This window comes from Adiantum capillus-veneris, chromosome 17, assembly GCF_014529385.1.
Source record: "Adiantum capillus-veneris isolate H3 chromosome 17, ASM1452938v2, whole genome shotgun sequence".
In the NCBI taxonomy this organism is placed as follows: domain Eukaryota; kingdom Viridiplantae; phylum Streptophyta; class Polypodiopsida; order Polypodiales; family Pteridaceae; genus Adiantum; species Adiantum capillus-veneris.
Genome location: NC_140947.1, coordinates 29,601,171 through 29,673,259, shown reverse-complemented (window position 1 = coordinate 29,673,259; position 72,089 = coordinate 29,601,171). Strand labels below are relative to the sequence as shown.

The 72,089-nt window shown below is 43.7% G+C and overlaps 1 protein-coding gene across 4 annotated transcripts; it reads left to right on the top strand.

The window, feature by feature from the left end:
- The first annotated feature begins 26,660 nt into the window (after positions 1-26,660).
- On the top strand, positions 26,661-60,091 carry LOC147436999 (endo-1,4-beta-xylanase 1-like). 4 transcript variants are annotated; one of them, XM_086486406.1, is made up of 8 exons: positions 26,669-26,816; positions 26,898-27,016; positions 28,776-29,118; positions 49,533-49,725; positions 49,805-50,148; positions 50,466-50,640; positions 57,149-57,682; positions 58,153-60,091. In XM_086486406.1, the coding sequence occupies exons 3-8, from the start codon at positions 28,790-28,792 to the stop codon at positions 59,269-59,271; spliced, it is 2,694 nt and encodes an 897-aa protein (XP_086342532.1). In that variant the 5' UTR covers positions 26,669-26,816; positions 26,898-27,016; positions 28,776-28,789; the 3' UTR covers positions 59,272-60,091. The 4 variants fall into 4 exon arrangements, with proteins under 4 accessions (XP_086342531.1, XP_086342534.1, XP_086342532.1 ...); XM_086486405.1 differs by lacking the exon at positions 26,898-27,016 and having other exon boundaries at positions 26,661-26,816; XM_086486407.1 differs by lacking the exon at positions 28,776-29,118.
- The last annotated feature ends 11,998 nt before the right edge of the window (positions 60,092-72,089 follow it).

The following is a 72,089-nucleotide window of genomic DNA, read 5'->3' as shown; positions in this document are numbered from 1 at the left end:
TGAAGACAACCACTGCAAAGGCTTATATAAATAAGGTGAAAGCTGAGAACAATCTTCTGAAGTTGGATAGAAAAAATCCCTAAGGTACCATTGAAATGTCTTAAACCTTGATACACATGCTAGATTGAACATTCATATCCATGGTATCTGATCAATCTTTCTTTTTATTCCTACTTGCACTTTCTCACAGAGGGTATATCTTGATGGAGCTAAATCAATACAAGTTTTGGTATGTTTTCTCAAATTAACAAAGCAAACACCTAGATTTTGTTTATCAATTTCTTGAGAGATGTTTTCTCAATTTGTAACACTACATATGAAAATGAAAACTACACTTCTTCTTAAGATCGCCTATTTTTTGTCTTGTAAATGTTTCTATTATAGTTAAAGTTTTGTTAACATTAGATTGTACTTGTTTAGTTTGGGAAAAAAAAGTCAAAGATTTGTGTAGTTTTTCTTTGATTAATTCATCAATTGCCTTATTTTTCAATAGTTCTACTCCATCGAGAAAGTTAGAATCTATCATAAACCAATTAAGACTCTTTTGGAGCCTAGATTAGACAAGTGGTGGACCTTCAAAAATTTATGATTGAGTTAGAGATTAGATTAGACAAGTGAAAAGCCCTCAAATCAACACTTGAGTTTCCTACTTAGATCATTTGTTTGTAAAAATGGAAGCTAAAATCCAAAGGCCCTGTAAGCTAACACATTAGATACCTACTTATAGCCTAACTTGGATGATTAGTGAGTGCTTCTTCTCATTATGTGTGGGTAGGTTCACTACCTACCCAAACCCTACTCCATTGATGTTTGAAGAGAAGCAAGGTCCACCACTTGTCCGAGCTATGCTTCTTTAAAACACATAGGGAGTAAATTCCATAACTTCTCCAAGCTTGAAGAGAAGTAAGGTCCACCATTTGTCCAAGCTTTGCTTCTGTAAAACACATAGAAAGTAAATTCCTCCACTTCTCCAAGGTTTTTACTATGAATGACTACAAGATACACCACTTTTCCAAACTATAATCTCTAATAGAATGACTAAGCGACTAATATACAAGGTCACTAACTTATTGAATCTTCTCTCTAGTGATCATAGAGAGGAGAATGGTCTACGAATTATTGTATCTTGTTTCCCTTGAATCATATAGAGGAGAAAGGTCCACCACCTATCCAAGAAAAGCTTCATTGAAACATAGAGACAAGCAAAAATCCACCATCTATCTCAACTAGTTTTAAAAACGCCACTCTACAAGGTCCATTACTTTTCTAGTAATCCACTCTATCTTGTATCATGAAGAGGTCGGTTTCAAAGTCTAGCACTTATCAAGCTAGGCTCCAATGGAGAGTGGAGAGAAGCGAGAGCCACCACTTGTACATGTTAAGACCTATTGAAGCATAGAAAGAAGAAAGGCATACCACTTGTCCAAGCTATAAGGAAAACCACTTGATATAAGGTCCCACATCTATGCTATTTTATAGAATGGATAGTGTTTTTTTCTATCATTTTCTCAACTTATGATATGTTGTAGTATGGGGGGTTCAATTTCAGTGTCCATCATTTATCTAAGTTGGGCTCCATTGACACATGGATGGAAGCAAATTCTACCTCTTATCCTATCAATAAATGGAAACCGAGAGGAGATCCACCACTTTGGTTTCACATGTGGTGGCATTGTATCAATAGGTTATGCCTAGCTTGGACAAGTGATGCTCATTGATTCTCTTCATGATAAAAGTAATCCTAGCTTGGATAATTGGTGCACCTTGATTCTCTCCGTGCTACAACCATAGACAAGCAGTGGTCCTTCAAACCAAATTCCCCATGCAACAAACAATCATAAGTTTGCAAAAACGTCGTTGACCTAGAAATCCATAGCTGATTTACCCACATGGGCTCTAGCACGGATAATGGGTGATGTTTTTGTCATCATTGTTTAATGAATCATAGCTTAGATTATTGTGAATCTTGAGACTAAATCCCCATTATATAATTGAGAATAGGTCCATGGACCTTATATTAATGTCCCATGCTTAAGCTGGACAAGTGGTGGACCTTAATTCTATATATGCTAAGGTTGAGTAGACATTAGTCAAAATATTGTGTTACGGGAATCAAGATAACTTTATTTGATCACTTGCACAAGTGATCAAATAAACTTTATTTGATCACTTGCACAAGTGGTTATGAGTTACGGGAATCAAGATTTAAACTTTATTCAATCACTTGCACAAGTGGTTATGAGTTTCTCTTTTCTCTTTCCATATCCAAATGGATCTTATATTGGAAAAATGGTAGACTTGATACCTAAGCACCCATTCTACAATAGAATAATTGGTTAATAACTTATGTACTTCGACATACCTTTGACAAGTAGTACTTACTAATTGACTTAGATCTACTTGAAGTTTATGATATTGAGATTAAGAGAGAGTGCAACATAAAAAAGGTTAGGTTTTCAATTTGACTTTCTTTATGGCAATGAGTATATTGGTATATGGATTTCTTCATCTAACATTACCATATGATATACAATATAAAACTCACATATATTGTTTCATCGACATTAAATGTTCTTGTTTTTTAATTTCAGATTCATTACATGAAAATGGATTGGCTATATGCATGAACAATTTGAAGGAAACTATCGAACTACCCAAACAACCTCATCCAAGACCTTTTCTAAAGCTTCAACCACCTCCTTATCTCCTACCACTTGCTATCAACAAGGACATCAAAAGAGTACTTATCTTGGATCTAGAGGGATTGCTTCTTAAGGCAATTGAAACAAAACATGGAGATTCTATGCCAACTTGGGCTCAACAAATGCGACTTGTGGAGAATAAAGATGAAGGTTTTCATGTGGTGCGATCAAATGCAGAGATTTTTTTAGATTTTTGTAGTGACTACTTTGAGCTATGGATATGGATTTTCTATAACTTAACAAGAGTGCAACACATCATACAAAAATGCTTCCCTAAGCATTATACCAAGTTCAAGATGCTTATGAGTAACAACAATTTCCAAAATCCAAACATCATGCTAGGATTAAGAAGGGTTTATCACAAAAAATTGAGTCAATTTCGAAGATGTTTGAGTATTTGGATGCAAAAAATACCCTAATTTTTTATGACACTCCATATAGGGTGATGTGGAACATGCTAGGACATATCTTATATTTCCAAAGATGTGGAGGCAAACATCTAGGCAACTTCAAAGCGCCTTGCAAGAAACAATGATGCCATGGTTGGTAGGATGGTTGTTTGCAAGTGACAAGAGAGAATATATGTACAACACAATTGTGAATCAGTACTATGATTTTGAGACAAATTATGTCCTTGGTGTGTACTTGTCGATGTAAAAGCATTGATTAATAATAATCCACAAGATGTCTCATTCATTTTTGTAATGGGTATCTTTCTGTATTTGTATAATTACATGATATGAATTTTATCTTGGAGAAAAGTAAAGGTGCCGCGAGAAGCGTGTGCAAGTGCAAGTGCGAGAGCAGAGAGAGAGAGAGAGAGAGAGAGAGAGAGAGAGAGAGAGAGAGAGAGAGAGAGAGAGAGAGAGACCTGCTTTGGGTGGAGCACACAACAATGTTATCCTGTTGCAGCTCCTTATTCTATTGTATTAAAGAATAAGTGTATACATGGTTAAGTTAGTAGATGGGTTAGTAGTAAGTGGGATGTCCACCCAATTGGCCTGAATCCCAACAAACTCCCACTTGAAGGCCAACGCAGTCCAAGTGACCTGGTATGTACAACCGTGAAGCAATCTAGTGGCTTCAACCTATACCCATCAACTCACTGCAATGTGTAAACCGCTCCAAAGCTAAGCCTTTCATCAAAGCATCTGTTGGGTTGTTGTCAGTGTGTACCTTGACCAAATCAATGAGCTCTTTGGCCAAGAAATCTCTCACGAGATGATACCTAACTTCAATGTGTTTCGATTTGGAGTGAAACACGGGATTCCTTGCCAATGCAAGAGCACTCTGACTATCACAATATATCACTGGAGTCTCATCAATGCCAAGATTTCTAACCAAGCAAGATAACCATACAGCCTCTTCACTCGCATCCGACAATGCAACGTACTCTGCTTCCGTAGTGGAAGACGACGTACAATCTTGAAGACATGACCTCCAAGATACTACTGCTCCAGCAATATGAAGACATAGCCAGATGTCGATCTCCTATTGTCGACACAACCCGCATAGTCTGCATCCGCATAACCCATGATGGATGCATCACTATTTCCGAAGCGTAAACACCTGCCGACCCTACCTTTGAGGTACCTAAGAATGTGCTTCACTGCTTCCCAATGCTTGCTGCCAGGATTTGCCATATATCGGCTCACTAATCCCACTGCAAAAGAAATGTCTGGTCCTATGGCCACCATAGCATACATGAGACTGCCCACTGTCGAAGAATATGGTACCTTAGCCATTTCAGCTCACTCAGCATCAGATTTGGGTGCATCTTCCTTGCTGAGTTTCAAGAATACCTGCATTGGGGTACCCAAAGTGTGCACCAGTCATTTTGGCATACCTCTAGCCTGCTCATTTTCAGCCCTTTCCTCATCAAGTACATCATGTACATCTACATCAGTAATAGGCTGATCTAGAACATTTTCAGAAACCCCCATAGGCTGTACATTTGCCTCATTGGAACTTACATTCGTATTTCCACCGCTGAAAAGAGGCAACAAAGTGTCATAAATGTCCTATGAGCTTACATTACTGTCTCTAGTACATGACAACAAGGGCTGAACAGAATCTTCCACAACACTACATTCCGAGAAACCAGAATACGTTTTGTTTGCGGATGATACAACCTGTAACCTTTGCTTTCAGCACTATAACCAACAAAAATACATTTGACAGCCTTATCATCCAATTTTCTGCGCTGCACTTGTGGCACCAAAGCATATGCCAAACAGCCAAAAACACGCATGTGCTCAATAGAAGGCTTTCTATCATGCCATGCTTCATATGAAGTAATAGACTGCAAAGTTTTCATAGGACACCTGTTAAGTACATAAGTGGCACACATGATGGCCTCAAGCCAAAAAGAATGCGGTAAAGCTTGACTTTTGACCATACATCATGCCATTTCTGTCAGTGACCTGTTTTTCCTCTCAGCAACACCATTTTGCTGAGGTGTATAAGGCACTGTACATTGGTGTTTTATCCCACGACTAGCCAGAAATGCATTAAATTCATGAGACATATACTCCCCCCCTCGATCGGAACGGAGGGTGCCCATAGTACATTTCGAGACATTTTCAGCCATAGTGAGAAATTGTTTGAAGCACATAAAAACTTCGGACTTCGCTTTAAGCGGAAATACCCATGCATGCTTGGGGTAATCATCAATGAATGTCATGAAGTACAGGTAATTGCCCAAGGACGGAGTTTGCATGGGCCCACAAACATCACTATGCACAAGCTGCAACCTGCATGTGGCCCGAACTGAACCATCCTTTGGAAACTTAGAACGTTGCATCTTACCCAAAATACAGCCTTCACAAACATGTTTGACAGGTGCTTCAAGAGGTGGCAAAGAAGCAACCATATCAGATTTCTGCAAACGCAGCAAACTGGCAAAATTCAGATGACCAAAACGTGCATGCCAAAGTTTTGCATCTGAAATAGCCCTTCAATCTGCAACAGCATTTGCAAAATTTTGTCCACACTTGTCATACAAAGTGAGCTTATACAGCCCACGGCACAAAAGGCCAGATGCAACAATTTCATCACCAAAACTGAGATCATGAACTGTACATCTGTCATCCACAAATTTGACTACAAGTCCAAGTCTAGCAAGTGCGGATACAGACAAGAGATTCTTCTTGATTCCAGGTACATAAATTGCATCAACAAGTGTGAAGGAAATTCCATTAGCAGCAGTAAGCACAATCTTTCCAACTCCCTGAACTGGATAAGAGGCGTTGTTGGCACAAGTGACTGAATTCCCATGAGGGACAAACTCGAGAGAGGTAAACAATTCACGATGTGAGGTAATGTGCTTTGTAGCACCACTGTCAAAATACCACACATGTGAATCTGCAGCAACTGACAAGCATGCATCATGGACAGCAGGATTGTAAGTGCACTCTGCGCTAAAAGCCCATTCTGCATCAACATCAGCAACACAGTCTCCTTTCACAGAAGACTCAACAATGGCTGCATTTGTAGTGGAACCAGCATTTGCAGTGGAACCACCCTCTTTCTTCTTAGCCTCTTTGGCCTTCAACTTAGGACACGACTTGATCAAGTGATCATTGGCTTTACAATAATGGAAACGCATCTTCTTTTTGCCCTTATCACCAGAATTGCCAGACGAAGTGCTGCCAATAGAAGCATTATGAACAGAATTTTTGCCACTCGCAGCAGAACCATAAGAAGTGGCTGCATTGCTGTTACCACCCTTTCTTTGAGAAGCAATAAAAGCCTGTTCAACTGCACGCTGTCTAGTCCTGTTTTTTCTGGACAGTGACTCTTGCAACAACAATGTTCATAATGCATCAAACTTGACAACTTCTGGATTTCCTTGGGTCATAAGTCTCCAAGTACTAGCAAAAGTCTGGTAAGAATCTAGTAAGGCATCAAGAACAGTCTGCACAAGGGAACTTTCTGAAATAACTTCACCTGCAGAAATAAGTTGCTCATTGATATCCTTGACACTAGCAAGGAAAGTGTCCATATCATCTTCCTCATGCATAATCTTCGACTCCAGCTCTTTGCGTAGCAAAGCAATTTTAGCCTCATTGCGGCTTGCATAAAGACCTGCTAAAATATCCCAAGCCTGTTTTGCTGATTTTGTTGAACGGATGTGAGGAACAATGGTGTGCTTCATAGACAACGCAATCAATGCATGCGTCTGCGCATCCTTAACGTCCCAACGAGCTTGTTCTACCGTAGGCAAAACAACTCTAACAGCTGCAATCCTTGCAGCAAGACCTGCAACATCCTCAACATCGCCTACATCCTCAGAACCAGGACGTACATCAATGCCCTGCACAATGTTCCAGACACCCTTTGACACAAGAACATGTTGCATCATATAAGCCCACATAGGGTATTTATCCCCATCCAACCTGTCCTCAACAGCAAACATCTTGAACACATCTATGTTGTTGTTGTCAGCCATGGTAAATGCTGCACCTAATGTGAAAACTGCCCGAAAATAGGAGAAACTGAGCGGGAACAACCTGTGCTATATAGCACAAACCGTAGAAGACTATAAGGCACCTGTAATGCAAAAAACGGCACTGACAGAAATTCTGCACAAAATGACGAAATAGCCTATGCAGTACTGCCTGTAGTGGAAACGGAGGCCGAAATGAGCCCAAATCAAAATTCTGAGCAGACCAAGCTCTACGAGCTTGCCCAAAATATTTGTCGACCTGCGAACGCTCGCCAAAGCTCATTGAAATCGGAGAAAGTGAGCAGGCATATGCTGGAGCAGTTGGCGACTAAGCCCGGGAGGACGTGACCTGCTCTGATACCAATTGTTGGAATTAGGGTTGCAGAGAAACACACACAGCTTGGAGAAGATGAAGGAAGCTCAAGGCACACAATGGAGAGTGTGTTACTTAGTGTGCAATGGAAAGATAGATAGCCCTAGAGTGATGGGCGTATATACAATGCACGAGGGAAAAAACCTCCTAAAGAGGGAAAAAATGCCCCGGCGGTCCTAGTGTGTTCACACACATCACTACCACATGTATATGGTAACAATTATACCCTTTTGGAGCTCCCGCCTTGCTTCACTCTCACCACCTCACACCCACCTTGTTGCATCAACTTCACACTATGAAATGTGTGTAGAAATGGCCTCCTTTTATAGGCCAAAGGGGCTGCCCTCGCTCATGAGAGGCATCCATGTGTAGCCGTCCTTGTGTGAATAAGTCCAAATCGGACCCTCCAATCCGCCCATGTGTGGCCGTCCTTGTGTAGACAAATCCGCTTTTGAATTCGGCCACCGGCCATTGTATTCGGCCACCAGCCACCGGCCATTGACTTCCGACCACCAGCCACCGACCATTGACTACCGGCCACCTGCCAACCGACCGGTTGTTTTCCGACCACTTTCTGGCCGCCGTCCGGCCATAATATTCTGGCGAAAAGGAATATTTCGGCAAGGGAAAAAAAAAGTCTCGGGGGCCCCTAAAGTTACCCTTGAATTTTGTCCGTGAAAATTATGGTTTCCGGCGAGTGATTTTCCTTCACGCACAATGGCTTCTCCTCATAATGGGGGCCTTACAAATGTGCGCTTTTACCACAGAAGATTACAAGGGGTAAATCAGGCTCCATACTTAACAGACCCCTTAGAGCAGGGTGCACTTTATTAAAGTGTTCATCAAATTGACACATCTTTTTGTTGGGATTCAAGCCAACTGGCCGGACATCCCACTTACTACTAACCCATCTACTAACTTAACCATGTATACACTTATTCTTTAATACAACAGAATAAGGACCTGCACCAGGATAACATTGCTATGTGCTCCACCCAAAGCAGGTCTCTCTCTCTCTCTGCTCTCGCACTTGCACTCGCACAAGCTTTCCGCGGCACCTTCAATTGGTATCAGAGCAGGGTTTGTGCTTGCCGTTTTCACGTCCGCGCACGCGCACTTTCAAAAGTGCAAATAGGTTTCCGATTTCGGCATCGGCAAATTCAGCATTCCAAGAGCATTTCCAGTAGGTGTCCTGCGGTTTCACTCCCCTTTCAAAGTTGTTCGTGCAGTCGAAAGCTTCATCCGAGCTACGCTTCAGGAGTTGTATTTTTCAACTCCACTTTTGCTACAGCTACAAGTTCAGGTACAGGACACAGGTGTAGGTTGTTCAGAGACTATTTTGGGATGGTATATAGCCATTTTATGGCTATTATGTGCTATTGAGACGGTGTTTATGGGCTGATTATGAGCACTTTTCGGCATCGACATTGTCTCGGGTTTTTCAGGCATCCATCTCCTCACAGGTTCTTGCATACATACCTGACATCCAGGTTTCTTACAAGTTCCAGTGTTTAGCATCAGCACAGATTTCAGTGGGAGTATTTGATACACATATGCATTGTTTTGGCACTTTTGATAGTGCTTGAGCTCTTTTGAGAGCGGTTTTACTCCCCGTAGGGATTTGATTTGTTTACTGCTTGCACAGTTCGTTTGGCACCTGTTTGAGTGCGTATATTGCACCTTGCAGTATTGTTGACAGTGGATGTACGCTGAGTTGCAGAAACTGCCATATGTACCTTTTGTGAAGCCGATTTGGCTTGTTTTTGGCAGTCATACCATTTCTGAGACTCGGTTTGGAGGCCCTTTCTGAGACTGGGCTGGTTTCTTGTCTGCATAACCTTTTGTTAGGGTCAATAGCATGAGGTTTTCTTGAGTTGGGGGATTCTCGAATGTTGAGATCCTTTCGGTGATACAGGTTGTTGGAGTACCCCTTTTTCGTGGCCTTGCCACCATAGGACATGTATAGAGAGGGCTAGGTGCATTTGACGCCGTGTTGGTAGTCTTGGGTCAGCTTTTGACTTTTTATGCACAGTTAGTGGTTGATGCGTCTGTCTTATGCTCTGAGAGCATTACTTTTTATGCGTTACTGATCTCTTGTGACAGTTTTGGATTGAGATTCTGTCAGTTTTTCTAGGGAAACTCTGCCGAATTTTTTCCAGAATTACCAGTGTTTATCGCCATATTATCTTTAGCTTGCAGCCATGTCATCTAGTCGTGAAAAGGATACTTACAATATCCGAAAATTTGATGGGACAAATTTTGCTATCTGAAAAGAGCAGATTCAAGATGTTCTTATACAAAAAAGCCAGCTAGATCCTATCACACGGAGCACCTAGAGGGCGAGTATACAGATGTTGAGTGGGAGAAACTTGATGCTAAGGCCAAATCTACCCTCCGTTTGCATTTGCCTGAATCTATGTACTTTACTATAGGTGGAGAAAGGACTGCTAGAGATGTATGGGATAAGTTGTGTTCCAGTTATGAGAACAAAAGTGCCACTAACAAGGTTTTCTTGATGAAGAAGCTGTTTGACCTTTGTATGAAGGAAGAGGGCACTATTTCTACTCACAATGAGTTCAATATAATTTTCACTCAGTTGACCACTCAGGGTTTGGTCTTCGATGAGGAAATCAAATGTATATTCTTGTTATGCATTTTACCCTCATCTTAGGATACGTTCTGTACTGCGATTAGCAACTCAGCACCTGGTACCGGTCTAGTGTAAAATGACATCCTTGGGAGTCTATTTACCGAGGAGATTTGCAGGAAATCTCTCGAAGGCAAGAAGGATGGTGATGTGTATGTTGCTAGTGATAGACAGAGGGGTCGCACTCCAAGTCGTGCCAAAAGCAAGGAACGTGGGGGCTCACGCAGTAAGTCTCGGGGTTCTATGCGTAATGTCGAGTGCTATCACTACCATCAAAAAGGGCATGTGAAGAAGGATTGCAGGAAATGGCAGCAAAGCAAGAAGGATAAACAATCCGGTGAAACTGCTAAGTCTGATGATTCAAACAAGGGCAAAGCAAAGTTAGAGGCAAAGTTAGAGGAGATCAATGTGCTAGAGTCTTCAAATGCTCCTATTGTAGAGACTCTTCCAGTGGTTGTTATGCCACTTACCTCTGACATAGTGGTCCTCACATCAGATCTACATGTCGAGGCTCTTGTTACAGAAGATGCACAGTATGCACAGAATTGGATAGTAGATTCTGGTGCGAGTTTCCATGTGACACCATATAGAGAGTGGTTCTCTACTTATTCTCACTCTTGTGGAAAAATGAGACCTGGTGATGCTTATGAACTAGACATTGAGTGTGTCGGAAACGTCAAATTGCATCTAAGGAATGGCACGCACTTTACTTGTAATGTCAGACATGTGCCCAAGTTGACCAAAAGTTTGATTTCTATTGGTCAGCTTGATGATTTGGGCTACAACACCACATTTGGCAATGGTTCATGGATAGTACGCAAAGGTAATCTTGTTGTACTCAAAGGTCAGAAGCATGGTACCTTGTATTCCATGCATGTGTCAGATGTTGTTCATGATTACATATCTATAGGCGACCTGCCGTCTACTGAGTTGTGGCATTGACGGCTAGGTCATATTAGCCAAAAAGGAAGGAGAACTCTGACTCGTTTTGGCTACTTACCTGTCTTGTCTTATGTTGACTTTTCTATTTGTGAGCATTGTATCTATGGCAAACAGACTAGGTCCGTGCACTTACCATTGGGTCAAAAGCGAACTGAACCTCTAGATTTAGTACATAGTGATGTTTGTGGTCCTATGTCAGCCGAATCTCTAGGGGGGGGGCAGCTATTTTGTGACATTCATAGATGACCCTACTCGAAAGGTGTGGGCATATCCTTTGAAACATAAGGATCAAGTTCTTCCTGTGTTCCAAAAAATTTTAGCACTCGTTGAGAATCAGTTTGGCAAGAAACTCAAGAGGTTGCCGACTGACAACGGTGGAGAGTATGTCTCCAAGGAGTTTGACAATTTCTGTGCTAAAAGGGGGATTAAAAGGTAGTTTACTACACCATACACACCAGCTCAGAATGGAGTTGCTGAGCGCATGAATCGTACGATTCAGGAAAGAGTCACAGCCATGCTTTCTAGGAAAAATCTCACACAAGGCTTTTGGGCAGAAGCCGTCTTGACCGCAGTGCACATTATAAATCGTTCGCCTAGTACGCCATTGAATTATGAGATTCCAAAAGAGTTATGGTCTAAACATAAGCCCCACTATGACCATCTACGTGTTTTTGGTTGTGAAGCTTATGCTCATGTGCCTAAACAACTTCAACAGAAGTTAGAGCCAAAGTCACACAAATGTATTTTCATTGGATATGGTGCAGATGGAGAGATGGGATATCGTCTCTCGCACCCGGAATCTTGTCGAGTCATCCGTAGTTTAGATGTGATCTTCAATGAGTCGAAGATGCATAAACAACCTATCAAGGAAATAGAGATTTAGAGAGTTATTTTTGAGGATGTTGCCTCAGAGACAGTGAAATCAACTCAGTGGGCTAGTGATGTACCTTCCACTAGCAATGCTCCGGAGGGAGCGGATAACAATGGTCAAGGAGTGAGACAGTCTACTAGAGTCTCTCGTCCACCTATGCGTTTCGAGCCAGGTCTTGATTACATCATGTTGACCAATTGCGGTGAGCCAAGCTTCTACCAAGAAGCCATGATAGCAGATGATGTGGTGAAGTGGGAGCAGGCTATGCAATCTGAGTATAACTCGAATTTGGCTAATGACACTTGGGACTTGGTAGAACTGCCAAATGATGCGAAAGCTTTACCTTGCAAATGGGTTTACAAGAAGAAATCTACCTCAAGTGATCCAAATCCAAAGTACAAGGCTAGACTTGTAGCCAAAGGGTTCAAACAGCAAAAGGGATCGATTTTGATGAAATCTTCTCGCCTGTGGTCAAGATGACAACACTTAGAACCGTACTTGGTCTTGTAGCGATTGAGGACATGGAACTTGTCCAAATGGATGTGAAGACAGCATTTCTTCACGAGGATCTTGATGAGGATGTTTACATGCAGTAGCCTGAAGGGTTTGTTCAGGAGAACGCATCTCGTGAGGAGCTAGTATGTAAGCTCAAAAAGGCACTTTATGGCTTAAAGCAGGGTTCAAGGCAGTGGTATCATAAATTTGATGCATGTATGAGGTCTCAAGGATATAAAAGGAGCGAAGAGGATCACTGCTTGTACTCAAGAAATCTAGATGATGGCTCGATGATCATTCTAGTTTTGTATGTTGATGACATTCTTATAGCTGGGAAATCCATTGCGAAAATTGCCAACTTGAAGAAAACACTTAGCAATAATTTTGCAATGAAAGATTTGGGGGATGCTACACACTTTCTTGGCATGCAAATCAAAAGAGATCGCAAACGTCGTATTTTTGAGTTATCTCAGGAAACATACATTGAGAAAGTTTTGCAACGTTTCAATATGCAAGGGGGGAAAGCAAAATCTCCGAGATTCTCATGTGGAACAACAAAATTCTTTCTTTAAGTCCATGAAGTAGCAAAACAATCCTTTACCTTTCAATTGGTTTTCCTCCATGAGAACTCTAAGAGTAACAAGGTGATCATTGGTGTTATGATGTTTTCAAAAACCCACCTGTCCATATGCACCTTTTCCATTTTTTAAAGCCCATTCACTTATCTTCATTTACATAACACATCCAAACAACTTTGGCATAAGCGAACCAACCACTATAGTTCGGTTGTTGTTTACATTGTTCACGTGTCTCCCTTTATGTAAAGGCTCGATCCAATTTGTACTCCAATCATGAGGAGGTGTGACATGCTGAAGTGCAAGGTGGAGTATCCATCAATGTGTTTCCTCCCTTATCCATTTCAACATTCTAGGCTTGATACCTTAAAGTTCTCCTAGTTTGAGTAGCCAATTTCTTAAGCCCTATGCATACATCTCCGATGGTAAAGAAGAAAGATATACATATGAGAGAGAGAGAGAGAGAGAGAGAGAGAGAGAGAGAGGTGAAGGGCGGTGTGCCCACGCATGCATGTGGTTAGTGGCATGTTAGGGGAAACACCAAACACTGAGAGTCAAGCATGTGTCTTGTCTATTGTATATATGAGAAGGGTGAATTAATTAGTGAGTTAGTGTGTAGGGTTTGTCACGGGTGTGTAGCAAATTGGTCTTTACCGCAACAATCTCCCACTTAAAGGCCAATGTGTCCATAAGTGTCTATGACTAAATCTAGTATGTACAAACAATGAAGCATGACAACTTCACCCTTGTACAAATATGTTCACCCTGCACCCATTAACTCGATGCAATGTGCAAATTTCTCCATAGCTAAGCTCTTTTTGTAAGAGCATCCACTGGGTTGTCATCAGTGTGGACCTTGATAAGCTCTGACCTCTTATCCATCTGAATGAGATGATATCTAACCTCAATATGTTTTGATTCCTTGCCAAAGCAATTGCACTTTGACAATTACAATGCAAAACTAAACTAAAGAATATCTAAATGTCCTACTAACATGCCAACCATATAGCTTCCTTGTTGGAATCTAATGAGCTACAACGGACGTATAATCTTGGAGAGATGATCTCCAAGAAATAGCTCCTCCTGTAAATATGAATATGTAGCCAGATGTAGATCTTTTATTGTCTTTACAACCCGCATAATATGTATCCGCATAACCAACAATAGATTCATTGCTATCACCAAAGTGTAAGCATGACTTGCTTGTTGTAACCTTGAAGTACTTGAGGATATGTTTCATTGATATCCAATGTTGCTTGCCAGAATTAGGCATATACCAACTAACCACTCCCACTACAAATGCAATGTCTGGTCTCATAGCTATGATAGCATACATAAGATTGCCTACGGCTGAAGAATATGGCGCAATTTCCATTTCTCTCTCTCAGCATCTGGCTTTCTTAGTTTCAAATATGATAGTAGTGGGGTAGTCATTGCCTCCCCCCCCTGCATATTGAAGCATTACAAGACCTTGTGGATATAAGATTCTTCAGAAAATTCAAGAATTCCCTTTTTCCCATCTCTCTTGATACACATACCAAGAAGATGAGTGGCTTTGCCCAAATCCTTCATAGCAAAGTTTTTTTGCTCAACATTTGATATAATTTGGAAATTTCCTTAGTGGACTTTCCTACAATGAGCATGTCATCTACATATATGATGATAATGATCAAAGAACCATCATTGGGTTTCCTTGTATACAAGCATTGATCCTCTTAACTCCTTCTAAACCGTTGGGATCGCATAAAAGCATCAAACTTTTGATTTCACTACCTTGAACCCTGCTTTACGCCATAAAGAATTTCCTTGAGTTTACATGCAAGCTCCTCCTTGATATGCAACTCAAAACCTTAGGTTGCTTCATGTAATCATCCTCTTCAAGATCCCCATGAAGAAATTGCTTGCCGACAGTTCCCTTAGTGGTTGTTAGTAGGTTTTGGGTTTTGGGTTCCAAAGGGCCCTTCAACCTCTCTATCCTTTTAAGAGCCTTCGTGCATAATCGTTTTAATGCGCTATGAAAATAGAGGGTCCTTTACCTGCACTGCAATCGTCTGGCCCCTCTACACATTGCACACAACAGGTTAGCTATAAGTACATGATCGTGCTTATACAAATTGTGCAAAAGGTGGTTAAAAAAGTGTCGGGGGGGAGGTGGGGTTGATGTACCCATCAACGAGAAACTTGCACATTGCTGATCACCACCACAACATCATCATCTAGTAGATTCCAGTTATCAACCACCAAAAAACATGCTTGCGAAATATCCATGTCTGACACAAGCTCCTGTACATTGTGCTTTCATAATAAAGAACTATTTTCTTTAAACACAATTTGTTTCAAAAATAAAGAAAAACAAACACTATAGTCTCTCTTTCTCTCTGTAGAAGTTGGGGAAGCAAGCAAGAATGGGAAATGAGTAGTTAATAAAGAAGCACAAGCTGTTATAAGTTCCATCACCGAGTCGCCAGTGGTTTGTATAGATCGACGGTCGAGATTTAATGACAGCTACGATTTGACTATGTGCCATTGATCCCATGGTTTGCACCCCGTGTGGCAGATAAAGTTGAGAGAGAGAGAGAGACGAGTTTTTAGGAACAATCCCATATACCTATCCGGCAAGTGTTTAAGATGTATTATTACTTTGGTAGTTTTAACCTCATTTTCAAAGATCTTGCAGCTTAGTCATCCACATGGCTCACTTTTCAAATAGCATAAATAGCTTCTTTTATCGACACGAGGTTGAGGTTGCTTACATATTGCAAGCAGTCCAAACATCTCTCGTCTCTCTATTAAGCAATGAAGGCTTGCACTTTTCAGTTTCACAATATAATGTTGCATAAATATATCTCAATTCCATTTGGATGGTTGATTGATCAACGAGTCAACACAGCTATGTTCCACATGGAAATAGTCATCAAACTCTTTGCCAAACATTTGTGTTCCCCCCCTGTGGGAACCAGGCCACCCCCTCGTCACTCAATGACACCTCAACTTTAGAAGGAATCTATGGCTAAAAATTGATGTCACGTGTCGGTGAAGATCATAACCGTTGATTTCAAATGTAAACTTAATGTAAGCTAAGTGTACACATGAACTCATTGTGAACTTGCAAGTGAACTAGGTGTGATCTTGATTCTCTACATGGTATGTGCACTGCATTTGGATGGTGTGAAATTGGTGTAAACTTGGTGTGAACTACGATCGCAAACATGCTGATACTCCTTAATATAATGCTACCTTTTGTTCTTAGATAACAAAACGCCTGCGCTAACAGAGTGGTAAGACATTCACCCCATGATGGAGAGGTCATGAGGAAAAACCCCACCTATTCCATATTTATCTTGCAAATGGATCGGACGATTTAAGATCACAATGATATGGGACCGTAGATCCCCTCCAAAAAAAGAGCATGGGGCACACCGGGGATCAAAAGTTGTGATCTTCTTTGACAATGGAGCCAGGGCCAAATTTATTTCACTGGAGATGGTTATTTTCTTGGGAATTAGGCTTGAAGAGATGGGCCACAAATGGATGTCGTGTTGGCAGAACTAAACCACAATGCCTTTCTTTAGCAAACTTTGGTTGCATTGCAAGGGTTATTTAGAGAATGAGGACTTCCACATCATGCCTCTCAAAGGTTGTGATATACTATTGGGGATGCTGGAACCACAAGAAAAATTTGGTTGTGGACTATACAAGAATTCCATTGAAGAATAACAAGGCATCCACAAGACGAGTGGCACTGCTAGAGATGAGAGAACTAAAGTGAAGTATAAGGGGAAATTGTTAAGTATGGAGCCTGATTTACCCTTGTAATTTTCTGTGGTAAAAGTGCACATTTGTAAGGCCCCCATTATGAGGAGAAGCCATCGTGCGTGAAAGAAAATCACTCACCAGAAACCAAAATTTTCACGGACAAGAATCAGGGGCAACTTTAGAGGGACTTTTTTTTTCGCCGGAATATTATGGCCAGACGGCGGCCGGAAAGTGGTCGGAAAACAACCGGTCAGTTGGCCGGTGGCCGGTAGTCAATGGCCAATGGTCGGAAGTCAATGGCCAATGGCCGGTGGTCAGAAGTCAATGGCCGGTGGCCGAATTCAAAAGCGGACTTGTCTTCTCAAGGGTGGCCACACATGGGCGGATTGGAGGGTCCGATTTGGACTTATTCGCACAAGGGCGGCTACACATGGCTGTCTCTCATAAGAGAGGGCAGCCCTTTTGGCCTATAAAAGGAGGCCATTTCTACACACATTTCATAGTGTGAAGTTGATGCAACAAGGTGAGTGTGAGGTGGTGAGAGTGAAGCAAGGCGGGAGCTCTATTAAGGGTTTAATCCCTTTGTAAACTACTTCTTCTTTTGAAGTGCTAAAGCCATTGAGTGGCTGCTTTCCCGTGGACGTAGCCCACATTGGGTGAACCACGTATATCGTGTGTACTCTCTCTCTCTCTCTCTCTCTCTCTCTCTCTCTCTCTCTCTCTCTCTCCTCTATAATCTCTCTCTCTCTCTCTCTCTCTCTCTCTCTCTCCTCTATAATCTCTTGTGTGTGAAATCTATCTCTCTCCATTAAGTAATCTACTCAAAAATCTATTTAGCTACGTCTTATTTCCTAACAACTGATATCAGAGCAAGGTTTGCTCGTAGCTAAATTATCTCAAGGAAAGGATTCCTTGAATTGAGTGGGAGTTATGGCGGAGGAAGGGAAGCTCAAGATTGAGAGGTTCAACGGCAAAAACTACCAACATTGGAAGATGCAGATTGAAGACTATCTCTACCAGAAGGACCTCTATTTGCCACTAGGCGGTCTTGCGAAGAAGCCCGCAACAATGGCAGATGAAGCATGGATTGTCCTTGATCGAAAGGCACTGGGAACAATCCGGTTAAGCTTGGCGTCAACGGTGGCCTTCAATGTTTCGGAGATGAAGACCACGAAGGACTTGATGAAGTCACTTGACGACTTCTACGAGAAACCATCGGCATCCAATAACATATTTCTTATGAAGCGCTTGTTCAATCTAAAGATGGCAGAGAATGGTTCAGGTGCAGAACACCTAAATGACTTTAACACAAACATAAGTCAACTTCGATCGGTGAAAATCAATTTCGATGACGAAGTGCGAGCTCTCCTTATACTATCATCTCTACCGGATAGTTGGGACAGCCTTGTGATGGCTGTAAGTAATTCTATCTCTGGTACAAATACTCTTAAGTTTGATGATGTTGTGGGTGTTCTCCTAAGCGAGGAAATACGAAGGAGAAGCACAGGAGAATCATCAAGTGCTGCATTGTCAGTAGAAACAAGAGGAAGGCCTAAGGAGAGGTTCAAAATCCAAAAGGGTCGTGATCGCTCAAGACGGAGCAAGTCACGCACAAAGTCAGTTCTTGAATGTTGAAACTACGGCAAGAAGGGCCACGTCAAGAAGGATTGCTGGTCCAAGAAGAAGAAGGAGACTGAGTCTCAAGACAACAAGCCAACATCGGAGGCTAATGTGGCAGGTAAAGTAGAGCAAGATGCTCTAATTCTCTCATTAGACAATGTGTTTAATTCCTGGATAGTAGATTCCGGGGCTTCATTCCATGCGACACCACACAAGCAACATTTCCAAGATTACACCAAAGGTAATTTTGGGTATGTATACTTGGGAGATGATGAAGCTTGTGAGATTGTCGACAAAGGTACGGTTTCTGTCAAAACTGCTAATGGAAATGAATGGAAGCTTAAAGATGTTATGCATGTTCATCTCTTCGCAAAAATTTGATCTCTACAGGATAATTGGATGATGAAGGTCACAACATTGCATTCGGAAACAAACGGTGGAAGATCTCAAAGGGATCTTTGGTGGTTGCCAAGGGAGAAAAGGTCGGTACACTTTACTTGTGTACTGTTAGCACGCAACCTTAAGCTTGTGCAGCAACTACAGAAGTTGATAGTGCGGTGTGGCACTATCGACTTGGACATATGAGTGCCAAAGGAATGCAAATCCTTCAAACAAAGAAGCTTCTACCAGGTTTGAAAGAAGTGGACTTAGAGTTCTGTGAAGATTGTGTTTATGGTAAACAAAAGAGGGTAAAATTTCAAAAATCAAAAAATGAAAGAAAAAATAAAAAACTTGAGTTGATTCATTCTGATGTTTGGGGTCCAGCAAGTACACCATCACTTGGTGGCTCATTGTACTATGTAACATTCATAGACGATACGACTAGAAAAACATGGGTTTATGTCATGAAGAATAAATCCGATGTATTTTCCATATTTCAAAGGTGGAAAGCCTTTGTGGAGAATGAAACAGGTACCAAGGTTAAATGCCTCAGATCCGACAATGGAGGTGAATATTTCAGCCAAGATTTTGAAAGCTTTTGTGCTAGCAATGGCATTCGGAGGCAAAGGACAACCCCAAGGACACCTCAACAAAATGGGATTTCGGAAAGGATGAACAGGACAATCATGGAGCGAGCACGAAGCTTGCGGCTACATGCAGGCCTACCGCTTGAGCTTTGGGCGGAAGCTGTAAGTACGCCTGTGTACTTAATCAATCGGTCACCCTCAACGGCATTGGATGGGGGAGTTCCAGAAGAGGCATGGACAGGTAAACCGGTGAATTATGCATTTCTCAAAGTGTTTGGATGTGAGGCTTTCATGCACATAGATAGAAGCCTAAGATCAAATCTAGATGCAAAGTCCAAAAAGTGTTTCTTCATTGGCTATGGAGAAGGAGACTTTGGGTATCGCCTATGGAATCTTGAAGATGGTAAAATCTTAAGGAGTAGGGATGTAATTTTTAACGAAAAAAATATGTACAAAGATTACTTGGAAAGAAAACAAACAAAAGAAACAGGTGATGAGTACATGGAGCTTGAGGACGGTGAAGACTCAAGGACTGCAAACGGTGACAATGTGCAACAACGTCAACCAAATGAGGAGCCTCAACCTATTCCCTGAAGATCTACAAGAGCAAGTAGACCTCCAGAAAGGTTTGTTCCTTCCTTCAACCATCTCTTGATCTCAGATTCTGGAGAGCCGGAATCATACGAAGAAGCTATGCAACATGAATCCAAAGAAGAATGGACGAAGAGCATGCAAGTGGAGATGGACTCACTACATCGCAACCAAACATGGGAGTTGGTTGAGTTGCCTAAAGGTAAGCGGGCACTTCAAAACAAATGGGTGTACAAGCTGAAGGAAGAAGAAGGTGGGAAGAAAAGGTACAAGTCTAGGCTTGTGGTAAAAGGTTTTTCTCAAAAGAAAGGTATTGACTTCAATGAAATATTTTCTCCTGTTATAAAAATGAACTCAATTAGGCTTGTCTTAAGCCTTGTGGCTGCTCATGATTTAAATCTTGAGCAAATGGATGTAAATACGGCATTCCCTCACGGTGACTTAGAGGAGGAAATCTACATGCTTCAACCAAAGGGGTATGAATTAAAAGGTAAGGAGAAAATGGTTTGCAGATTAAAGAAGAGCTTGTATGGTTTAAAGCAAGCATCAAGACAATGGTACTTGAAGTTTGATCGATGGATGTTGGATCATGGATTCACAAGATGCAACTCGGATCATTGCGTCTACACGAAGAATTTGGGAGATGGGAAGTTCATCATCCTAATGTTGTATGTTGATGACATGTTGATTGCAAGTGCTAACATGCAGGACATCAAAGACCTAAAAGAGGAGCTGTCTAAATCTTTTTCAATGAAAGATTTAGGTGCTGCAAAGAGGATACTTGGTATGAAAATATCAAGGGACAAGATGAAGAAGACAATAAAGCTATCTCAAGAAGATTACATTAAGAAGGTACTAGAAAGGTTTGCAATGCAAAATGCAAAACCAGTTTCTACACCTTTGGCTGGTCATTGTAAACTAACGAAGGATATGTGTCCAAAGACAAAAGAGGAGCTAGCCTATATGTCTAAAGTTTCATATGCTGCAGCGGTAGGTTCTCTAATGTATGCTATGGTCTGGACAAGGCCAGACATTGCACATGCAATGGGAGTTGTGAGTAGGTTCATGGACAACCCAGGTAAAGAGCATTAGCAAGCTGTGAAGTGGATACTTAGGTATCTAAAAGGGACAACAACAAATGCTTTGTATTTTGGAGGAACTGATATTTTTCTAGAAGGGTATGTTGATGCAGATATGGCAGGTGACAAAGATACTCGAAGGAGCACTACTGGCTATGTGTTCACGGTTGGAGGCACAGCAGTAAGCTGGGCTTCAAAGCTGAGAAAGTGGTTTCACTTTCTACCACGGAAGCAGAGTACGTAGCAATGACGGAGGCAAGCAAAGAAATTATGTGGCTTACAGATTCTTAGAAGAGCTTGGATTCAAACAAGACAATTGTGTCTTGTACAGTGATAGCCAAAGCGCTATCCATCTTGCGAAGAACTCAGCCTTTCATTCAAAGACAAAGCACATTGAGGTGAGATATCACTTCATACGCACTCTTTTGGAAGAGGGACAGCTAAAGCTAGAAAAGGTGCATACAAGTGAAAATCCTGCAGACATGTTTACAAAGGTGGTCAACAAGGAGAAGTTGAGCTTTTGCTCATCTTCAATCGGCATTCAAGGATAAGAAGCCAGAATGGAAAGCAGTCACAGGTTTGGTTTGGAGATCAGTCTCCAAGTGGGAGATTGTTAAGTATGGAGCCTGCTTTACCCTTGTAATTTTCTGTGGTAAAAGCGCACATTTGTAAGGCCCCCATTATGAGGAGAAGCCATCGTGCATGAAGGAAAATCACTCACCGGAAACCAAAATTTTCACGGACAAGAATCAGGGGCAACTTTAGAGGGACTTTTTTTTTCGCCGGAATATTATGGCCGGCCGGCGGCCGGAAAGTGGTCGGAAAACAACCAATCGGTTGGCCGGTGGCCGGTAGTCAATGGCCGATGGCCGATGGTCGGAAGTCAATGACCGATGGCCGGTGGTCGGAAGTCAATGGCCGGTGGCCGGTGGCCGAATTCAAAAGCGGACTTGTCTTCTCAAGGGCGGCCACACATGGGCGGATTGGAGGGTCCGATTTGGACTTATTCGCACAAGGGCGGCTACACATGGCTGTCTCTCATAAGAGAGGGTAGCCCTTTTGGCGTATAAAAGGAGGCCATTTCTATACACATTTCATAGTGTGAAGTTGATGCAACAAGGTGAGTGTGAGGTGGTGAGAGTGAAGCAAGGCGGGAGCTCTATTAAGGGTTTAATCCCTTTGTAAACTACTTCTTCTTTTGAAGTGCTAAAGCCATTGAGTGGCTGCTTTCCCGTGGACGTAGCCCACATTGGGTGAACCACGTATATCGTGTACTCTCTCTCTCTCTCTACTCTATAATCTCTTGTGTGTGAAATCTATCTCTCTCCATTAATTAATCTACTCAAAAATCTATTTAGCTACGTCTTATTTCCTAACAGAAATGCATCGCTTGCTTACAGGTCATGGTATAGGCGTGGAGCCTATCCAATCCTGTGCAAATTTTCAAGGCTTTTTAAAGCTCTTTTAAGGTTTTTCTTTTGAGCATGGGTATCCACGCCCTAGAAAGCAACTCTCTCTCTCTCTCTCTCTCTCTCTCTCTCTCTCTCAGGTTCTACGAGAAATAAAGAGAAAACTAATTGCGTTTGATGTAGAGTAATAAATACACATGCAATTCTTTTTTTAAAGTTCACCAATGCTGTGAAATTGGACCATTTTAGAGATAGCTAAAGAGATAATCAATCATCATATATGCAATTATTTTTTTATAATTTACCAATGCACTTTTTTGTTTACTTCAGTGTTAGATGCTTGATGTTAATATGCACGTCTGTTATGTTATATAGATGTTCTATAACAATGCCCACCAAGCAAGACTAGTTTACTACACAAATGTGGCTTTGATTTTTGTTTGTGATGAGAGAGGAAATATTCGACACATGCCATTCTAGTTGTGTGTCTTCGAGTCCCTTCGCTGCACACACACACAGAAGACACACACACACACACACACACAGAAGAAGAAATTTAACGTCATAGGAAACTATCCCAAGAGACCTTAAAGATCTATCCGACGAGGAGAGTTGAACTCAAGACATGTTATTCTAGAGGGAAATGGCATAACCAATCTACCACACTTGGGTGAGAGAGAGAGAGACACAGACACAGAGAGAGAGAGAGAGAGAGAGAGAGAGAGAGAGAGAGAGAGAGAGGGAGGTGGGGAGAGGGGTCTCAAGCATATGTGCTATTGTACATTTTGCAACCAGCTCGACTCTCATTGAGGGCCACAATGAGCCTCTAGCTCTCTAACAAGAGCTTTTGGATCTCTTGATGCTGAGTAGCTATCTTCTCCTCCATAATCAAGCATAGAGGTGGCAGCACATCCATGCCCGATCCATTGGTTGTAATCCTAGACCCACACGAAGAGCCTCTATAGGAGATAAACAATCAAAAATCGATGTAGCTATTCAGAACAATTAGTTTCTTTTGCTTGAGGGACAACTTTGTAAATTTTGTGGGACATTTGGCAAGTTTTTCCCTCTTGATCGACAAGTCTATGTTCAATGTCTTGTTGCTTTTAACCATAAGACAAGATTATTATTTTATTCCCTTTTAAAATGTGCATCAATAGTGGCATGAGAATCTATTGTATACATTCTTGGTAATAACAAGATGTTCTCAAATAGAAAGAGTTGAAGATGTTGTGTACAATTCTCCTTGCGGGAATGACATCTTCATACTCAACTCACCTAGAAACACTTGTATCTCTCAAGGGCAGGGGAAGGAGAGAGCCAAATTGGGGAGCCCCATAAGAAAGGCTAATGTATCCAAGAGACAAATCCTGAGGAAGAACTCATGTCTTAGGAAACAAACTTTTCCCAAAGTCTTTGAAATTGTCTCCCTAAGGGTGTGTGTAAGCTCACACTACATAACACTCACTCTTTTTGCCCAATCCCCCCCCCTCCTTTTTTTTTGTTTTGGGGGGGGGGGGGGGGGGGGGGGGGAGGGGGAGGAGGTGGTCAATGGCAAGACTGCACTTGGCCTTGTAAATAAACCATACTAGTAGATTAATGAGCTTATCTAACTGGTCAAATGTTGTTGGAATGCTCCGTGTCTAGTTAGCCGGTATGCTACAAGGCTCTAACAATTGTCAAATGAAGAAAGGGCAACTCCTATCTACCTCAACCAAAAAATCCCTTCACTTCACCAAAATCACCAAATTCTTGTTCTTTTTCTCGTTGGTCCTTGAGATCATACTCCAAGCAACATTGTCACAAGTGTTGATGCCATCTTGGATGCAAAAGGTCTTGAGTATTAGAAGCCGTATCTGTTCCTTTCCAAGGACCCCAAATGAAAGACTACTGGAGTGTCTTTGTCCACTCTGTAGATGGGGCAAGAGATGACGGGCCCCCTTAGACTTCACTAGTTGAACCTCTATAATCAAGGTCAAATTTAGAGGATCGCCTATGTCATTAGATGACATGTTATTGATAAACCAAGAGCATCCCGTTCTCCTATCGTCACAAAAACATCCATGCAATCTTCACAGTCAAAATCACTGTCATCATTCAAATAACACAGATCAAGAGGATCATCCCATCTCGTGCCCCTACAACAGGAACTATTATATGTCCTCTTAGCAATCCTTGATCAAGTTATGTCCCATGTGCAAATTGCACATCTTCATAAAAAATGGCACTCCTTGTATCTTCTAAATTTATAACCTTCTCTACCCTCCTCTCAAATTTTCTTTGAACGCATCAAATCGAGAGATGGTGAAAATCGAGAGATGATGGATACACACTGTCCATATCATTTTTGGGCATGGGCGGGTATGTGTTACAGAGTGATTAGCTCTTAGTTAAAAAAATTGAAAGATATCTCATCGCATGGCTTTAGCCTACTGGTTTGACAATGGGCGTTGGCTAACTCGAGGAGGTCACTGCAAGTAAAAATGCTTATCACGTGGGTTCAATAATAGGGATTATTTTATTCTATATTTTCTTACATTTTCACATACTGATAGCCTCATGCTCAAGCTTGTTTTGCAAATCTTTGGTTCTCCTTCAGCTACTTCCCCCCATGCTATAGAGGTTTGTTGTTGTTTCCTCTGTCTTTCGTTGGATTGTGGACTAGGAACGAGCGAGCGATGGACCGATTGCAAATTAGGGGGAGGGCTTGGGGAGTAATGAGTTGAAGAGAAGGGTGCAAGAGGGTAATCTAAGTGGAGGTTCAAGATGGGTATCCTTATCCTCATCCTGATCATCATCATCGCCATTGCTAGTGGCAGCAGTAGTGCCTCCTCTTGCGTGGAAGATGAGAGTTGCCTTGCAAGTAGAGTTGCGACAAAAGGAGATGCAACACTTGGACTGAGAGTAGTCAGTTGTGGAGAGGAGTTGATAGACACAGGGCCATCAATAGACATGGCCGCATGCGGAGAGGATAACGGAATCTGAAGCTTGTGGCTTGCTGTAGAGTTGACATGAGAAGTTGGGCGCTAAAAGCACCGCTCGTCGTCGGTATATTGGGATAGCCTGCCATGACTTGATCCTCAGCTAGTCACATTCGCAAACACTATGAGTAGAAGAGATGCCCACATGGCATCATCATCGCCTCTATTGTAGTGCAAACATGCATTGAACAAGCGACAATCATCAGTATGCCCCTGCACTTATTTGAATGCTTTGTGTTCCGAGCAATGAAGAACACAAGCTAGACTACCTTGCGCTCGTTCTTGCAAAGATTCTCTTCTTTGTGAGTCTCATCTTCTAGCAATTACAAAGAGTCCACGTCATTGATGCAAAGAAACTCTCGAGTCCCATGTTTTGTTGCTTGTTAATGTTTGGGAACGCCTGATTTGCTGATGGCGGGAGCTATGCTAACTGGGTGATAGCTCTCTGCATCATCCTGATTTGCACGTTTCTCTATGTCCCTTGTAGTTTTATTTTAAGACCATGTCAGGTGCTTCCATGTATCTCATCGGACTACATGTGCTCACTTTTCAGATCGATTAGCTGTGTTCATGCATGTGCGTACTATGTCTCTTCACTCCCTTGCACCATATTGCATTGGGCTCCACCATACTCGTCGGCGTCCTTGCTCTACACAGGCTGTGAAACGCGAGCAAGCATAAAAAGTAGAGTTGGCTTTGAATATTATTATTAGCCTAAGGTGGTGATTGGTCCACGTGGCTCATTGTATGGGTCTCGTTTGGGAAAATCTCCTTAGGCTTACCAAGTAACCAGGTGGCCATCTGGTTCTAGAAAGCGGATTAGCACTCCGTTCTCCTAGAGAATGAAAGCTTGAACCTGGAAGGAAGTGGAGAGTAAGTAATATTATATTGCCATAATGTACACGAGTATCGCCGGCCGCCTCTCTCTTCTCTCTTTCGCCCCCCCTCTGAGCTCTCTCTCTCTCTCTTTTTCGCTCCACCACTTTTGGCTTATAGCCTTCATTTCGCAGAACGTGACAAGTGTAAAGAGTCATTCCCTCCGCCATATTATGTTAGTAGATGAAGAAATCCGAGTGATATCTTTTGCAGATCCGTATAAGCTGCACCTGACAAAATGTCAACACGTCAGCTCGTACTCTCTACAAGCCACGTCCTTCGCCAAAAAGCCTCTCAGGAGCTGTCCATAGAGAGAATGTACTCTCTTTCTCTCTCTCTCTCTCTCTCTCTCACACACACACACACACACACACGTGTACACGTCTTTTGTGCAACTACACGCGATAATATTTCGTCTATCAGACCAATTCAATGTCACCGGCTCGATCAATGCTTTTGGGGATCCTAGACGGCTGAATTCCTGGTAAGAACTTCTTGTGCAAAGCGGATGCCTACAGTTGTTGATGGATCATAGAAGCATTACGTTGCGCCTGTGTATGTGCAGCAGCACAAAGGTCGTTTCATATTTACAGGCCATGCATTAGTTCCTTGGACTTGCACTACCTTCATGTGTATTATTAGCTCGGTCACTTCCCCAATGCCAAGAGAGCTGGATAGACACAAGTAAGCATCACTTCCGTTTTGTGCGTGCACGACAAGGTGTGAGCATCGCATGGTTTTACGTTGTGCATTATACTAAGCAATAGGGTTAGTAGCTTCATCTAATCTGTCTATCACCTCAATGCAGCTGCATTCAACATAGATTAAGGGTGAGTTAACTGGGCTTAGTTATGAGGTGTTTTGATTAAGTTTATTCAATGCAAGATCTCCTTGACAGTCTATGAACACCATGTAAGAGTGGCTCAAAAGCCGGTTTCTCCCATGTTAGGAAAGATGTGTCCAGAGCTTATTTTTATTCTGTAAACCCCCAAGGGAATGACCCAAATGGCAGCAAATCAATGATAGGCATGCCTTTATTGGCAGGATAATGCGGAATGAAAGGATAGAGGGAGACACTCCCACACTCACAACATACACCATCACACATCCTTCCACTCACCCTCCCACTCTCGGAGGAGACAGATTCTACAGGATTCGTACAGATAACAATTGTCATTTATGAAGGGCTATGGTGGTCCCTTGTGGACACACGCGTGAGTGGATTCACCAGATAGCCCTTGAGGGACAGGGACATTGCTCCGGGTCACAATCTAATCCCCCCCCCCTTTCCCAGGCGCGGGAGGTTGTCCGGCACAGGTGTGGCCTAAAACTGCCATAGAACTCCATCTCAGACAGCGCTTGGTGTATCTGCTGTTTTCTAGGGAGTAGTCTAATTAGTGGTGCTTTTCATTGGCAGAATTCTGGGGTGGTGACACACAAGCGTTCCATGTTCTAAATTCTGGTAAGCCGCTTCTCTGGTGGGGAATCCCACTAGGTCACCATCAGCAGCTATCTGATTGCTTTTGATTACTTCATCGGAGGTGAATTTTCTCTTCATCATGGATTTTGATGGGGAATTCATTGGAATCGACGATTTGCAGATACACTTAGTTCCACTTATAGTTCAACGGTGACATTAGAGGCATGCTGTTTGGCATACATGTCACGTGCACATCTAACCCTATGTGCATGTGAAGAAGCTAAAACTCCTATTTCTAGGGTTTAGGACAATCTAGAAAGTGTTCAGGCACTCTTGTGAGCATGCATACATGACTTGCATGTCCAGGCACTTTAGAGTAGTTACATACCCTCTTGATTGCACATGAGCACAACCAATGTCTGCTCGGTATAGGCACTGGGCAGTGTTCCGATATAGAAGCATTAGTACCAAGCCTTGGTAGTATTTGCATAGGAAGCACCTCTTATTAGTAGGTTCTTTAACTTATTAATAATTGACATATAGTATCAATTTATGACGCCTGCTGCTTGACCCAGCTTGCAATTGATATATAAGTGACCCTAGGGGTCACCCATTCAGGCATCAGAACCAAGTACTGGCACCTCATTGGCACCTAGTGCCACAGTACCCTCAAAACACTCCCTAAGCACTTCCTAGTGTTTTTGGATCCTCCAGTACATCTGGCGTTTTTGCTTCATCAACCTGAGCCCTTCAGTTTTTTTGCAATTAGTGTTGTTAAATTTGAATGTATTTGTATATATTTTCCATTTTGAATATTTATGTGTCCCCTGATTCCGTGTTCTATGCAAGTGTTTTATCCCTTCTTATTATAGGTTCAGACCTTTTTGACACTATGAAGGTAGTGCAGTCTGAAATTGAACTCTTAGGCCCTCAAGTTGTTGGTCTATAGCCCTTGTATCCTTCTTTTTGATGCTCAAGCTTTGAGTTTCACCCAGCTTCCTGTACTGTAAATTTTGTACTCAGGTGATACAACAATTATGGATTTGAATATTGTTTTCAATCCCAACTTCAAGCTAGGCCTCAGAGGATGGCAAAGCAATTGCTGCAATGCACAAATTTCCTCTACGAGTCCTCCAGGAAATGCCAATTCAGGAATAACAGAAGTGCAACTGGCCTGTGCTGTCACACACAGGAAAGAAAGCTGGCAAGGGCTTGAACAAGAGCTTACACCACGTCTCAAAGAGAATGTAAAATACAGCATAACAGTTACTATCAAAATTTTGAATACGTCTGTCATGGCAGATGTCAAAGCGACTTTACGTTTGGAAACTCTTGGTGCTCAAACAAAATATCTCTCATTGGGAAAGTAAGTCTTTGTACTTCTCTAGTCATGCTCTCTTTATGCGCTTGTTATTCAAGTACGATTGGACTTGACCACCCTCATAATTGCACAATTTTTTTAACTTGATTTTTGACACTATTGAAAGGGGCTATTATGGGCTATGTGACTACAATAAGTGTAAGTTTGACACATTTTGAGCTTTGGCATATTGACAGCTTTGTAAACAAGGTATCACCTCCTTGAACCTCCCACAAAAGAGAGAAATTATTACTCACTAGAGAACATGAACTACAACACATAAATTTTGAGCATCTTAATGTTGGGAAAGCTTCGGTGCTTTAACTACGTTTTTGCCAGCAGAGAAGTGAGTCCCTGCACACTTAAGAAGATAATAACATATGGGTATGTTGTAGTATGTTCTTAGTGTCAAAGTCGACGATGTGGAAGCGTAGAGCAATGGGGAGAATACGAGAGAGAGAGAGAGAGAGAGAGAGAGAGAGAGAGAGAGAGAGAGAGAAAGAGAGAGAGCTGAACCAACCAACCTTGGCAATGAATTGATACAATACAATGGGGGCTGCGGGTTGCTTATAAAGCAACCTCAATAAATTTCCCTACCCAGACTTAGACAAATAAGTAAAATAAATACCTAAAAGTCAAACTAAATAATGGGATCACATTGGGCAGTTCACTTGAGATGCCAAAACTCACCCTCTTTGCAGCTCATAGTGGACATCAATAGTGAGACCAAGTCGATAAAGAAGCTACCATGGACACCCCAGCAGATGCAAATTACTGGATACACCTCGGATTTGCTAATCCTCAACTTTGTTCCTTAGAAGAATGCCATCTTGAGCATCGGTTGCCTTTTAGAAAATTGAACTTTAGACCACACTATGTCCAAGAATCCCCATTTGTGAGCTGTGAACACATCACGCTCAAAAATACTTTCTAGATAATGAACTTTGAAAGACATCCTGTCCATAATCCAACCAACAACAATGGATTGGTGCACTCATCCATAGTGTTTTAGATACGTGTGATTGGTTCCTTGCCAGATGCATGTGCCTTGAACTCAGACCTATAGGCTCAAACACCGATAACTTTAATTCCAACACAAGGGTCCAAATTAATAATTAACTATACGGAGTATTGCTTGCCCCTCTCTGCCACTCACAAGCCTCTCTCTGGCTGAAGCTAGTGGCGACAACCGTCATTTGACTAGAAATCTGACGTCGAGGCGACTATGGCCGCCGCCACGTGTGTAATACCGATCTCCTCTTTCAAATCTTTATTGCCACAATCTCTGTCCAGCTTGCCTTTGTCTTTGTCTATCTGTGGGCTTCAAACTCTCGAGCCAAACAAAGCGTCGTGTCACATTTATAACAACTGTTATTGGACCTCGTGGGTACCGAGGCAGCTAAGTGAGTACTGGTACTTCCGTCCTTGTCAAGCTTGCCTTTGCCTTTGTCTTCTAGCGAACTCGTACAGTTGCCTTTGGCTTCACAATCTAGAGCCAAACAAAATGACTGCTTCCTCGAGAAAATTTGGTGAGCATAGGCCGCTAATTGGGTATTGGTCGATTGCTGATGGTTGGTGCTGGATCTTTTGGTTCAAAAATGATAAAACCATGTTTATACAGAAAAAACTCTAGTCACGTGTGTATGTTGGTTGCCTTGCATGGGAATCAAGGGCAAGGTAGTAGCTCCCTTTATGGGGGCCAAGTCAAACGAGCTACGGAAGTGGGTATTGGAGACTTTGCGAGACGCAGCTACTTCAGATTTTCTACTAGTTTGGTGTGATGACGGTACAATGTGACGCTCTCAGCGACTTCGGATTGCTGAGACAGTTGGTACTTTATTATAGGTGAACTGTAGTTTGATGTCTACAGTGATCAAGGACAGAGACAATGCGATTTGAGGAGGCACTTTCAAAACCAAAGTGAAAGTTGGCCATGCAGAAAGAGATTGATTTCATCAAGAATAATAACACTTGGGAGTTGGTTCCATAGCCTTCCAAGCGGAAGGTGATTGCTGTCAAATGGGTCTACAAGACCATGTACAAATTTGACGGTTCTTTGGATAAGCACAAGGCACAATTTGTTACCGTGGACTATGATTGGATCTTTGCACTGATTGTGAGGATGGCAACCATCCGGCTAGTTTTTGCCCTTGCTGCCTTTTTTGGGTGGTCCGCTTATCAGATAGATGCCATTTTGGCTTTTCTCGACGATGACTTAGAGGAGGAGGCGTATGTGGAGCAACCTCAAGAGTTCTTGGATCGAGATTTTAGTGACATGGTTTGCAGGTTGTGGAAGGCTCTCTATGGCATGAAGCAAGCCTCTAGAGCATGGCACCTGAAGGTAGACTCTTTCTTCCTATGGCACTCTTTTCGTGGTTCTTCAACATACCCAGATTTGTTTATTTACAGTTTGAGAGGATTCGACTCTTATTATCCTCAATATGGACGATCTTGTGATTACAATTGGCCATGCTGAGCACATTTGCAGCACTATGGAGATCTTGGCTAAGGAGTTTGAGATGACAGATCTCAACTTGCTTCATTACTTTCTTGGATTGGAGATATGGCAGACAAAGGGGGGCATCCTTCTCTCTCAGTAATGCTATGTCCAAGAGTTGTTGGAAGCATTTGGTATGACAAAGCGTAAACCTATCTCATCTCCTATGGATCCCAACCAGAAGTTGTCACAGTATGACTCGTTAGATTAGCAAATGCTACAAAGTATTGTAAGCTGGTCGGTTTCTTATTGGGCTCTCACCCGGTTTGATGTCCGTTTCTTGGTGGCACTTCTCAACTCTTTCATGCAGAGACCCACCAAGTTACACATGGAGCATGCTTTTTGGACTTTGCGGTATTTGAAGCAGTCAAAGTCATTAAGCATTTTCTATGCGGCTGGAGGTAGGAACTCCAAGATCATTCTCGGAGGATAAGTGATTTAGATTGGGGTGGAGATCTAGATGGATGACGATCGATTATAGGTTACATCTTTTCTTTTGGCTCAAGAGTAGTTTCATGGAGTAGTAAGAAACAACCTACAGATTGTCTTATCATCCATAGAGGCGGAGTATAGGGCTGTTTGCAGTGCTACATGTGAGTCAGTGTGGTTATGGAGGCTACTTTCGGAGATTGGCTTGCCGAAGCAGATGACCACAATCTACTTTGACAACCAAAGTTGAATAGCCATTGCGAGGAACATGGTTTTTACACCCACTATTGAGCACTGACGACTTAGTGGGGATGTTGTGGTATTTAGTCAATACTATGCATGATGGAGCTGATGGTCATAGTCTTGTGGTGACTACCACGGGTCTATACCTTGCACTTTCCTTCAAAGGTGAATCTGGGCTTATCGTGGATTCACCTATCCAGTATCTAGTTCTACACCCACTATTGGGCACTGACGACGTTAGTGGGGATGTCGTGGTATTTAGTCAATACTATGCATGATGGAGCTGATGGTCATATTGTCTTGTGGGTGACTACCACGGGTCTATACCTTGCACTTTCCTTCAAAGGTGAATCTGGGCTTATCCTGGATTCATCTAGGTAAATTTTTTAGTCGTATAGCGGACATGCAGACTTCACAATGTGAAGTTTTCTTCTGAGTTACGACTAGTTGATATTGTGCTAATTCTTTCTATCTTTTGTGGTGTGTATGCCCTATCAACTACCTCAATTTTTTGCTAATTCTTCCGATTTAATGCTTCTTCTAGTGGTAGGCTTCATTATGGCCGAGTCTGCCCTTGATCTCCGGAGTCTTGACAGAAACTCAGTACGTTGAACTTTGTGTTGATGTATGCTCATGTGTGTGTGCGTGTGGTGTGTGTTGTGGTTGGGAGCATATGTTAGTACCTAGTTCTACACCCACTATTGGGCATTGATGACGTTAGTGGGGATATTGTGGTATTTAGTATACTACGCATGATCGAGCTGATGGTCATATTGTCTTGTGGGTGACTACCATGGGTCTATACCTTGCACTTTCCTTAAAAGGTGAATCTGGGCTTATCTTGGATTCATCTAGGTATATATGGTTTTTCATGCCCGGACCAAGCATACAAAGATACAGTACCATTATGTTTGTGAGAAGACCAAGGATGGCTCTATTCGACTAGAGTATGTTCCGACATCAGATAAACCTATTGATATCTTCACCAAACCTCTGCTACAGGCGACATTATCCTCTCATCCAGCCCCCTTGGATTCATTCCCCGTCCAGGAGCTGAGAGGGGGTAGTGTAAGATTCTTGTCCGCAGATTCCTATCCGGTAGTGGCTCGAGTATCTCCAGGAGCAGATTAGGGAGTGAGGGCTGTTTTGCAGTTGTGCCTGGCCGGACCTAAGTTAGACGTGCTTTCTCAGCGGTGCATTCCATGGTGTTGCCCACACGGTAGAATGGCATTAGGTGGGACCCTGTCAGGGTTTCCCACGGTTAGAATCTCAATGTTCTACCATTTTTTCCTTGCTAAAAATGTGGGCAATATGTCACTTTAGTGACTTTACACATTTATTAGCAGCTAAGTCCTGTATTTCTCAGTCGTGGGGTTTTAGGCCTGTAGGTGGGGCAGTTTTGGTTTTGTACCTATATAGGCAGCCTCCCCATTGTAGAGTTTGGGCATATCAGTGTATGTAGATGTTAGGTGCAGCGGAATGATTGTTTGCGCTTTGCTCAAGATGAGTGCTTTGAATTGTGCTCAAGGTTCCTTTTGTTCTTATGGAAGGTAGAGCCTTCCATTCTTAATGAGAGACTGCGATGATCACAAACAAGTGAATGGACACTGTGCGTCATAGTTACCCGGAACGCGGAACGGGAACGGCGACGGATCCCCGCGGAACGGGGGAACGGCTAGGGGTTCGGAACGGGAACGGCGCGGAATGGGAGGTATAAAAAACACCCAAATAGTGCATTTCTAGCTTCTTGTGTTTAAATACAAGGAGTATTAGAGTGCTTTGACTCTAATACTCACAAAAAACTCGTTTTGAAGACCATTCAATCTTGCTATGACTAGATGATGTGTGTGTGTGAGAGAGAGAGAGAGAGGGAGAGACTTGAGAGAGTGAGAAGGAGAGGGAGAGATTTGAGAGAGTGGGAGGGAGAGGAAGAGAGCTTGAAGGCTTAAAGCCTTGAGCCTTGAGAGAGTGAGTCTTGAGAGGGAGAGATCTCGAGAGTGTGAGAGGGAGAGAGCTTGAGCCTTGAGGATTAGCTTGTGGAGAGAAAGGGGGAGGGGGGTGCATTTTATGAGTCCTTGAGGCCTTGCACACTTCAAAAAGAAGCCCAAACATTTACTTCAATTTTTTCAATTTTTGCCAAATTTGTTTGTAGCCGTTGGCCGTTCCAGGGGCATTCCGGAACGTTTTGGGGGCGTTCGGAACGTTCCGGAACGGCCGTTCTGGTTTGCACTGGCCACCCGGAACGTCAAACGTTTCGGGACGTTTCGGAACGTTCGGGAAGGGAACTGCCCCCCCGGAACGCCGGAACGGGGGCGTTCCCCGGTAACTATGCTGTGCGTGCAAGTGTATGAGACTGAGAGATAGAGAGAGAAGAGAGATACGACACCAGAGACGTTGTAAAACCCTCCTCCGAAGGCCCCACTCTCGTCGGCAAGAGTGGTCTACTTATTGATTGCACAAAGTGGTACAATGACGATGCAATGGACTGATGCAACTTGGGACTATGTCGGTGACGACGACGACGACTTAAGGGCTGAAATCTGCGGTCTTCTATCTGCTGAAAATCTACCAAACTTGGGGCTGTTTTGGGGCGACTGAAAACGCAGGTCTGGCTGCGCTTTTAGGGCTGAAAAACGCTGATGGTGCTGCTGCGATTCAAGGCTGAAAACGCTGAGTATCTGCAAGGATGTGGCTGCATTTTTGCTGCTGCACTTGAGAACTGAAAACGCTGATTGTCTGCTGCGATTAAGGGCTGAAAACGCTGGTCATGCAGCTTGGCAGCAGTGATCAAAAATGCTAGGGACTTGGGGATGCTGGCGATGATGGGAAGGCTGAAAACGCCAGCTTGCAAGGATGTTGATGGCGATGCTACAAAACGCTAGGTTGAACTGTCGGCGATGAGGGGTTGACCAAAAACGCCCAGTGCTTGTGGGTGCTGATGGATTCTTGCTGAGAAGATGCCTATTGAGCGGTGAGCTCCTGCTGCCTCTTCTGCCCTTGAGTGCTAACTTGGGTTTGCTTATATACAAACTTAGCAAAATTGCCCTACCTACTTTTGTTGGAAAGTCACTTAAAAATAATAAGCGAAAAATGTCAAAAATAGGGAAAATAGGCTAAATGCACTGGAAAAATTCCTTAACTGAATCTGATGGATTCTGAAGGGAATACTGATGATCATGTTGTGTGCAACCAGAGGATATGCATCTACACTAAGTGACTGGGCATGCACGATCTACGAATAGACTCACAAAAGTGCCAGATCACTTCTAATCTAGATTGACTGGACTGACTGAACCCTGATCATGCTGTAGCTTGTCCACGGACACATAGGGTTGGATGTGTCACGTGACAGCAGAGCTTCCAGTGTTTGGGCACTCTCTCTCTCTAGTGTTTTCTCTCTGTAGCGTTTCCGTTGCAATTCCTCTCTCTAGCGTTTTCATTGCACCTTTGTTTTCTCTCTCTTGCAGATATCGTGGCTATCTCCCTTCTCTTTGCTAGCACTAAGGTTCTCCTATGCTCTTACACCCTACACTGCGAACTTTGTTGCAGATCGTGTTCTCGTGCTGGTTGGTGGGCGGTACGCGGCAGGAGGTCGATTTCAAGGAGATCTGTCGCGATTGATTCATGATCCATTGGCTGTCCGGTCTCAAGAGGTCTGCTCGCGGTTGCAGATGAGATCACCACCCATTCACCCTTTTTTGCTGCACCTTTAACATATACCACGTTCCACAACTGCCACCTATACCACAGCCATAGGCACCCCAACCAAGCATTGCTAACTTTACTCATTCAATGATAAAAGATTGCTATCTGCCGTCTCCAGCATGGACCTTCAACCGTCACTTGGGCTTATAAGGTGAGCATCTCATATATGTATTATGTAGTGTATTCACTCACTCCTTGTCTTGCTCCCCTATTCAACAAGGCACTAGTAGAGGGTTCACTAGTGGAGTGGATGATGCACACCATTGTGCCGATCAACAAAGCAAGAGATGTGCCTGATCTGAGCAACTACAAGGCGATCATGGTTGGCCATGTCTTGGCCAAACTTTATGGAGCATTGCTTGAGCAGGAGTTGCGTTCCTATGCGGAGCGTGAGGGCTTACGCGCATAAGGACAGAGGGGCTTCAGGAGAGCTTTCTCTACCATTGATCATGTATTCACTCTGAGATGTTTGATTGATCAAGCTGGGGTGAGGAAGAGAAAGCTATTTGGCTGCTGCTTTGTAGCCTTCTTCAAAGCTTCTGACACAGTGCCACGGAAGAGACTTTTCCACTGCGTGTAGTCACTTGGTATACCATTGGACATGACATGGGGTATCTATGCTTTGTATGAATAGGCAGTCAAGAGAATCCGATGCCCTGAAGGTATGTCAGAGACCATTTGTCAGATGCAAGGGAAGGGTGTATTGATTTCAACTCAGATCTAGTACTTTGCACAAACACAAGGTTACTTTACGTCACTTGAGAGAATTGAACACATTGAGAGAGAGAGGCCGAGAGAGAAAAGAGAGACGACAACGCATGTCGGGTCCCAACTACCCTCAAGGGCCCCCTTGCCTTGTTACCACAGCAAGTACTTGCTTTAATTACTTGCATAAATGTGGATACAAGGGCTAAATGCTGAATGTTGATATTGAATACTTCATGTTGATGCTTCATGCAAAAACGGTAGACTGGATCTGATGCGGACACTGAGGATTTGCAAAATGCTAGGGTTGATCTGATGCTATAGGCTGAAACGCTGATTTGGTGCAAAAATCACTGGCTGATCTGCTGCAAAAATGTTGGGGCTGACTTTGATGCTAAAACCCTAGCTGGTCTGCTGCAAAAATGCTAGGGCTGAATCTGATGCAAAACGATAGGGCTGATCTGATGTTGTAGGCTGAAAACACTGGTGCTGAACTGCCGGTGCTGAGGGTACTGATGATGATGGAGGTGCTGGCAATGAAAACATTGGTGGGTGCTGGTACTTGTTGTGTTGTCCTTAAACTGAAGGCCAAGTGACTCTTTTATGTTCATATGCCTATATGCTTAAGTGACTCTATTGTGCAAGTGAGGGTATGCAACTATGACCTACCTGATCTTTCACCTCCTAGAGGCTCACAAAGTGCCAGGCTAGCTAACTAAGACTGACGCTAAACTGTAGCAGTAGCTTGTCTACGTGGCTCCAGTGCAATGCGCACGTGACATCCCCCCTTGTTAAATGTGAGACAGAACTGCCGAACTTCTTTCTGTGGATGCTTTTTGCACTTTTGATGCTTGTGGATGCATAAACTGATGAAAACTCCTCCAAACCGGTGGGTACTGTTCCGATGTAAACACCGACCAACCGAGTTACTAGGTAGTCTTACTACTTCTGCAGAATATCAGCCTTGATGTTGACCCTACCTTGTGAGCAAGTACTACCACCCGAATAGTCTTGTGGTGAAAACATTGCAAGTGAAGATGGAAGGTGAGGGTGCTCGGAGGTATTCCCAATGGTTCCATGTTGATAAGTCGGAGCCAGGGACACACAACTTCATGAGAGAAAAAATAAATCTAAGATAGGCTCTTTGGATTCTTGGTTCTTCTATTGGTTCCTTGGATTCTTCCCTTGATTTCGCGAAGCTAAAGCATGTCAAGAGGTTTGATATCAATGTCAGGTGCAACAGAAGATTTAAGGATTTTAACTCAAACCCAGAGAGACGACTCTGAATGTTGGGTCCCAACTATCCTCAAGGGTCCCCTTGCTTTGTTGCCAGAGCAAGTACTTGCTTTAATTACTTGCACAAATGCGGATACGATGGCTAAATGTTGAATGCTGATGCTGAATACTTCATGCTGATGCTTCATGCAAAAACGCTAGGTTGGATCTGATGCTGATGCTGGGGATCTGCAAAACGCTAGGGCTGATGTGATGCTATAGGCTGAAAACGCTGATCCGGTGCAAAAATCGCTTGCTAATCTGATGCAAAACGCTAGGGCTGATCTAATGCTGTATGCTAAAAATGTTGGTGCTAAGGGTATTGATGATGATGGAGGTGTTGGCGATGGAAACCCTGGTGGGTGCTTGTGCTGCGGGTACTTGTTTTGCTGTCCTTAAACTGAAGGCCAAGTGACTCTTTTATATACCTACTTTTTAATAGATTCATATCAAAGTCACTTATTAATAAATGCCTGTTCATATGCCTATATCCTTAAGTGACTGTATTGTGCAAGTGAGGATATGCAACTATGATGTGCCTGATCATGCACGTCCTTCTAGTGGCTTACAAAGTGGCAAGCTAGATCCTAAGCTAACTAAGACCGACGCTAAACTGTAGGAGTAGCTTGTCCACGTGGCTCCAATGTAATGCATACATGACACCATTGTTAGCACCATGGGTGTGAAGCAAGGATGCCCATGGTTGTGAAAGTTAAGTGAGTGTTTTCTAAGGTGCTTTTTGACGTTTTCTTGAAGAGGAGGATTTCAGGATCAAGAATACATCCTTGAATGTAAAATTTGTGAAGGTTAAGTGAGCATTTTCTAAAGTTAAATACTATGCATGTTTTTTTAAGCTAATGATAGCATGTAGGCAAAGTTTGGTTTAAAAAGATAAGAGGAGGCTAATAAAAGAAGCCAAAAGCTCTAATAAGGAGAGGCAAGGGTGTTTTTGCATGCAGAGGACTCTTTGGATGAGAGAAGCAGGTTGTCGTGCATGCAAGACATTCCTTCACGAAAACAGCCGTAGCTTGAGCTCTAACAACAAGGAAGAAGATGACACTTCTTCAAGGAGAGGACTCTGTGAGTATGTTTCTGATTAGAGAAGGCTAAAATTGAGCTCCCTCCATCAGCTTTTGGAATCAACAGATGAGCAGACGCTTGGGAGGTGTATATTGGACATTCAGTGACATAGAGAGCTCTTTTTACACGCTCAGACAACACCAGGCAAGGGGCGTCACCCAAACACAGATCACCGCATTCTTTAAGGGATCTTCTCCACCTCGAACCCCCACACAGCAAGGAGTCACTCTCATAGAGGGTAGACACTCATGGCTAGCAGGAGACAGAACAATTTGTTTTTCGGACGCCTCATCCCTCCCAGCGAGAGATGACAGAGATTAGAGACCAATTCATTGAGAGATTGCAGAGCGTCTTGCTAAGCGTGGATTAGATCTAGGCATATACTTCAGGGAGCTATTGACACCCCCCTCATTGATGTTCACCAAACTACACCCCAAGTACAGTACAGGATGGAGCTAGCTAGATTGCATATTATGCTTGTATACCCTTGCATATAGCCTTGCATTATTACGAGCCCCTAGGAGTAGAGCTCCATCCTCCATCGCTCATGGTCATCATCCTAGTACCACCCCCCGACTCATTGTATACTCCAGATTGAGTCCTAGCATCAGCTTATCAATGAGCTATAGTCTGTTTAGCTTTTCCTTTTTTGGGATGATCGTGGATATACCACACATGTTCATAATTTGTCTACTAGGCCTTTCGAAGAACTTAATAGAATCTTTCTTTCTTTCTTTTTATCTCCTATTGGCCCTGAGGGTCTCTTCCCTATGGAGTGTGACTCAGAGTGTCAAACAGCCACCTATGGTTTGGGGCTCTTGAAAGTGTGCATGGTGGCAGTGTCTCTAGTACAGCCAAAGCCGCATATCCTCATGCCAATCTGGCCCTAGCTGCTGATCCGTTAGTGAATCGTGTAGCGGCAGCAGAGAAAGTGACCTCAAGATATACATATGAAGTGACCATCTCCACCTGATCTTCTGTAAGAGTAAAGTAGCTTGGCTCCTGCCCTGTCTTGAGATTGAAGATCATGACCTTGGCCTTCCCAAGGTCGTCTCTCCGTGTACAAAAGTCATCCAATGCATGCAAGTGCTTTGGGAGACTCAGAAATCAATACAATATCAACAATGTGGATTGGAGTACCTGCTATGTTGACTACATCTCCACCACCATGTGTAATGAAGTCGACTACATCCTCTATGTACAACCCAAATAGGGTGGGGAAGAGTAGGCATTCTTGCTTCACACCGATGGTGCTAGCAATGGTCTCTATATTTTGGGAATCGGATTCTCCCGAACACTTGCTTGTACAAAGCATAGATACCCCCCATGTCATGTCCGATGGGATACCAAGTGGCTATATGCATTGGAAAAGTCTCTGCTGTGGCATTGTGTCAAAGGCTTTGTGGACGTCCACAAAGCAGTAATATAGCTTTTTCTTCCTCACTCTGTCCTAATCAAACAAATATCTCAAAGTGAATACATGATGAATGGTAGAGTTAGCTCTCGGGCAACCTGCCCTCTTGATGTGGATAAGCCCTCGCACTTCGTGTATGAACTCAACTCGTGCTCAAGTGTTGCTCCATAAGTTGTATATATATTTTATATTTTTATATTTCTGGACATTATATTTTATAATTTCAAGTAATATTGAAGCGTGCCATTTCATTTTTTAATGAAATTGGGATATTTTCTATTTTAGGCCTCTCTCTCTCTATTTATGTATTTTGAAGTAATATAAAAGGCAGGCCATATGCAATTTTAACTAACTTGTTCTCTTTTTGTTAGTTAGCGCATTCACATTCCACCCCCTGCGCACACCCCAGTCGCCAGCCTCTGCGCCTGCCCTCAGTCCTGCCTCTCTTCGTGCTGCCCACTGCCCGCACGCTGTCCTCTGCCGCTTCCAGCCCGCCGCCACGTGCTGCCCTCTCTACCCACTGCCCGCAAGCTGTCCTCTGTCGCTTCCAGCCCGCCACGCGCTACCCGCTGACCCCTTTCGCTCGCTGCCATCTTGCCCGCCTGCTCCCCCCCTTCGTTCATTGCCCCCCCCCCCCCCCCCCCCCCCCTCCTTTTATTCATTGCCATCCTCTCCCTGAAGGCTTCTTACGACCTGCTCCGATAGTTCTGGATTCTTGACAGTGCTAGTCGGTGTTTTTTGCAGAGGAACTTCTTCTTCCACTCCTTTTCCGCCATAGCAGCAGACACAGATGGAGGCTCAAGCTCCGCCACAGAGGGACTCCAATGAAGTCCCCTCGCTCGACCCCGCTGAGCCCACCATTCGACTTGCTCTCACACCGACAGAGCAAGCGAGCCTAGCTGCAGAGGTGGAATGCCTTCAGGCGACTTCCGTCATTTGCAAGATTCTTGGCACCAGACCCAGCAAAGGAGAGCTGCGTGATCTTCTCCAGGCCCGCCTTCTCGCAAAGGTCGGCAAGATCTTGGATGTTCTGTTCCTCAGACACGGCTACTATCAGATAGAGTTTGAGACCTCCAAGATGGCGTCCAAGGTCATCGCGATGAGCTCCTTGACCATCGGAGCAGTTCGAGCCCACTTTCAACAGTGGAGACATGGTTTTGACCCAGCTTCAGATGTTCTGGTAGAGGAGGAAGACCTTCCCATCTCCATCTGCTTTCTTGGTTTGAAGAGGGAGTACCTACCACTTTTGTCCAAGATAGGCCCAAAGATTGGGATTGTCCTGGAGACACGTTGCACGGCAGCCTCAGTAGCTGCCAAGGCGGTCGGCATTCCCTCAGTATGTGTTTTGGTTAGGGACTCCCACACTCTCCCGAAGGTCATTCTACTTCCTCGGGTGAGTGGGGGTTGGTTCCGGCAGAGCGTGGAGTATTCGGGCCTCCCGAATCAGTGTTTCATTTGTCGACAAATGTGCCATCTTGCGAAGGCTTGTCCACGGAGGAGACCTCGACCTACACCACAGGCCCAGTCCAGCCCTCAAGGGTTGGCCAGCAGCAGCAGACAGAGTCACGGAGTACGCAGGCAGAGCCACCCTCTGAGCCTGGGGCTCAAGCCGAGGAGGGCTGGCAGCAGGTTTGTGGTCGACGTCGGCTGGGGCCACAGCACCAACCTTGCACTCAAGAGTGGTCCTCAGGCTCCTGCCCAGCAACAGTGGGTTCCCACTGGGAACTGATTCGACCCTCTTCAGCAGGACGAGGTCCCTGCTCCAGCCTCCACCTCAGCCTCACCCTCGACAGCCCCTCCTCCCCCCCGAGTTTCCCCCCCCCCCCCCTCTTTCTCCCTCTGCCTCTCCATCTCGCCCTCCTACCTTTGCCGATCCCCCTCGCCCCCCCTCTCCCTCTTCTCCCCGTGCTCCCTCACCTTCTCTCGCTCCGGCCTCGCAGCTGTCCCAGGGGGCAGGGCCTTCCTCGGCTGCTAGGAGATCTCTTGGCAGGGCCTTTGCCACGAGTCGCTTGGCGAGAGGGACAGACTTTCTTGCGACCCCCTCTTCTAGTGCAGACGTTTCCCTTTGCAGCAGTTCCTCGTGGTCTGACGAGCTTCGACATTCGTCGTCGTTGGGATTTCTTTGCCTACGACTTTACACGGTTTCTCGGCGACCCGTCCCCATACCTTGAGGCAGCTTGCTTCAGAGTTCATGTATTGTTCCTTGCAGCTAGGGGGAGAGAGGCCTTGGACTCAGCGGTTGGCTTTTCTTTTCCCCTATGCGGCAGGGACCAGGGTGAGTGGACTATAGACTGAGTGTTGGAGTGGCTGCAGAGACAGGCCCTAGAGTTCTCTCATCACATGGGAGACCTAGGGGTTACAGACTTGCTTCAGACTCTTTGGCCATTGGCCAAGTTTTCTCTGACACCTCCAAACGCAACAGGATGTAGCACATTGTGGTTCACTTCTTTGCTAACACGCAGAGCTCCCCATGCTATTTACACATACATGAGGACTCCTGGACAGTGGAGGTTGCTTTACGCACGGCTCGGTCTACTTGGGCTTAGCTAAACACTCCTTGCAGTCACGTCTATCTCGAGGATGCTCGGATGTGGCGGATTACTCCCCATCCAAGCCTGCCTCGAAGATAGCACGGTTAGCTACTATGGTAGCATTAGTTCTCTCTCGCTCCCCATGAGGATCATCTCATGGAACGTAGAGGGATTAGGTGAGCCCCAGTTTTAGCGTCAGAGGGGCCGACTGCATCAAGAGCTTCAACGATGCCTTGTGGGAGGAGAGATTGACCTCCTTATGCTACAGGAGCATCATCTGTGTGAGAACCGCATGAGACGTTGTGGTCAGCTTTTGCGTGGACGATATGAGACTTTTTGGTCAGCTGCATTTGGACCTAGAGGCATCCAGGGCGGGGTATGTATGACTATTGCGGGTTCTTTGCAGCATGCCATTGTGGGTAGAGGGATTATTGTGCCAGGCAGGGCTCAATATGCAGGTTCAGGGTTGTCTCGTGGGCTTCCTGAACATCTATGCGCCCAATGTGGCGAGTGCACGTGCAGAGTTTTGGTCTCAGATTGTTGAGTCTTTGCCGCAGGCAGAGCAATGGTGCATAGGGGGTGACTTCAACATGTTGGAGGACCCCTCTGACAGGATTGGTGGTAGCCATACTACTGTGCATGGAGTTGAGCTGGCAGCTTCGAAGAGGTTTTGTATGACTGCGGGTTTCATATGTGTGGCAGCATTCTAGCTTTGTGAGGCCCCGAGCCAGCGTGGCCTTCTTTTGTTCGGACCGCAGAGTGGGAGGCTTGAATCTATCTCGGATAGATCGCTTCTACACTAGTGACCACTTCTGTGACTTGGGTGGGACAGTTGGCGTTCTGGCAAGGGACTTCCTTTTCGGACCATGCAACAGTGATCCTTACAACGACTGATAGAGGGGAGCACAATGCTACGCATCCCTGAGAGGGTCTTGCTGGACTCTACGCTCAGAGAGCGAATGGGGGATCTTTGGACAGAGAGCTTAGACATGCAGGATTCTCCCGCTGAGTGGCCTCAGGACTTGCTCAGCTTAGTCGATTCTTTCTTCAGGAGTCTTCGGCTCGCTTGGCTACAACGAGAGAGGAGGAGCAACGTCTCCGACGGGGCGTTGCTTCCTTGCAGAGGATGCAGGAGCAGCATCCAGACAGTCCTTGGTTGGAGGAGTAGTTATAGCAGGCACGCCAAGAGCTCGTCAGCACCACAGAGGAGAGGCACCATGAGTTTTCTTTCCATCGACAGGCATCTCAATGGACCCAGGTAGGTGACAGAGTAACAGGCGCTTTCTTTGAGGCAGTGGACCCCGGCATACGCATGCCAAGGTCATCTAGTTGAGGAGGCCCGACGGGTTAGTTGCTTTAGAGCCAGAGGACATGTGTGCAGTTCAGGGTAGTTTTCGTACGACGTACAGAACGTCTCGTTCCGTACTGCGGGTCACGTACCGTCCCGTTCGTTTAGTACGTTCTGTACGTTTTTTTTTTTTTTTTTTTGTAAAAGCAAAACTCACAATTGTGAGTGGATTATATTGAGCAGCCAAGGCCGTTTTGGAGCGCCAATTCAAGCCCTAGCCACATTCAAACATTGGATTCTATGTGCTAGGGCTCCACTTCTCTTATGCTCTCCCTCTCCCCCCCGCACGAAGGAGTGGCTTTTCGACACCTTAGTCACTCCGGCCTTGATGTACTCGGCGGCAGTATGGGCACCAGGATTGACAGCTGACCAGTGGACACAGCTTGAGAGGCCACAGATATGTATGATCTCACGCTTGCTCCGCAGCAAGAAGACAGTGCCACATGACATTATTAGAGCCGAGCTCGCCACACCACCCATGGTGGTAGAGGCACTATTCCAGACAGTCTGCTTCATCCAGAGGATGAGAGAGCTACCTCCTGACAGACTTACTCGTAGAGCATTTGAGGCAGCTATACAGCTATCAGAGAGTGGGCATGAGAGAGCATGATACTCACAGGTCAGAGCATGGTTTGAGGGACACGGTCTTGACATGGAGAGCCTACCACCTTTCCAGTACGACCCCCACTCACCATATGTTCACCTCTCTCGCAGTGAGAGGAACTTGGTACTGAGACAGGATCTGTGGCAGCTATACACTAGGAGAGTTTGGGAGTCACCTGGCTTGGGGACGAGGATGTCAGATTACAGAGACCAGTTTCTCACCATATTGTCTGGGGGGTTCATACAGAGACCACGCTACATGGACACATATATGCCACATAGCTCACGGGTGGCGATTGGTCAGCTGAGAGTGGCTTCACACAGGTTAGAGATTGAGATCGGGAGACATACTGGTGTCCCCAGGGAGGAGCGCGTCTGCAGAGCCTGCACAGAGGAGGTGGAGAGTGAGGAGCACTTTGTATGTAGATGCAGAGCATACACTGAGATCAGAGGCAGGTATGAGGCCCTATTCAGAGGACAGCCCACTCTCCGAGAGATCATGGACTCTCGGGATCAGAGACAGCTCGGACGGTTCTTACTAGAGATACAGAGCCATCGGGACACACTACTACAGCCACACACAGCTACACAGACAGAGGGGAGACAGTCGCAGCTCACAGACTTCTTTCAGAGGATTACCGCCCCTCCCCCACCAGACACTCAGAGGGGAGTGACACTCCCACAGGCGGAGGTGAGCCGAGCTAGACGACGACCACGAGTCACAGGCTACAGGGGCGCGCGCTCCCACCACCGACAGATCGAGGAGATCCGAGCCCGGGATCGCCGTGCCACTGAGGAGCGAGTGGCCCAGATGAGGGCCGACCCGACAGCTTTCATCCGGGCAGCCTTGGCACCAGACCCGCCCATGTACCACATCTTACATCCCCCCATTAGTACAGGATGGAGCTAGATAGCTTGATGCATTCTCATGATTGTACTACCTTGAGCATATAGACATGCATATACCCCTAGAGATAGAGCTCCATCCCTCCTCAGATACCCCACTACCTACATTCAGTTCAGTTTTGTATCAGTTTTGTTTCATTTGTCTTTCCGATTACATACACACCATGTACATTTGATTTGTCTCATAGGCCGATTTCGGCCTGACATAGACGTTAAAAATCTTTCTTTCTTTCTTTCTCATCAAGAGTCATCATCCATGCTCTCTCTCGAGTCTCTCTCATGCTCTAGCCTCTTCCTATTTAAGCAATGCCTCTCCATCTTGTTCTCCAACACTTCCAAGCTCTCAATGCTCATTGCTCTCAAGCTCTCAATGCTCTCAACCTCTCACTGCTCAATGCTTCCATGTTCTAGCTCTCAAGTGACAAGCTCTAGAGACTAGAGTCTTGCCTCGCCATCTTCTCTCCATTGGGTCTCTCCCTCTCAAGCTCCCATTGAAGATCTCATAACGTCAAGTTTCTTTAAGTGTAAAGTTTAAACCCAAGGGCCTAAGCCTTAGACGTAAGAATTCTTTGCTTTTTTATTTTTGAACGTACGTAATGTCATCGTACATCTTAATATTTTTTAGTTCGTTTAGTACCGCACATCATCGTACATGTACAAAACGTACGAGACCGTACGAGACCACTATGGTGCAGTTGCTACTGACTTCTAACGTGATCTACTATCTGCAGAGTGTCAGGATGCATGCAAAGATTAGGTGTGGGCACAGATGCCTTGTCTTGACTGAGGAGATGCGCCAGAGGCTTGAGCTACCTCTTCAGCTAGAGGAGCTACACACGGCTCTTAGAGCACTCCCTCGTGGTAGCTATCCAGGTGAGGATGGCTTGACTCCCAGCTTTTTCTTGGAGTACTGGGACTTGCTTGGCTCAGATCTCTGCAGTGCTTTTCAGTTTATCCTGCACACAGGAGAGATGCCTGACAGCATGAGTGAGGGCCTGATTTACCTCATTCCCAAGGAGGGTGGCTCCTTGGATGAGATTCGACAGTGGCGCCCCATCACCATCCTCAACTGGCCTACAAAATTCTTGCCAAGGCTCTAAGTTTGAGGATTCAGCCACCTCTAGAGAGCATTATACATGGGACACAGACAGGTTTTGTCAAGGAGCGTAGTATCCTTGACAACATCTTTACTTTTTGGGAGGCTTCTACCCTTGCGCGGCTCTGTGGTGAGGATCTGTGATACTTCTTCTCAATTTTGAGAAGGCCTACGACAGAGTTGGCTGGGACTTTTTGGAGGGCACTCTACGCAGGATGGGCTTCTCAGATGCTTGGATCAGAGGGGTGTCAGCTTTGTACAGATGGGCACACAATCAGGTACTTTTGTCGGGAGGTAGAGGTGATCGTTTCATGCTCACACGTTTGGTCAGACTGGGCTGCCCTCTTTCCCCCTTCCTCTTTCTGTTCTATGCTGAGGCAATGAGCAGGTTTTTGGTTTCACTGCAGGTTGGTTTACGTGGCTTAGAGCTCCCTATTCAAGCAAATGAGCTACTAGACGTTGAGTTTGCAGACGACTCAGCCTTGTACTTGGATGGCCAGGAGGCAAGCCTTCACAGGTGTGAGCAAGCTCTTTGTTGTGCATCAGGCGCACTAATCAACTGGAGAAAGACAGTGGCTTTCTCGGTTGGTAGTGCTCCTACGCCTGATTGGATGCCAAGTGAGGGTTTCAGGTGGATTCCCCCAGGGACTGCAGTTCGGTACTTGGGTTGTCAGGTAGGTTTGGGCTTGTCTCCCAAGCAGCAGATTGCTCCCCTCCTCCTGTCTATCGGGAGGAAGTTGTTACATTGGAGCTCCGCACGACTTTCTCTGGTAGGCAGAGTTTTAATGGCCAACCAAGTGTTGTTGGCTACTATGTGGTACATCACTTCTTGTTGGATCTTTTTTTGAGTTCTTGTATCAGCCAGGTAGAGAGGCTGATCAGGAATTTCCTTTGGTCAGGGTGTGACACTCAGATAGCCCGGGCCAAAGTGGCATGGCAGGTCATCATTCTTCCTTTTTCTCAGGGAGGATTGGGGATCATAGACTCAGCACAGTAGAGCAAAGCCCTTCTTGGGAAGTTTATCGTCAGTGGACTTCTTCCAGGAGAGGAGCCCTAGAAGGAGTTCTTGCTTTAGCGGCTTAGTGCTAGCTAGGGTGCCTCAGGCTGGAGGCCCTTGGCGACCCTCAACTAGATGGGTTTTCACAAAGATGCGCAGAGTTGGCTTGAGCAGGAGACTGGAGGACCGCTTCGGTGTGAGTCTGCTCCGATCTTGGGAGCAGTTGGAGAGGCTTGGAGCAGCGTCAGCCTACTTGCACGGAGGAGCGCCTGAGACAGCCCCTTGTTTGGAACCCATGGTTAGCACTTAGAGAGGCCACTTGGTTGGTAGTCGGCCTCATGTTTCCTGGGGTCCCATGGCAGAGAGTCCAGCACGCACTTTAGGTGACTGGCTACAATTTTCAGGCTTGTCATAGGAGCTTCAAGGCATTCAGCTACAGGGCATGAGAGGGGTGCAGAGCATGGGTCAGGACATCTCATAGGCAGTACCAGTCGAGTGGCTCACACCTCTCGAGTTAGCGGCGCCCAGATGGATGGGGGCCTTCACGCAACTTGAGGTTCTCATCTCAATTCGGGCTTGCTCAGAGACCATACCCTCCCTGTTTTTCGAGCTACAGGACAAGGGATGCTTACACCGAGTTGCAGTAGAGGCCCCACAAGTGGCAGTGCTGTTTTCAGAGGATCCGAGTGGTGGGCATCTGTGGGAGGACTTGTGTCATAGATCTCGACCCAACAGCTCTTGAGACTGGCCACTGGAGACTGTGGGCTTGGGAGAGCTGTCCACTTGCACGAGTACAGTGGGATCCTGGAGAGTGGCTTTGGAGGGACTCTTTCTCCTCAGCAAACCATCCAGGCGTCCCTTTCTTTCAGTACACTGTTCGACTGGGACGTCACATACTGGCAGCACAGAGAGAGGCTCGTTCTAACTTCTGCTGCACCACCTCATTGGCAGGAGGAGGGTCTCACAGCTGAGTTCTTGGCAGCTTTTTGGGAGAGGTTGTGGGACTTCAGACAGCCGAGGCGAGTCACTTTGTTCCAGTGGTTTGTTGGACACAGAGCTACAATAGTTGGGAGCTAGCTTGTACATAGTGGTCTCTCGGCCGCATGTGCAGCTTGTGACCATCTTGTGGAGAGTCAGCGTCACTGTTTTTGGGACTGTCCTTTGGCACAGCTGGTGTGGCTTCGTGTTCTTCGGCTGATGCCAGCTCTTTCCACAGCTCTGTAGTTCGAGAGACTCCAGGGCAGCTCCGACCGCATGCGGGAGCGCAGAGAGGCTTTCCTTCGACTCTGCGTCCTGGGCCTTTTTTCACCATGGTCCAAGGTGTGCTCAGATGGCACTACCGTCCACCTATGTGGCTTTTCCCTCCTCCCATATCTTGATTTAGCCTCATTGTACATATGCTTTTTTTTTCATCGGGAGAGTCTCCCCATCATGATTGTTGTAACCCTCTCTTGTAGAGGTGGTTGTAGCCCTATGGGCAGTTTCATTAACTAATAGAAGGATCTTTTTCTCGGGAAAATAAAAACATAATTGTGAGGTGAACGCTAAAGTTATTCTTTCTGATCCTACTTCAGTTTTTATTGATTTCCAGAATCAAGGCCTCCAACTCTAGCTGGTCAGAGTTACAAGGTCATTTTCAACTCACTTCTGTTCCCAAAAAGGCTATTTTTTACATAGAAGGGCCTCCTCCTGGTGTAGATTTTCTTGTTAAATATGTTGATATTAGACCTTGCACATCATTAGAGTTCGGTGAGCAACTGGGACAGCAATTTGATCACATGCAGGTGAGAAACTATATGATATTTGAGAAATCTTCAATCTTACAATACACAAGCTGGCCAACCATCTTCTATGTTTTTGCAGATTGAAGGTTGCAGTCCCTCCCATGAGACTTTGGATATTGTGCTACGGAACCCGAAGTTTGAGCAAGGGCTAGACTGTTGGTATGGTAAAGGCTGCAAGATTTTGTTGTTGGATTCCTCAACTCTTGATAAAAATGGTCTGTCCAAGCACACTGTTCTTGCAACCAATCGTACAAGCAGCTGGCAAGGACTTGAGCAAGATGTAACTGGTCGAATCAAGGGCAAGAGGAAGTATGAGGTTTCTGCTTCTGTCAGACTCCGTGGAGGGATGTCCTCTGCAGACGTGCTAGCCACCCTTTGGATAAAAGATGAAGCTCAAAAAGATCATTATATCACTCTCTGCAGGTGAGAAGCGTACTTGTGAATTTTTCTATTTGTTATGTTTCTTCAACTAATGTTAAGGACTTAAATAAGCATTTTTCTTAATCTCTTCTGATCAAATTACGTATTTATCAAGTGCCTGGCCTGTTCTTATTAATGGTTGCTCAGGTCACATTTATAACCTATCAATAAACTACCCAATACTGACTATTGCACTTCTGCTGAACCTGATGGATACACCAGTAATCATTTAGAACTAATCAAGTGCACCATTCTTTTTACCTTGTCCATTGAGTTGTATCTTTCCTTATATTCTAACTGATTTATTTTTCCCATCATAGGGCTGCAGCTTCATCATCCAAATGGGTTCAAGTGAAAGGAATTGCGCTGTTGAATCAAACTCCTTCTAGAGCAACTGCGTACATAGAGGGGCCCCCAGCTGGGACTGATCTGCTTATCAACCACTTTTCAATGTGCAGTACCAAAAAGCCTGCTCCTATACGTCCCATCATACGGGTTAGTTAAAAAAGAAATAACTCATTCGTAGGGCTAGCTTTCAGGTGCTTTTATGAATGTTCTCTTGTGCTAGGTAGGTTTTCCATACAGTCATCTTTTTCTTCTTCCTGCGCAAATGAGTGCCTGCCTACACATTGCCAGTAACTGTTGGCTTCACATCTTCAGGATAATCATTAGTCGTGGTTTCCATTCATGTTTCAGGTGTTGTGTCTGTTCCCTTGAATTCAGGGTCTTTTCTATGAAAGGAATAGTTGCTTTGAAAACCCTTTCATGGCCAAACGTCTACTATCTCTGCTCCTGAACCTCGACGGGTGCATTCTTTTGTAACATGGGCTTCTCTATCACATACAAAACATTGCCTTGGAATCCCAATTAAAAAAACCTGAAGATAGATGTCTCCTCCATGAATAGTGGGAGAGAGATAATGTGAGCTGATATCCCCATTCCGTGTTTTAGATGTGAGTATCCGTAACAGAGAATGGCAATCCATGCCTGTTTGCGATCCCCGTTCTACTTTTGGATTTTCATTGTCACATAGACGGAAGCGTAAACTAACATTTAAATGGAATTCATATACTCAAGAGAACTGAGAACTGAGAGAAAAGTTTGACACATCATTGGGGACCAGAAGATGGGCTGGTTCCCCTCATAAAGAGAATATCTTTATTACTAAGGGAGAATTTTTACAAGCACAGGAATGGGGCAAACGCCCATCCTCAATTCTTTCTTGTTCTATTCATGCTATTGACTGAGAAAGTATATCCACTCTCTATTTGCTAAGAGGGGATTTCTCCTCTTCTGAGAGACCTTTTGGAAGTTCTTAAATAAAAGACTCTTATCTTCCAGAATATCCTTGGAAGCTCTCTTAAACAAGAGTCTATCTTCCAAAAAACCTTATCAGAAGCTCATATAGAAGAGAGTCTATCTTCCGCTAACTGGTTCCCTTCATACTTAATCATTCCTGCAATGAACACGAGAGAGAAACATGCAAAATGCGCACACATACGCTTGCTGTAATTTTCTGCGCATAACCTGAAATACTTACCTGTGCACTTTCTAATGTCAAAACCGAGGCCTTTTTCTTGATGGAATTGCACCAAACTTTATGTATGCGTAGGGTAAGTAGAGAAGACTGAAATTCTTTGAGTGCTCTGCTGAAATCGCCCTATTTGAGATGATTAGGGGCTGAAAACAGAGAAATTACACCCATTACACTCTAGGAAGAGAGTTTCTATTGCAACTTCTCGCGACAAAACCTCTCAGGAAGGTGGCTATGGCTCTAAGAGTAGACAATGGGGGCTCGGAGCTACCACATATGTCACAAGGGGCTGCTCTCAAGCTCTTATGGAGAGCTCCACTACGTAGAGCACGCTCACATTAGGGGGGGTAGGAGCATTGCCAACCTCTCGAGAGAGAGGGGTGCTGCTCTTAAATAGATAGGAGGGAGAGAAGGGACCGCTAGGAGATGAGGGAGAGAGCTTGCATGAGTGAGTGTGCCACTTGGCACACTTACTTTTAAAACTTTAAAACAAACCCTTCAACTTTTAAGTTTTAAAAGTTCCCAAGTCACTTCCCGATGCAACAGGTGATCTTCATCCTTATATGCTCACCCGTGAGTGAATCATGTGGATGGTACAATATGGCTTTCTTATGAGAAGTAACACACAAACACGGTGTTGAAGATACAAGAGACCGTCACGAATAAGAGACTCGAAAAATGCATATTGACTTTTAATGCTATCAAGAGATACTTCGTGAATGGGTATTGTGGACCTCGATGTTAGAGCCAAGATCTGTTGTTCGTGACTAAACCTATCTTCAATTGGGTTAGCTTTATTAGGAACACAATTAATCAAACCACCAAATTGCTCTAATAGACTGGGACCATCTAGCTTTACAGTGGCTCCAAAATGCACTAGGCATGGACTAGAGCCACTTGAGGACTTGATGGCCAATACTGACATTGAAATCTCTACTATACACAAAATGCTTCTCATATCTTAGAGAATCAATGATAGAGAGAGATTCCTTTTCATGCATTGACTGATTCTTTTTGGAACTCTGTGAGTGTGTACTGAGAGATGCTATTGGACTACAAGTTTTATCTCCTTCCAAAACATGAGAGTCAGAGATTAATGACAAAGAAGGAATACTCTGCTCACAACGAATGACCACGGAAGAGGCACCTGAGAGAGAGAGAGAGAGAGAGAGAGAGAGAGAGAGAGAGAGAGTCACAAATTGTTGACGTGTCAAGCCACTGAAGAACGGAGCCAACCTGCAGATCTCGGCCGACAAGCCTAAACCCTAGAAGCAGCAGAAGAAGTTTCACCAACTTGCAAAGTCTTACCGAGTGGCCTATTTTTAAAGAAGAGTTCCCACCAACTTATGAGACCCCGTTCGATGGGGCCCAGGGGACCTAAAGTCATTAAAATAAAGGAGGATTGCACATACACGCACTCAATCTCTTGCGAATAGCATGATGAGGAGGCAGTTGTACGGACGGCTGCGTTTTGCGCTACAGTGCCACGTGGCAGATTGTACGGATTTCCTAAAATCATGTTGGCTGATTTTCAGCATGTGCTTTTGGTCCAGATGCTTTTAGAATTGAAGCTTTCCATGTAAACCGCTCCTCATAGGCCAAGGACCTTTAAATATGTGCAGAGGGCTGTGTCTTCGGCACGCTCCCGCGTGGAGGTGCAGAGTCTGGAGTACCGGCATTGTACTGAGTTCAAATAATATAAAGAAATACCGAAAGGGGTGCCAAGGACCCTTGTATTCTTCTTTGTTAGCTCTAGTTTTCTATTTCGCCATCTTAGCTCTATCTTGAGAGTGCATGGGTGGATGACTCCATCACTTTGTAATAGTGCTAATCTAAATTTCGATTTTCCACTAATCTACTTTGCATCGTATCTCTCTCTACTATCCTTGCTACGAGAGTCTACTTATTTCACATTTCTTACAGATCAAGCACGCGAAACCACTTTATCCCAAAAATCATATCACGTCCAGAGAGAGGAGAAACCACAAACTTATCTACGTCTTGAACTGAGATTGCTACTTTAGGACGCTCATGCATGATGGAAGAGTGCATGCCAGGAGAAAATCTAGAAAGGCAATGGAGCCCATTGGACGAGCTTCCTAAATGCGTGCTCTTCACAAGAGAATCATTAATCATATCATGCATATTGCCAAGATCAAAGAAGATTGCATTGCGCTGACTATTTACATGACCATAACACTTTCTGAGAGACTCATCTAGATGATCATTAGAAACTTAGGGCACATTAATTTTCTCATTTATGACACTAACTGAAGATGTGGGTTGTGTGGGTGCTTAGGACAATCTGTGACCTTTAATGTGACACAACATCTTCCTTGCTTTCCATACTCGGTTTGTTCTTCAAGACTTAACCAACCTCCTACTATTACTTGAGCAGATTTTTCATCAGGTGTCCATTAGGAAGAGAATGGAGTTTAGGAGGGCCTCTTTATTTGGCAGTTTAAGGAAGTCAAACCTCTAGTATTAAGAAAGCAATCAAAGGACAACTTTTGAATTCAAACAAGCAAAATGGCTAGTTTATTTGAATTCAAAAAAATTTCCCAAAATAAAATTTAGCAGGCAAAACCATATCATCTAACATATCTATGGAAAGAGCTCGGCGAGTACATTACAGATCTATAATCTCCACTGAAATCGGAGATCATATGTAGGAGCTATGGAATGTCAAAAATCATAAAGTTATCCACCCCCTTTTTTGGGGGGAAAAGTGTATTCTTTGACCACTCTTACACCTCTCTTACACACCCACCATTCTTGCACACATGGCATGCATCTATTTGTCAAAATGTTAATCACCTCCATAATCTCATGGCATATAAAGAGGCCCTTCTAGACCCCATCATCTTCCTAAACTAGGAGTTTCCTGAGTTTTAGCCTTTCCTTTATTATCACTGTTAGGTGGAGAGTTTTGTGCTCTAGGTGTAGTAAAAGATTGAGAAGAAGAGGTGCTATAATTCTTACCATTGTTCTTACAATTCTACTGATTCTGTTGGTTCTAAAGGTTCTACGGGATACTTGACTTGTTCTCCTTTGGCTTACCTTTGTTGTGCTTCATTTCCTGTGCGAGAGAGATTTTGATGGCGTCATTGTAGTCCTTAGGGTTGAAAACTTGCTCGTCGTATTTGATGTACTTGTCCAAACCAAAGAGGAAAGCCTCCGTGCAATCCTCATCTGACTTACGCAATTGAACACCAATCTACAAAATACGGGTAGAAAAAGACCTAACGAGAGTCCCATGTTTCTTGAGGCCTCGCCAATTCTCTTCAATCGATCAAGGTACTGCGGTGGGATAAAACGAGCCTTGAGCTTGTCTTGGAAGTTGACCCAATTGTAAGACTTGCCAGGATTGATACCAATTAATGGCATCTCTTGAAAAATACATGGCAACAATCAAAACTTTACTCTTACCGATTTCTTGTTAGTAGCAAAATAAGCGTTGAATTCATGCAACCAAGAATAAATAACCGATGTATCCATCCTACCATCATACTTACTGAAAATCAACTTTTCAATGACTTCATTGTTGGAGTCATCATCTCTATGTGATCTACATGATGACTCACTGGCCTCCTTGGGTGGATCGCTCTTTGAAGAGAGCACGTGAAGGACCAGGTCTTGCAAGGGTTGGTCTCGCAGTGCCTCACGCTCTAGCCTCACAGTGACCCTTTTTTCTTAAGCCACTATGCGTTGAGCTTCGTGTGCCTGATCATGCTCTAGCTGTATAGCTACCCTCTTTTCTTCAGCAACTACACGATAAGCTTCGCGTTCTCTCTCTTGAACCATGCGTTCCCTTTCCATAATTGCCCGTTGAGCCTCCTTGTCCCTTTTGGCTTTGGCTCGCTAAGCTTTCTTTCCCTTCTGGCTGTGGCCTGCTGAGTCTCCTGCTATACCATCACCTCCATCATGGAATTTACCAAACCCATTCCATAGAATTTGGTGCAATACGTGGCGTAGATAGGGATGGAAGAGGATCCAAAAACGGTCCTCCTGGTGTAGGGACTTGTTCTCAAACTTCAGACTCATCACCTTCACGCAAAGTATCCATTCCACTTCGGATGATGACCATGCATTTAGTACTGAGGTACTCAGGCCCAAGGGTACTTGGGTTCTTGGGCTTATCTTGGATTCATCTAGGTATACTTTTTTAGTCGTATAGCAGACATGCAAATGAAGTTTTCGTCCGAGTTACGAGTAGTTGATAATGTGCTAATTTTTTCTATCTTTTGTGGTGTGTATGCCCTATCAACCACCTCTTTTTTGTGCTAATTTTTTCGATTTAATGCTTCTTTTAGTGCTAGGCTTCATTATGGCAGAGTTTGCCCTTGATCTCCGGAGTCATGACAGAAACTTAGTACGCTGAACTTTGTGTTGATGTATGCTCACGTGTGTGTGTGTGTGGTGTCTGTTGTGTTTGGGAGCATATGTTAGTACCTAGTTCTACACCCACTATTGGGCACTGACGACATTAGTGGGGATGTCGTGGTATTTATTCAATACTATGCATGATGGAGCTGATGGTTATATTGTCTTGTGGGTGACTACCATGGGTCTATACCTTGCACTTTCCTTTAAGGGTGAATCTGGGCCTATCCTAGATTCATCTAGGTATACTTGGGTACTCAGGGTTCTTGGTACTGCTTGCAATCTATGTTTAAGAAGGCTTTTCTCTTACCCAAGCTTAACTCCTTGTGGGTGCACCCCTTCGCGGCCTTGCACTCACATAGAGGTTGCTTTTTCCCACCTCACGTCGATTGGCTTGTCGCAATGTGCAAGGTCCGCTCTCACGAGTGAAAAAGGGAAACAAGGGGAGGCTGGACATGCCCTTCTTTTCTGGGCTATTTGCCACTCTTCAAAAACACAGATTAGAGAGATCAACAAGTCCGAGTGGTCTTGGGTTATGTGCAATCTCAAACAAGCACAAAAAAAAAAAAGTGGTTCTTTGTGGCCTAATGGCCCTTAAGACAAAACGATGAAGACGAGAGTGTGCTCGATGCACGATGGTTTAAGTGTGGGAGTGGCTAATATGTCCGGGGCAGGTGCTGATAAAAAAAAAGCTAAGAGGTTTTTTTCTCGAGTGCTGATACAGAACATTGTCAAGAGCTCTGATACCAATGTAATGTGCAGCGGAAGTGATGTATGGTGATAACTTGGGATGAGTGCTCAGTGATGAATTGAGACCCAAAATTTGAGTTGAGTTGTGAGAAAGAGATGGGGAATGCCTATGGAAGCAAGGCCTGGTTCAACTTGATTATGATGCAAAACATTTTCAATATAATCTAGACCCTAAATTACATATGCAGAAATCCATGTTCTCTGCAGAAGCCCTTGTACAAATGTGTAAACAAGAGGGTTTAAGATAATCATCTTGCCTGTGTATGACATGCAGAGCAGCATTAGTAAAGTTTTGATCTATTAAAACTGTCAGTTCATCTGTTTTGTCTTCCGCAGGATCCTAAGTTTGGGTTGAATATTGTGGAGAACTCTAATTTTTCAAGTGGATTAGAAGGTTGGACTCCTCTTGGCGAATGCTCCCTAAGTTTGGATTCTGGGGCTCCTCTAGTCCTTCCTAGGGCTGTGAGAGACACTCTCAGCTCTATCTCAATAACAGGGAACTATGTAGCTGCCAAGAACCGTAAATATATTTGGGAGGGCCCCTCACAGAACATCAGTGCAAAGGTCAAAGTTTTTGCTACATACCAAGTATCAGCATGGGTCAGGATAGGTTATGGTGGGGTTGGGCCTCAGAAGGTAAGTGTAACCCTAGGTGTGGATGGCCAATGGGTGAATGGAGGGGAGATTGAAGGAGATCTGACTACTTGGAGAGAGATTACAGGTTCATTCCGCTTTGAGAAGAAACCAGACGATGTGCTGCTCTATGTGCAGGGCCCCTCCGCAAATGTAGACTTGATGGTGGCTAATCTTATTGTATTTGCAGTTGACAGACCAGCTCGATTCGACAAATTGAAGGAACAAACTGAAAAGGTGCATTATGTTTACACGTAAAATTTCTTCTCTAGCTTGAAACAGAAGTGCATCCCAAAAGATAACCGCTTTCTGTGCATGCTCATATGCATTCTTTTGTGCAGAAGAAGACCTGTATGAATAGTGCTATAAATCTTAAATTTCTTTGCACAAACACTTTATCTCCTGTTCATGCCTTGAGTAATGGTTTGTAGGATTGAATTTCTGATTAGAGTCGTGGGTTTTTGAAGCATTGTAAAAGCTCTTTTTGAGATTTGTAACCTGTGTGTGCATGTAACTCTCTGTTGCCTCACAATGCATTCAAAATGAGCAACTGTTCTTGTTTTTCACCTAATTCACTCTCCTTTGAAGGGCGTAAGGAAGTGCTTATTAAGCATTCAAAGTTGTATTAGGATTGAATACCAAAGCTTTGTATCAACACATTACCTATCCAATCACATCAAGTAATTCCCCTTGCTTTGTTGGTACAGGTTCGGAAGCAGGACACTATCATTCAATTGAAAGATAAAAAGGGACGTCCTGTTTCACAGGTTTCTGTGAAGATTGAGCAGAAAAAAAATACCTTTCCTTTGGGTTGCTGTATTAACAGCTACAGCACAAAAAACGATTCTTACATGGAATTTTTCTTTGCCAATTTCAACTGGGCCGTGTTTGAGAATGAAGTGAAATGGTATTGGACAGAAAAGGAGCGCAAAAAGTTCAACTACAAAGAGGCAGATGAGCTCTGCAATTTGTGCTTGCAACATGGTGTTTGCATGAGAGGTCACTGCATCTTTTGGGAGGCAGATGATGCAGTTCAAGACTGGGTAAAGGAGCTAAGTGAAAGTGAGCTTGCTATATGTGTGCAGAATCGCCTGATTGACCTTGTTTCACGCTTTCAAGGAAAGTTTGTTCACTATGATGTAAATAATGAGATGCTGCATGGATCCTTTTACAAATCTCGCTTGGGTCCGCAGATTATACCCTACATGTTTCAGCTAGCTCAACAGCTGGATCCTTCGGTGAAGCTTTTTGTCAACGATTACCATGTTGTCGATGGGTGTGATGCATGCTCTTCTCCTGAGAAGTACATTTGTCAGATTCAAGAGCTGCAGACAATGGGTGCTCCGGTTGGTGGTATTGGTGTTCAAGGACATGTTACATTTCCTGTAGGTACAATTATAGCAGATCAATTGGACAAGCTGGCTATGGCAGGGCTCCCCATCTGGTTCACAGAGGTTGACGTAGAGTCTGCAAATGAGTTCTTGCGGAGTGAAGACTTGGAAGTTGTACTGCGGGAGGCATTTGCGCATCCAGCTGTAGAGGGTTTTATGCTGTGGGGTTTTATGGAGGCTGCCATGCATAGGCAGAATGCACATTTGGTGGATGCTGATGGAACCGTCAATGAGGCAGGTAAGATGCTACTAGCATTGAAGAGAGAATGGCTAACACAAGAAGTGGGGAAGACTGATGAAGGGGGCTGCTTTGGCTTTAGAGGGTACCATGGTACTTATACTGTCACTTTTGAAGATGCTCGGGGTAAAAAGTATATAAAAGACTTTGAGGTGTGCAAGAAAGATACTGCGCTGATTGTGGACATAGATGTGTAAGATTGCAGTTGATTCTTATGCCATTGCCATTGTAAGAAGTTTGCTCGACTTGTTATGCTTGTTGTTTCTCACACACTGTGTAATAGGAGATGTAAACAATCTCATGACATTCTCTTCAAGAGCTTGTAAGCCGCAAATAGATACTTACTGTTGACAAGTACCACCATATCTTGTTTGAGAAGAGGAATGTTCATCCTATATCACCTCAACAACGGCTCCTTTGAACATTTCTTCCTTCTCTGATTGACTGTGAGCTGTAGCACATTTTGTAAATCTTATAAAGCTCATCGGCTATGTTGTCACTTCAGACACGGAATGCTCGCTCCTCAATTCAGATAAAATATAAACCGAAAGGGGCCCACTCACGTGGGTTGAGCCTTTTTGTATTCAGAGCTCTGGCAATATGTTTATTATTGAGCCTGCTGAAGGAAACCCTTGAGAGTTACTTGCAGTTCTCTTGACGTGGAGCACCCCAGCTGGGTTCGGTCTTGAAGGGCTTCAAGTGTTCCAAGCCACCTGTACCTGCCAAAGAAGGTGAAAAAATCACAAAGCCTACTTTGGACACACACTTCGAAAAATCTGTCCTCCATTTAGAAGGAAAGAAATAAATGGAGGTTTTTTGTGAAGGGCAGTTTTGCATGATTTCTATGCATTGAGATGATCAGCATATTGGATTTGCAAAGTGGATACTGAGAATTATAATGGAGAATGATAAATAATGGTATTACCATGTGTAGAACACATATGAATTAGTGCTATTTCTATCTATTCTATTGATGACATTTTGGTTCCAATGATCATTGTTGCCAATTTACTTGAAGCATTGAGAAATGATAAGGAAGCCCTTTTCTCTGTTCATTTAAGTTAACGGGTGGACCTTCTATAAGTATTACAAGGTTTTTTCCCCCAAATTAGAGTAGCACCTGTTTGCAATCTAATCATATCAGCACACCAGCCTTTTATTGTAATATGGTGCCATCTCATTTCGCTGCATCTATCAGCATGAGAATCTCACTTGTCTCCTGAAAACGTGTATAGAATTGACGTGGAAAATTCTATGCTGCATTAGATGATTTCTGCATTAAAATCCTTTGGTGTTTGTACTGTTTTTAACCTTTAGTGGGATTCCCTGAGTATTGAATGCCCCATCTGATTGATGAGATGGAACTAGGAAGCATGTGATGTGTGACCTATCATTTGATCATATCTCTGCACATTTATGGTGTATCTATGATTCCCTTGGAATTTCAAAAGTTGTTCGATCTTCTTCATTCTTTCACTAGTTGACTTCGAGTTTTGGTGTTTGAAGTTTGTTTCAATGTTTTATTTTAATCATTAAAAAATAAATCTTTCAACTTAATCTTGTTCAAACTTTTATTTCAATTAAAAATGAGCAAAATCACACCTACTTGACTAAAAATATGGCTTCCAACCCTTTTCAAAACTTTTGATCATCCAATTGTCCTTCATTGCTTGGATACTTTCGACAGTTTTTGGCTTATTATTTACACCCTTTATAGGAACTTACTCATTTCTTGTTCTCCCTTGGCCCTTGTACTTTGCTTAGCTTGATAAATAAAAATTTGGAGTTATCGTTAATTGTGTAGTGGCAAGTGCCAAGAAACTCAAAATGTCGACTTCCTTATTATGCCAAGCTATATGCCCTAATCTCTTTATAATTAATGTGCGTCTCTCTCCCTCTAACAAAAATCATGTATGCATGGCCATGGTTGGCTCTACCATGTAGTGACGGTCAATGCACATGATAAAGAGATGGGTTTTGAATGATTGTTCAAGGGCTTCTGTTGATGAGTTAAAACCGACTCTGCTTTGTTTTGGTTGCTGAAGGTTGTTGTTTTGGGGTTGTCGGTCAAGGTTGTTTTTTAGGTAAACAAAGGTGCATCGGATTGCTTGGAGCAGAGCCTTGTGTCATCCATTTTTTGTTTTTTGGTTCCTTGCATGTCTATGCAAGAAACTTTGCTACTTGTGATACCTTTTCTGTGACAGCATTGTGGTTTGTGTTCATACAGAAAATCACTCAGAGGAAAAGAGAGTCTGTCCAATCCTTCCAAAGTTTTATAAACTGACAAAGGATCCCAATATGGAATTGCCTTGTACTTCCTGGGGTCATGCACAAGAAGATTTGGAAATTTTCTCATGTAGAAAAATAGTCTTTTTCAATGTTTTGCATACACTGCATAACATCATGAGCTTCTGCTCGAGAGGCACCGCATACAGGATTGGGAGCAGGGGACCATCGCCCCCCCCACCGCGCCGGTGGTCCCTTGCTCCCAATCGTACCTAGCTAGGTATACGATGCCTCACTCACAGAAGCTCATGATGTTGAGATAAGTCGCAATGTGGCAATTATTGTGAGAATTTGTCCAAAACTTCTTGTGTTACGGATGCAGTATTTCAACGAGTACATAAGTAACAGATCACCCATCCATTTATGTTGATGTGTAATCTCAAGAGGAATTCCATAAGCAATAATATTGGCATCCAACCCAAACACTTCATTGAATGAGGTTGTCTTAAAGGAAGTTTTTTACATGAAGCCGACCACAAATGCATTTTTTAATCAACTTTTCTAGAGTTGACAATCTTTGTGAAGACTAAACTCAAGACTTTGTTTGATAAAATTTTTTCAATCATTTCATTCAAGAAATATGTACCTCGAACACTAACTATTTTGATCAAAAGGTTGTATCATGCAAACACATGGTATAACAGAAATCAAACCGTAGACCTTGCTTCATTTTTTCAAACGAATTTTTTGCCAGCTGATTTTGTCAAGTAATCCATTGCAAATATGATGTACTGAGCTTGAGTTTTATATGTTGATTGTTGATTGGTCCCACAAAGTCAATGTCCCATTTGGTAAAGGCTCATGCTCCCACCTTTTTTGGAGTATTTGTGTCCATTGGCAGCATCACATCATCTAACGTACTCTTTGGTGTCCAAGAATAGAGTGGGCCAGCACATTCTAGTCATGCTCCCACCCTTCTTTGGAGTATTTGTGTCCATTGGCAGGCATCACATCATCTTACTTACTCTTTGGTGTCCAAGAATAGAGTGGGCCACCACATTCTAGTCATCATGATTGACCATGTAGTAGTGTTAGCTAAAAAGTGTCGAGTTGCTAGTCATGCATGTGTTTGTTATAAAATTAGAATGTATTCATTGTCACTCGCACACAAGCAAAGTGTCCTTACCCCATTTATACGGATGATCTCTTATCAAGGTATAATTTAGAGCTTTAGTTTCAATGGTTCTTTGTTGCTGTTTATCCTTTTTTTTTTTGCAAGAGAGAGATCCTTCCATTAGTTAAGAAAGCTGTCCAATGGGCTACAACTTGCCCCTGTTATTTACAGAGAGCTACATCAAGATGTGGGGAGACTCTCCCAATGAAAAGGTAATATATGCACAATGATGGCTAAATCAGGATATGGAAGGATGCAACAACCACAGTGGATGTCAGTATGTGGCGACCCAGTCAGAAGACCCGCCCCCCCCCCCCCCCCCCCCCCCCCCCACCCCCCCCCCCCCCCAAATGATCAGCTAGAGAAGAAATCCGGCCAACACCACTCTCCCGGGTCCCACTACACTCCCACCAAAGGACGGCTTTCCCAAGCCCATAGCGGCTAGTGTCCTAGCTCAAGGTTTGATGGGTCGGGGTCTATGATACAAGTCCTGCCACTGATGCCCACAACTCAGATCCACTGAAAACAACACTCAGCCAACTGTAGCGCCTTGGCAATGACTCTGTGGAGGCGACCCTCTCTGAACCTCAAAGAACATGGAAGAACCTCTATCTGAGAAAAACTTAATTGAAATGAGGTCCGCCAGTTGCGTGAAAGCTCTCATCCAGTAGGGAACTACCAGCTCAAGAGGGGTGTGCCACTCTACAGGTATAGCCTCTACAATATCCTAACACATGCTCTGCACCTCCCTCATGTCTCGCAGTTGAATGCTCTAAATCTCCTCAACAAGCACTTTAAACTGCAGCAATTCCCATTAGTGCAAACTGGACCTTGTGCCATGGGACTCTAAGAGACGTGAGGTTTGCTACCAACCATGTGGCCTCATTGTTGTGTACTAATCATAGGGTTCCAAACCAATGGTTTCAAATGCTTCTCAATGCATGCGGATTGGTGTTGCTCTAGGCCACTCTGCAACTTGCTCCCAAGACTAAAGCAGGCTCGCAGCAAAGCAGTCCTCCCATCTCTTGCTCATGCCTAGTTTGTGCACCTTTGTGAAAATCCAGCTATTGGAAGGGCTCTATGGGCCACCAGTCTATGGGACCCGAGTACGAATCTAGTGTAGCAACAAATCCTTCCAGGGCTCCTCCCTTGGAAGAAGACCTTTGAAAACAAGCTTCCCAAGGAGGGCTCTACTATGTCGTGCTAGGTTGATGATCCCCAATCCTCCCTGAGAGCAAGGTAAAGTGATGACTGCCAGGAGACTTTGGCTCAAGCCAATTGTGGGTCTTGCCTTGACCACAAAAAGTTTTCGATCAACCTCTCTAGCTGGCTGATGCAAGAGCTCGAGAAAATCTAGTAGCATGCGATGATCTGCTAGGAGACTTTGGCTCGAGCCAACTGTGTCTCTCCCTGACCACGAAAAGTTCTCGACTCTCCAGCTGGCTGATGCAAGAACTCGAGAAAATTCAGCAAGATGTGATGTACCACATAGTAGTCAGAAGCACCTAGTTGGCCACTACAGCCCTGCCAACAAGAGTTGTGCTGAACTCCAACGGAGCAGTTTCCTCTTGATGGAAAGGAGGAGAGAAGCAATTTTCTTCTCTTGCGAGAGATCCAACCCAACCTAACAGCCCAAGTAATGTACTAGTGTCCTTGGAGAATCCATTTAAAGCCCTCTCCAGGTGACCAATCAAGTGTGGGAGCACTACCAACCTAGAAAGCCCAATGCTCCCGACACACAACAGAACACCTAAGAGACTACTCACACCTATGCACGTTGGCCTCCCGGCCCTCCAGAAACATACCAGAGTCATCAGCAAACTCAACGTCCAAAATTTCATCTCCCCAAATAGGTAGCTGCAGCCCATGCAAACCAACCTCTTGCGAGGTCAAAAAGCTTCTCATCACCTTAGTATAGCAAAGGAATAGGAAGGGGGCAAGAGGCCAACCCCATCAAACCGATTATGTGAGCATGAAGCGTTCCCCTCTTTCCCTTGCCAATGGCATCTGACTGTGTGCACACCAGTAGAGAGCTTACACCACTCCCCTAATTTATGCATATGAAAATCCCATCTCGTGCATAGTGCCCTCAAGGAAGCCCCAATCAACTTTGTCATACGCTTTCTCGAAATCAAGGAGGAGTACCACAAGATGCTCTCGTTGGAGACGATCCAGAGCATTCGCCTCCTAAAAGGTGAAAATATTGTCAAGGATGCTATGCTCAAAGCTTGCCTGTGTCTCATGTATGATTCTCTCAAGTAGTGGTTGAATTCTCAAACTCAAAAGTCTTTGTTAACATTTTGTAGGCTAAGTTGAGAACGGTGATGGGTCGTCAGTGTGGAATTTCATCCGAAAGTCCCTCCTTGGGGAGAAGATATATCAAACCCTCACTCATGCTAGCAGGCATCTCTTTAGCTCCCTTTACGCTTGCTGCATCTGCTCCTCCATCGAAGGACTACCTGGGTGATGCTCCTACATCTGCTGTAAGGAAGTGATGCCCTGTCGGAGCCCCTTCTCCTCCTCCTTGATCACAACCAAGTGAGCTGCCAATTCTTGGAGGAAGAAACGACTAAGCTCCACAAGGCTAGTGGCCGCTCTGGTAGCAAGGTACCCCTCTGAGTTCATACTCATTCTCCAAAGCACCACAACCTGCTCTTTGAGCTCCATATCCAACAACGACTAAGCTCCACAAGGCTAGTGGCCGCTCTGGTAGCAAGGTACCCCTCTGAGTTCATACTCATTCTCCAAAGCACCACAACCTGCTCTTTGAGCTCCATATCCAACAAAATCCCTTGTGTAGCATGATATTGCCACTCCTTTGTCTATTCAATACAGTAAGAATCACGAGCGCATGATTGAAAAAGTAGTCTCCCTACCAAAACGCATATTGAACTAACCATGTCATAGATGTGGTTACTAGAGTAGAAACAATCTATCTTGATTCACGCTCCCTATCTGAGGGCCATACAAAACTTGCATTTGAGATCCTCAAAGTCATACATAGGTGCTCCCAAGCTGGCAACTCAGCCCCATGAACAGTAGCATATCAGACCAAAAAGTCTCACAGTAACGACTACCAAATAAGGCTCTCCCAAAAGTGGTGCTCTTGAAGCTCAAGAATATCTATAGTGCTGGCAACCCACAAACAATTTTTTGTAGCTCCTATCACAAACGACTCCTCTGGCATAGAAAATGGGGTCCACCTAGACCGAATTCAAGGAACCACCAACAGGTGTTGAGGATAAATTGTTGGATATGCATTTATTTTGAGAAAAGGTCGGAGAAGATGATATCACCCATAGAAAATGTGCAAAGCAGGGATTTCGCTGATGTGATCACGACCACATGATTATGTTAATAACGTGAGATATCACACATGAATAAGATGTGATTGCGTTACATATTGACGTGACTCTCATGGTAACCTGCAAAAACCACTAGAGCTAGTAAGCCCATCAGGCTTTTTTATTTTCCAAGTGGGGCCGCCGGGCATTTATAAAAGCCCGACGAGACCGCCAAGAAAATAGTAAAGCCCGACATGCTTACATGTATATAGTAAAAAATCTATTATCTTTGGCATTTTGATTAACCAAATCCATGGGAAGTGTATCTTAGCGTCGAGCACAATTATTTCTCTTTGTGAGTTGACCTAAAGTTACAAAGTCACGGTCCTTTTTTTGGGGCTGAACGTGATTCTTAAAACGGTAACCACTTTTGACAAAAGTTAAATCCTTGACCAAAGGCAAAGGTATGATGCCAAACAAATTAAATCTTTGAAGAGTCATGCTCATTGCGACGAGGCCACTGGTCCATAAGGGGGTTGAAGTTGGTTTTAGAAGATGAGCATATTTAAATAATGAGTTGATTGTCAAGGGTTGGATGTCTTGTACTAGTGTATTGGGTATATATAGATCTTGAAGTTTTGCATTTCACACCATAATAGGTTTTAATTGATGTACATTGTTTGTCACTGCACAATATGAGAGCTATAATCCTTAATTGGGTGAAAAAAGCTTTTATATATTGAATCGAATGCATAAGGGGGACTACAATCCCTGATTGGGTAAAAGTAGTCCTCAATTGTGTAATTGTATTGAAGATTTCATAGTTTTGTTTTATGCATTGGTTTAGATAGAGAGTGCATTGTGTATTGTGAAAGATAGTTGGTGCATCTATGTTACTCTATTACGGCAGACCAGATTCAAGAAACACACGTGGCCAAAGGGGAGCTGGAGAGCGAGATAGGAAGAGCATCAAGCCACTGGCAACCCTATTGGATGGATCGAATGTCATAACGGTCATATGTCGGGAGTGATGGGCATGGGAGTTGAAGCGTCGACAGTGCGACTCGGCACTCTGATGAACAGGCAAATGGCAGCCCACTAGGCGGAACTCTCTCTCTCTCTCTCTCTCTCTCACACACACACACACACACACACACACACACACACACACACACACAGAGTCAAGCAACTCCCTCCACACACTCACACGCCTCCTCATGCTAACGGATCCCTCTTTCCAGCGTTCATGAAAAATCATTCTTCGAAACATACAAAATTCCTTCCCTTAGTTTGCCAAGAGGAAATTTTTAGAAAATTAGGTTATTTTTCTAGGTTTTTGCTCTATTTTTTCTTTACTTTGGGGAATATATATAAGGATAACATTAATTCCACCATACCTATCAATACTAGATAACTAATAAAAATATATAACTAGCCAGCTTAGGGGTAATATTTACAGTAGGGATGAAATCAACACTGATTGCTAATTTATAAAAGGCATAGTTTATGGAAATCAATGAAGGGCTTACAAGCAATTTGATGCAACTTATGTTAGAGGTATAGGGGAAATTATGAAACTGTAGATTTTGGAGGGAAGCATACCTTGAATGGGACTGCTGAAGTGTTGGGGGGGTGATGTTAATGTTTTCTTGCACATCGAAAAGGGGAAATTCTTGACTATATGACAACATAGAATTTGGTGGCCAGCATAGCTTCAAAGCGAATACTTAATAATTGTTTATATTATGGGTGATTGTAGTGCTTGGAAAAGAATTATACAGTAATTTCTGTCTTTTGGTTTTTTTTTTCCCTTTGTTGCTTTGAGTAATTTCAAAGATGGCTTTACAGAGCTAGGCATAAAAAAGAAAGAGCATTGTAATCAGTTTTTAGTTGCTTATTTGGAAAGCACCTGGGCTGTCTTCTCTATTTGCTAACTTAGGCGATTTAGTGTCTAGCTTTAAGCCTTATACCACAATGGATATATTGGATTCTCTTATTTACGAAATTGAGGTATAAATGCAGCCAATTAGTCTTCCTCTCACCAAGAGAGCTAGCAACGCTTCTGAAGGAGGGTTTGTATTTCGCTGAAAGATTTGGGACATTATCCACACTGTAGAGAGAACCTCAACACATGCAAATGGGTGAATTTAGAAATATTGATCATGCTCACCTTAACAATTTGAAGTTTTTATTAGTTAAAAAAGTGGGTATAGAAACTGATCTTGCAAAATTCATTTTTGAAATATACAAAATTCCTTTCCTTGAATTTCCCAAGAGGAAATGTTAGAAATTAGGTTCTTTTTTCATGTTTTTGCACTATTTTTCTCTATTTTGGGGCAAAATTTCTCCTTTTTCCCTTACTCTCAACCGGCACTTTAGAGATTGAAAACGGCACAATATTAAGCTCAGACACATTTTTCATGAACACTGCCTCTTTCACACACACACACACACACACACACACACACACACACACTGTCCATCGGCTCTCTTCACACACTCACACGCCTCCTCATGCTAGCGGATCCCTCGTTCCAATGTTTGGGAAAAATCATATTTCAAGATATACAAAATTTCTTTCCTTGATTGTCAAGAGGAAATTTTAGAAAATTAGGTTATTTTTTCAGGTTTTTGCACTATTTTTCTCTATTTTGGGTTGGAATTTCTCTTTTTTCCCTTGCTCTCAACCGACAGTTTAGAAATTTATTAAGCTAAGACACATTTTTTTCGAACACTACCTCTTTCCCTCCCTCCCTCCCTCTCTCTGGCATGCTGTCTCTCTCACCTGCCTCCTTCCAAGACACGCGGGCCTCCCGTTTCACTTTTGAGGCTATCTAAGCGCTAGGGACTGGCACTTCAGCTGCTCCTATGCTAGGTTGGGGTTAAGTTACTGCATGTTGTTGCTCGAACCTCTATGGCCATTGTAAGCATACGTAAAGGGTTTAGTATGTGTGCGCATGAGAGAGAGAGAGAGAGAGAGAGAGAGAGAGAGAGAGAGAGAGAGAGAGAGAGAGAGAGAGAGAGAGATGTGTTATTAATGCCTCCAAAAGCCTAAATGGCCTATGAGGCTAAATTGGCAAGCGTATGAGGTGCGACACCATCATTCGACAAAAAGAATCATCTTTCCCCTTTATTAAGGCCCCAAGCCGGTCTACAGGAGATAGAAAGATGAAGAGCCATCAGGTGGCAGGTTGAGGCGAAGTGATGCAATGGGGCTACTGGAAGGTGAAGAGGAGAGAGAGAGAGAGAGAAACCTTGGTGCAAGTTGTCAGCTACTACTCTGCACCTCTCCATGCCTCCTCAATATAGCTGATAAAGGCTCTTCTCATTTCTTGAGAAGAGGAGCCTTTATCAGCTATATTGAGGAGGCATGGAGAGGCGCAGAGTAGTAGCTGACAACTTGCACCAAGGTTTCTCTCTCTCTCTCTCTCTCTCTCTCTCTCTCTCTCTCTCTCTCTCTCTCTCTCTCTCTCTCTCTCTCTCTCTGAACACCAATGGGCCTTTGGGTCGTCACGTTGCCATCCACAAGGCTCGCTTTGCTTGCCCCTTGCGTGCCCATCTTTGCCGATAGATTACGCTCCTTACCATATGCCTCTTTTGTATTCCTGATCATAGCATGTGGCACTATCACTGACATCATCTGTCCTTGGCATCACCAGACCCTGTGCTTCCCATGCCCCATCATGAGCGCCCCCATTGCCTCCAGTTGGCCCCGCTACCCACCTATCACATTGGCCTCAGAGAGCGTGCTCATTGCAAGGCACATATTAGCATGTGCAAGGCAATATTTTCATACGATGCAAAGCAAATGATTCTCTCAAAATGAATCAGCTATGCTTTCATATTGAAGGCACATGGCATATGTGAATACTTGACATGCGCAAATTAATTGATGATGCAATTGTAGTTGAGGCTCTCAGAGAACAAATTTTGATTTGCAATGCCTTGAAAATGCTTAGGTTTACATGTCCACCTATGGTGCATTCAAAAAAGCACCAGGATAATCTTCATTATTAGGATGTTGTCTCTTGGAATGCATTTAAGGCAGATATGTCCAATACATGCCAAGCGACAAAGCTTGGGGTTATGCTAAGAGGAGGCTAAGTGAGTGCTCCAATGTAATCTCCATATGCTTGCATCTCAATCAATCGTCAAAACTGTATGATTTCCTTATAAAATGTAGCATTTAATGTTTGAGAAACAGTGCTAAAGTTTTGTCTCTCTCTCTCTCTATTATTTGTACTCGGGGCCATGAATGTAAATGACTTTTTGAGTCTATTTGGAGAGAACTTTTCTCTCTCTCTCTCTCTCTCTCTCTCTCTCTCACACACACACACACACACACACACACACACACACACACAAGAAGCTCCTATATTTATACTACTCTATTATGGGGAAGGATATTAAGGCATACCACATGGCATTGGAAGAGGGAGCAACGAATAGGCAGGGGGTGGTGATCGCAAGGTTGGCATGCAAAAGGTGAAGAGATTATAAGGGTGACAAAATTATAATAGCTGAATTAGTATCATTCAAGATGGGCGACTATTTTGAGGTTCATTTCATGACTAGGAATAAAATGATTCTTTCCATGAGGGATATGGACCAAAAGATAGGGCAACATATGATATAATTGGCATAGCAATTTACCTCTAACATTATGGGAGCTTCTGTAGGTCTTTCAAGTTTTTAGAAGATTTTTTTTTTCATGCCGGTCTTTCTCTCTCTCTCTCTCTCTCTCTCTCTCTCTCTCTCTCCCCTACATTGTGTTTGCTTGGTGTTTCCTTTAGGCTCACATTATTCTGAGGTTTTTTTGTCAAGTATTGTTGCTAACGCAAAATATGTTGTGAAGAAAGATGGAGAGGTATGGTCATAAGTTGATTCCATGACTAGATATATAGTTAGTCTTTCCATGAATGATGTGGACCAAAAGATAAGCAATATATAATATATAGTAATTTACCTTTACACTTATGGGAGCTTCAGTAGGTCTTTCAAGGTTCTAAAAGTAAGTTTTTTTCAGGCACTGCTGTTGCTAATTCATAAGATGTTGTGAAGAGAGCTCAAGCGCTATAATTACGGTTGATTCCATGATTAGGAATAAAATTATCCTTTCCATGAGGGATGTCATCCAAAAGACAAGGCAAGATATTTTGTCGATGATTAGAAACGCCCCTCCACATATCCTCCCTTTCAAGTTTCTCGAGGCAAATCATGCCTTATAGTTTATAGCATTATAGATGATTTAGGATAAGTTGAGAATAAAGCAAGCAATAGGGGGGATAGAGAGAGAGAGAGAGAGAGAGAGAGAGAGAGAGAGAGACTTTGAAGATCTCAAAATGTGAACCACTTTTTTATTTCCCTTTCAGCTCTACCTGGGTTCTTCTTTAGTTTGCGACAGAGGGTCTCACTGTTTTGGGTTTATAAGTTCTTCATCAATTCAACCAAGGTATTTTTTAATGGCTATCTACTAGTGTTCCATTTGTATAGAGAATAGCGACCTGAGAGAGATATAGTGAGTGTTTCTTTGTGTGCTCATGAGTGAGCTTGAGATACTTAAATAGATAGGATTGGCCTCTTGGTAAGAGCGAGCGAGACCCGCCGTAGGCAAGTCGCGCGAGCTCGTGAGATTAAAGTCATATATATTATTTCTTTTGTTTGTGTTTTGTAAATAATTATTATCGTTTCAATGTATAAGTTGACTATTCTTTGTTGCAGGTGAAAATAATTGAGCAAATTAAAAAACCTTAAACCTCTCTCTCTCTCTCTCTCTCTCTCTCTCTCTATATATATATATATATATATATATATATATGAACGATGTGAAGTTTTTAGATGTCTTATTGTCTGCAAATCACAGAGGGTGTAAAACTAATCCCCACATTAGTAATTGCATTGAAAAATTCATAGCTTTATTGTATGCATAATGTTAGATAGAGAGTGCATTGCAATGTGTAAATTTGCTCACAACATATGGGATCGATATGTGGATTGACAAGAGTGCATTACAAATCGCACAATGTGTAAATTTGATTGCTTTCTTAATGAAAATTTTTAGTTTAAATACAAAAACTGTTGGCACAAGTGGTACGAAGTCAGGAAAGAAAAAAAAGCCCCTAGTAAAGAGTGGAAGTTTGCTCACAACATATGTGATCGATATATGGAGTGGCAATGTAAATTTTGCTACACCACAAAATAAAGCGGGGCTCCACATATTAGGGACCATTTTTTGGGTAGCCTTACAAAGAATTGTCAAAAATGCTATCATCCTTAGGTACCTGCACAGCTGCAAAGCGTTTGAGAAAAGAGCTCGCCAAAACGGGTGGCA

Bases quoted from the DNA above. Each gene is read 5' to 3' on its own strand.
- LOC147436999 (XM_086486405.1), top strand. From the start codon at position 28,790: ATGGATTTGAATATTGTTTTCAATCCCAACTTCAAGCTAGGCCTCAGA. The intron at 29,119-49,532 runs GTAAGTCTTTGT...ATTGATTTCCAG, and splicing joins AAATATCTCTCATTGGGAAA to AATCAAGGCCTCCAACTCTA. The intron at 50,149-50,465 runs GTGAGAAGCGTA...TTCCCATCATAG, and splicing joins CATTATATCACTCTCTGCAG to GGCTGCAGCTTCATCATCCA.